Genomic DNA, 72,089 nt, shown 5'->3' on the forward strand with positions numbered 1-72,089 from the left:
ATTTCACGCGAAATATTTTCATCTGATCTGGTTCAAATGGTTCAAATGGCTCTGAGCACTATGGGACTCAACTGCTGAGGTCATTAGTCCCCTAGAACTTAGAACTAGTTAAACCTAACTAACCTAAGGACATGACAAACATCCATGCCCGAGGCAGGATTCGAACCTGCGACCGTAGCGGACTTGCGGTTCCAGACTGCAGCGCCTTTAACCGCACGGCCACTTCGGCCGGCTCATCTGATCTGGTAATCGATGCTTCATCGACTGTGTACAAGGTTTCATTTGCAAGTGGTTCGTTATTGTTAATCCCTGTGGAGTGCAATTGAATTGTATTTACTTCTACATTATGTTGTGCTGAAAAACTAATTGCGTCATCATTTACGTCACTATTGTCAGAATCGGTGACGCGCCCACGAAGATTTGTCAAATTAAAATTCTCTGATTCCATTGTGAAGATATTATTTTTGTCTGTACCTTACTGTTAATCTAAATCTTTAAATTCTCTCGCAGTTGAATTAATAAAAATATCTCGCGACTGTTATTTGTTGCGCGTCGGAAATTTACAAGATGGCGCACTACGTCTTCTAATTCTGCGATTGTTGAACATAAAAAAGTAATTATCAAAGTGTAATTGTGTGTTGCCACAAACACTACCAGAATTTTAATATGGAAAGGAAAAGGTTCTGCTTTAAGTGGAGCTAAGCCAGGTGCAGCCACTGCATGCGTTTGCGCTTTCGTACCTTAATTACGGCTGAGCTGCGTCACTCACGATTACGTTAGGTTTGTAAATCCTTGTCCTTGTTCCTTCTGGTTACTGTGCCATCCGTTTATACAGTTAATATTGTTTCACCTTATTCGTCATTTTCCATGTGCGTCATGTAACAGAGAAACAGTAATTAGTACAAGTACATTTGTAGTACAACAATGAAGTACTTACTCTTTGTTCCACCAGCACTGTCCCTGTCAGCGGTCGCCAGTGTGGCGAAATAAATAAAAAACATTTTACATTTTAAATTCCACGTCATTGTTGATTTAATCAGAGTTCTCACCTTAGACGTAGAATTAGTCCTTCTGCCACAATATTAATTCATTAGTCGCCATCGATGTTCTTCTCTTTGTTGACCGTGTGTACCATCATGAGTCGGCATCGGTTCACTTCACGAAGACGGTGGAAACCAAGGAATACAGGCCGGCCGTGGTGGCCAAGCGGTTAAAGGCGCTACAGTCTGGAACCGCGCGGCCGCTACGGTCGCAGGTTCGAATCCTGCCTCGGGCATGGATGTGTGTGATGTCCTTAGGTTAGTTAGGTTTAAGTAGTTCTAAGTTCTAGGGGACTGATGACCGCAGCAGTTAAGTCCCATAGTGCTCAGAGCCATTTGAACCATTTTGAACCAAGGAATACATTGCTACGTCGCTATAAATAATTTTCGTAACACTTCGATACTTTTCACTATTTTTTATTCACAACACAATAACACTTGCTGTGCTCGTCGCAAAACCATAATTACTAACTATATGGCTGCCTTTCCGCACAGTCCAAAAATCACGTCCATCCTCCACAAGGCAACAATCGAAAAGTGTCCCTTAGCTCCTTGGAGTATCAAACAAAAGAGAATCCAATGTGAACTTTACAAAGATTATAATATACATGCCTCTCAATTTATCTTTGGCGCAGCTTTTAAGATATTGTATGTCTCTGCATAGGAATGTGTCATTACACCCTGTAATTAGTGGGGAAGTTTCAGTTGTGACGAAGAGAGCCTGCAATCACCGCTATTTTATAAAATCGTCGAAAAAGGCTTCGGACACATCTGAAATTCTAAATCTGTCGTAAAATGAACGAATTGTTCAAACGATCGATTTTCCCAACTGAATGCAGCGCTTAACAAAAATAATAGATATAAAGATCTTTTACAGCAAGCAGCCGCTGAATATTAAGACGAAGGGCTCCACCAGAGATTCTATTGGGCTGAGTTCACGTAATTAAATAATATATTTAAAACTGTATATAGATAAAGGACAGAGAGAGAGAGAGAGCGAATGAAATTAGAGAAAAAACGCAGAATCCTCCATTAGTATAATTGTTTGTCTGTCTTATCACGGATCAGCCCAAAGATAAAACAGGAGGCCCTTACTTTACTGTACAGGTTTATGTGTGAGAGACATTACACCAAGTTAGCGGCAAGCTGCATTCACATATTTTCATCATTTACAGTATAAATCCCATTATAACACCATATCCATATAAGTATACAGGGTGAAAAGTATTTAAACAGACAAATTCTGGGAGGTTCTATGGGACATCAAAACAAATATTTTTGTCATTTTTTACTACGAGGATTATTTAAACCGTTGGAGGCCGTATTATGCTCTTCAGTTGATAGAGGCCGTATTACGATCTTCAGTAGTTAAGAGTGCTTATTACGCTCTTCAGTTGTAGGCAACTGCTGTCCACCAGTGTAGCAGTGCATTGTCTCTGTTTACTAATGGAGCGATACACCTGGAGTGAGTACACTGATATGGTTGATGCGTACTACAAAGCGCACCACAACGGACGAGCTGCACAGCGGGTTTATCAACAACAATATCCTAATCGCCGTATCCCGCATCATACGACCTTTGCTGCTGTGTACCAACGTCTGCGTGAGACCAAGTCATTTAGCAGATTACCTGGACAGGGATGACGTCGCACGATAAGAACGCTGCAATTTGAGGAAGCTGTCTTGCAGCATGTGGAACGGGATCCTTCAATCAGCACTCGTACAATTGCACGTCATATGGAGACGAATCAGACGAATGTAACAACAGTCCTTCGAGAGCAATTGTTACGTCCATTTCACTTACAGAGTGTCCACAACCTGGAACCAGTTGATTATCCACCCAGAGCACAGTTTTCGCAGTGGTACCTGGAACAGTGTGAAATGCATCCTACATTTCCATCCTCTTTGTTGTTTACCGATGAAGCAAAGTTCGGGCGTGATGGAGTCTTCAACATGCACAATTCGCATGTTTGGAGTGAGGATACCCACATGCGACAGTTACTAGCGCTCATCAAGTGCGGTTCTTCGTTAATGTGTGGGTCGGTGTTGTTGGGGACTGTTTAATTGGGACGTATATGTTACCTAGTTGTTATCTCTTGGTCATAAAAAATGGAAAAGTATTTGTTAGTTTAATTATTTTGCCGCCGGAGAAATATTCCTCTACCGGTTTAAATACTCCTCATAGGAAAAAATGAGGTTAGGGAAAAATATTTGTTTTGATGTCCCCTACAACCTCCCAGAGTTTGTCGGTTTAAATACTTTTCACCATGTATAAAAAGGGTCGGACCTATTCTCTTCAATATTTCATTTTAATAATTTTATATGGGTAACTGTATTCGTCTTTTAATCTATCACAATTGGCTTCCATGATAGTTATCAATTTTAAAAGTCTGCTACATGTATTTTACCTAATGTGTTTTTATCAGATTATGTTTTTTGCGTAAATGATGACTAGATCTAAGCCCACACTAGCGACATCTAGGGAGGATGTAGGCAAGCAGATTTCTGGTACCTACTGTACTTCAGTAGCCAGTTGCAATAATGACTGTGTGGACGATGTGGCCTATTCTAGACCTTATTTTTAGATCTATGTGACGATGCTGTGCTGATTTTATTTATATGGTTTGACGATGCCATCATGGCCTTATCACTTTAGGACATGGTGCATAAAAGGTTGTTTTACCGTATTTTATCTGTACATTTTCTCGGTTGTATGATAGTATATTGTGATACGTATTGCTGTATTATGTTGAGAGACACACTGCTCACTAAGTGTATATTATTTGTGTATTGTAGATCTGAGGAGGGTCATTACGGACTGAAACCGGTCATCGTCTAAAGAATTGATATTGTGATCAAAAACTGGAATAAAAAACATTAGTGTTCGGTATTCCATAACGCCGGATCCTCTCCGATTGTTACAGATTTGGATGTTGACACCTTCCACAAAGGCAGCCGTAAGTTGCACCTCTGTAGTCATTAGATCTTGACATATTGTCGTTTAACAGGGTACCAATAGCCTCCGGAACGTCCTATAAAGTTCCAGGGCAACCCACCCGGCTACGGTGTGTTATTGGGTGCCGTTTTCCTACGTCGTCCAATATTTCTTCTTCAGTCTCCAGTTCTAGCAGTTCGTGTTCAAGTTGCGGAGCAATCGTGGCGTGTGTCAAAGCAGCGAGAGCAGCAATGATCTCTGGATCGGATCTCTTCTCCGCGTACAGGTGAGAATGGTGGGTAAAGTATGAGCTGCTTGAGTCTCTTTGTATGACGTGGCGTACGTCACCTTCTGTCGTCACCTCACGGATCAAAATCCTGTGCCTGTGCTTTCGGCCCATGACTGTATGATACATAGAAATCCGTTAGTTGGAGATTCCGACCGTTTGACATGTACGAACGTTCGTAACTTCGAAGTGTTCAGGTGTCACGGTCACAACCTTAGCTTTCACCCGGATGACTATCATCTGGCGGTCCGGTAGTGGGGGCTCATCGGAACAGCCACTGAGGATGGCGTAGTAGAACTCCACAGAGCTGCGCCTCCAAGCCACAGCGTCCCCACTTGTTTCCTTCCGCCGCCTGACATCCCGGTGAGGCCAGGTGAGCGGTGGTAAATTTCCACTGCTGCCGCTTGCGCCACACCCGTTGGCCTCCAAGCGTGATGGCATAAACGTAAGCAGTGTGGTCAGTTAACACTTCCAGCCACAACTCGAATACCGTGACCGCGCCCCTGACAGAGCGGGAGGTATATACAGTATATATCCTGTCAATTCTGCTAGACGAATGCTCCATGAAGTGCGTGAAACCCACCCTATCGGCATAGGTGATGTACGATGTGCCTGTCAATCCGAGCTCGCGAATGACAGTGGCGAGTGCTGGGTGTGTGTAACTCCCTTATGCGACAAGTACTGCGCCCGCCAAAAAGTCGCTTCCACGTAGAGCAGCCACGAGCCACTGGAGAGAGGCGGCCGGGCTGTTACAGCAATTATCAAGGAGGTTCTTGCGTTTCCTCGCGGCTGCGACAGTGTTGCATCGCCGGCCGCGGTGGTCTCGCGGTTCTAGGCGCTCAGTCCGGAACCGCGCGACTGCTACGGTCGCAGGTTCGAATCCTGCCTCGGGCATGGATGTGTGTGATGTCCTTAGGTTAGTTAGGTTTAAGTAGTTCTGAGATCTGAGGGACTGATGACCACAGATGTTAAGTCCCATAGGGCTCAGAGCCATTTGAACCAAGTGTTGCATCGCCCCCTTCTTTCCGAACAGATTTCCAGCTGAAGAATAATTCATCGTTTCAGTACCGAAATGGGGAGTAATTTCGATCGACGCCTTCGTAGCAGGTGCGTCCACGACACAACCGACATGAGTCGATCGTGTATATTTGCCAGCAACAGACAGTCGTCAGACGATGTACGTCAGCGTTTCTTACGGGACGAGTGCTGCTTCTGAATGTGTGTCTCGGTATCAGAATGTGTGTGTAGATCCGACTTCTATGCGTCTTCCGAGAGAAAAGTTTGAGTTGGCACGACTCGTGCAGTGGCAGTTGCGATTCGTGGCAATCTAACGAACCCTCTGCAGCGAGAGGACTGTATGTGACTTATAAATACCGTGTTGGACAGTCTGTGGTTGTAACTTATTCCACAGCCAGACATTGTACAAGTCGTCACTTGAGCATAAGTAAGTGGTACAATCGAAGAAGCATGGGGGCTTAATTAAAATAAAATGCAAATAATTTTATTTTTTGATTTAGTAGCTGTCTGTTCGATTACGAAGTCTCGTAAACGATTGGCCCTGACTAGTATTATTGCGCAATCTGACTGCATAGAACAACAACAAAGAATGAAATGGAAATTTTCATTAACACAATTAATTAATTAAGTCCCCAGCAACTATAAAACCTACGAAACCAAAGCACAAGTGTAACTGTTCTGTATGTGGAAGTATGACTCAACGCACATCTGGCACGGTTCTTCTTCAACAAGACAAGAATTTTTAAATACCAATTATACTGACGTGATAAAAGAAAATTAGAAATACTATAATTGCGCAAAAAACCCAGAATTACACTCTAATACAAGAACACACGCCAGATGCTTTGTTGACTGAACCTGTAATGACGCATTATTCAGGACATTGAAATAATGAGAAAGAAAAGAAAAGTAGTTTGTTACCTTAATTTATATTGATGAAAAGCACTCTAGACATTACAATCTCTCCACACCGACTCGCTACTATCACATCTCAACAAGAACTTTTCAGTATCACATCTCAGCAAGCACTCCCTACTAGCACATCTCAACAAACACTCTCTGCTACGAGTTCTTAACAAGCACTGACTACCACGAGCTCTCCCCAAGCACTGACTACTACGAGTTCTAAACAAGCACTGCCCACTACGACATCTCAATAATCACTGCCAGTGGAGGCGGCGGAACAATACTCTCTAGCGCGATCTCTGGCGCTGTGGCTCAGTGTAGCCACCTTTCAGCATATTACTCCACTGAGTGGCCGGCCGAAGTGGCCGTGCGGTTAAAGGCGCTGCAGTCTGGAACCGCAAGACCGCTACGGTCGCAGGTTCGAATCCTGCCTCGGGCATGGATGTTTGTGATGTCCTTAGGTTAGTTAGGTTTAAGTAGTTCTAAGTTCTAGGGGACTAATGACCTCAGCAGTTGAGTCCCATAGTGCTCAGAGCCATCTGAACCATTTGAACTCCACTGAGTACAGGATTGTTGTTAAAGTCCGCCACATGGCTCATGATAGTCTTGTACTGCTTAAGAGCGGTAATAATGGATCGGTGGGCACCTGAAAAGGTAGCTCAAAAATCCAGGGGGTCCTCATGCCTAGGCTTGCATTTTCAGCAGTAACAGTGACATCTGTCTGAAAACCAGAACTGGAGCTTGCTGGCAGCGCTGGTAACCTCCTCATGCACGGTTCTTCGTTGGTCATCTTAACAATGACAACAATGTCCTGTGCACCTAGATGTAGTACATCAGCCAACAAATTTTCTACTTCTTATGCTCGGTGTCATATACATCCGACTTGTAGCGTGTTCCTCGTGCATGAGTACGCCATGTTGCTTCAATAAACCTGTAGTAAGCAACTCGCGCGCCGCCGACAGTGAACAAGCTTGCACAGAACACTCGACAGGCAGGCTGCTAAATACACGTCCTCACTGGTCTGTCGCCACTGGCAAACTGTGATACTCCTTCCGCTATCCCAACCGCTGCCGTGTAAACGGGCAAGCTTGCCCCATGCCTCGCCCGGCCTGTATCGAAATGCCTTTTATAAAAATCTGGCTCTCCCACTTCTCTCGCTTTCATATCCGACGAAGCCCTGAACATACTATAAACGTGGATGAAATCGGAGGTAACGAGTAACCGCGGTCCCCTTGTTAGCCACTTGTCTGAGAGGCTCCTTTTCGATCCCAGCACTAGCAGCGTGATTTCGATAGCTGGCAGCCATTGCAGTAAGCGGTTCAGTCATATTCGCAGTCATATTTGCAGAATATTACATGCCTTCTATACCTGAGTAATTAAGTGTAATATCAGTACATATACTCCAGAAACAGTACATGTAAAATCCCAAAATACAAGTGTAATTGCTATGGCAGAAAAAGAAACAAAATGGTTCAAATGGCTCTGAGCACTATGGGACTCAACTGCTGTGGTCATCAGTCCCCTAGAACTTAGAACTACTTAAACCTAACTAACCTAAGGACATCACACACATCCATGCCCGAGGCAGGATTCGAACCTGCGACCGTAGGAGCAGCGCGGCTCCGGACTGGAGCGCCTAGAACCGCACGACCACCGCGGCCGGCAAAAAGAAACAAAGCAAAGTGTGTATTTCGGTACCACTGTCACACAATTCCATTAATCATATATACACCCGAAACAAATACTGCTCATCACGTCTTTCATGCGACCTTGAGTGCCAGCAGGAAACGTGGACTTATTTCCCGTTACTAACAAAATGCTTTTGAAGGCGGAGCTTTATGTGCTGATTAGTCTATATATAGTGATATTCGTTTTAACGATATATATTAAGAGGAACACTGAAAGGCAGAGCATAATCAATACTCCGGCAGCGACTGAGCGGCGTCCTAGGCTGCGCTCACTGATACCACCATGCAGCAGCGCTACTCAGTAGCTGCTAGAGTACTGGTTATGCTTCGCCCTTTAATGTCCCTGTTAATACATACCGATAAAACTAATACCGTGCTACACTAATTAGGGCCCGCTCTATTGACTGGGTACAGAAAATTCCTCTTTTAAAATCAATTTGTTCGTAATGGGAAACAAAGCGACACTTTCCGTTGACCCTCGTCATCGCACTAAAGAGATGATGGGCAGTATTTGTTTGGAGCGACTCTAGCTTGATATTGAAAAAATTGAAAATATCTATCAAAACAACAGAGAAAGTGCGCCTAACGGGTCTTTGGAGGGACACCGTATCTATATGTACAGTCCAGTCACATTAATGTAACTACTGCTTTATGTTCGACGTCAACGTGCAATAACCACTGACAGACGACAGGTGGCTGCACTGTCTGTATAGGGTATAAAGCATGCCTGGGGTACGCGGAAACAGTGCAGTCATTGATGTAATGCAAAAACGGGGCGATTTATCTGACGTCCAAACGGAAATGATCTTTGTCTTTCGGGCTAAGGGCCGAAGCACTTCCGAAACGGCTAAGTTTGTGATCAGTTAGCGTACCACTATGATAAAAGTATACTGTGCGTGGAAAAACGGCGCTATCCAACACACTGGTGCAGAGACAACTGTGACGCACTGCGAGCAATAGATAACAGGGGTGAACGGTGGCTGTGGTGATGTCTCCTGTTGAGCAGTTGCTCAACTAACCGCCCAGATTAATCAAGAGACTGCCGACAGTGTCTCCTCAACAACCGTTCAGCGAACCTTGCTGTGTATGAACCTCTGCAGCTGGCGCCTGGTTCATACAACCGTGCTCACTGCTGTTCATCGGCGACGTAGGCTGAAATTTTATCGCCAATACCGCTATTGGACGACCACGGAGTGGTGACAGGTGACCTTTCCAAATGAATCGCATTCTGGCATGTACTTCGAGAAACGTGTGAATGCAAACACCCAGGCCGGAGGAGGAAGCTTTATGGTCTGGGGACTGTTTTCGTGACATTCCCTTGGTGATCTCTTGATTCTCGAAAGCACAATCGATCAACACAGATATGCATCTGTCCTTGGGGACCATGTACATCGCTAAGTTCAGTTTGTTTTTCTTCAGCACGATCGCATCTACCAGCAGAACAATGCCAGTTATCACATAGACAGCAGTGCTTGTGCATGGTTTGAAGAACACCTGTAATAGTTTACCGGATTTAAACGCAATCTGTGGAACCATCTCTATTGTGATGTTCGTGATATGGATCCTCAGCCAAGAAACGTAGTCAGCTGGCTGGGGGACGAGTTGGCACGGTTTCACATCTCTGTCGGTACCTTCCAGAATGTCACTGACACTCTCACAGCGGTGGCTGTTCAGGCATTTGACAGGTGGTAACTTGTGGTGACCAAACAGTGTGCATACACACAATCAGTAAAATTTTGCAATTGCTACCCTTCACGGTGTTAGAATTGTAATGGTCAGCAGTGTAGTTAACGAGCGACGTCCAGTGAGGATTCTTACCGCAAATCAACAGTCGCAAACATTATAGTTTCATGGCAACTGCCCTTTTTTGGAAGAACCACCCAAAGCCACCAAGCTGATACTACCAAAAATGAAATAGGTAATACACCGCCTGATTAAAAAAAAGTGAAACGTAGTTTGATGTCAATGTAATTTCGTAGACCTAAACATCATCCGCAGGTATGTACATAATTAGAGTTGCAGTTCTCTGCGACAGGCAGAATTGTCACCAGAATGCGTTTGTTTTGTTTCTTATCAAATATTCTTACCATGCCTTGTATGACACATAGGACTGTGAATAGTTTCGGATGTTGAGTGATCATTATTGAGGACACGGAATTTCTGTGTGAGAGTGCGTTATCAGTACATGACAGAGTTTGCAAGGGGTCACATCGTGGGTCTCCATTTAGCTGGCTGGTAGAATCGTGCGATGTCCAGATTTTTGAGGCTTTCAGATGTGACAGAACCCAATGTCAGACTGCATGGAAACGTGAGGGCAGGAATACTCGTTATCAAAGTTCCGGTCGGCCACGTCTAACCACCATAAGGGAGGATATCATGAACCAGACACATTATAAACGCTTCATATCTTCGCCTGCCAACTAAGAATAAGTAATGAAACCTCTTCAACAGTCAGTTTCATCTCACACCATCGGTTGGAGACTAGCAGCAGCTAGACTAGTGAATTACCGGCCCCGCCGTTAACACCGCAACACAAACAACTGTGTTCTACAAACAACTGTGTTTGGAGTGATGCTGTGACTGGGAAACATGGACTGATGATGAATGGGGTCGCATTGTGTTCAGTGATGAACCATGGTTCCTCACTACCCTGTAAGACCGTCGTTGGCGAGTAAGGCGTCGACGTGGGTAAAGATTCTACTCTGCCAATGTTTTGGAGGGACACAAGTACGTGGCTCCCGATTTCTTGGTGTGGTGAGCCATTGGGTATGACTTCAGGTCACGACAAGCGGTTCTAGCGGAACTCTTATGAAACAACGATGTGTGACCTACTCCGTCCTCATGTGTTTTCACTTATTTGAGAGTATCGCGGTGCCATTTTTCAGTGCTCTTCTATATATCATACGCGTCTCTATAAACTATCTGAGTAATGCTGAAGAATTTATGAGGCCAGCAATAAGCTCGATCTGTCCCCAATAGAATACGTGTGGAACGACCTCGGACATCAGCTCCAGCCCAGCGCCAGCATCCACGATCTATAGGACCACTTACAACAGTTGGAGGGTACGACAGCTTTATGACACGCTTCCCAACCGAATCTTGGCATTCATTTTAACCCAACAGGATGAAACGCTACTGATACTGGGCTCATACGGCCAATTTTTTTGTAAATTTGGATCGATTTTATAGTCAATGAAATAAAATCACATACCCTCTATATACGTGAAGTATCATTTCGTTTCTTTCTTCTTTTTGTTTCAGTTTTTCTCGTCTGGCGTTGTACAAAACTTCATTGCATGGGGGTACTTGATAGATGTCACGAACGACTGTGAGTGCAAAACTACGGGCACACGGTATGGGAATCTATTCTGGTGAATACAAGAACAAGATGGAACAGATGGACACGGAACGGAACGGGAAGAAAATGTGGTTGGAGCAAACAGAATCCGTCATTCCATCCGAGTGCAAGCTACGAGGTATAGGCGGTATAAAAATATCAGGGTCAAAAAAATGGTTCAAATGGCTCTGAGCACTATGGGACTTAACATCTGTGGTCATCAGTCCCCTAGAACTTAGAACTACTTAAACCTAACTAACCTAAGGACGGCACACACATCCATGCCCGAGGCAGGATTCGAACCTGCGACCGTAGCAGTCGCGCGGTTCCTGACTGAGCGCCTAGAACCGCTAGACCACCGCGGCCGGCTATCAGGGTCATCCCAATAAATAATGGACTTGAAGGCATAGAGCTTATTGTGTAATGTAAGACATGAAACTTTTAATCTTATGCTAGAGTAGTAAACGAACAAAAGCCGTCTGTCCAAACTACCAGCGACAATAATGACATCCAAACAGACAAGAGAGACAAGACCGAATTAGTGAATTCCTTTTCCCGAATCTGTTTCACTGAGGTAGGTCGCTCTACAGTTCCTCCTTTTCATCAACGAACGAACGTTAAAATTACAGACATCGAAATAAGTAACACCGGATAGAAAATCGAAATAGCTCAACAAGACAAAGACGACTTGAACTGATCGGAGATCTATATGAATCTACATAGAGTATGCGAAAGAACCTGCTGCTCTTCTACCAAAAGTGAACCGTAGATTACTGGAGGAACGGAGTAGTTCAAGTGGTTGGAAAAAATTACAAGTCTTCCCGTCTTCGGAAAAGGTCGCCGAATACACGCACGGAACTACAGACTTATATCGCTGACTGTCTCAAACCCAGCTAGCTCTGCTCCTCCACGAGATCAATGCTCAGGTTTATGCCGTGTTCCTCGACTTTCGGAATGCTTTGACATAGTTCTAATGATCAGGACACGAGAGTACGTAAACCCAGAACAGCTTTCTGATTGGACTGATGAATTCCTAGCATACGGAACACAGCACGTCATTCTCGATGGAGAGAAAAAACTTCAATCGTAAAAGTAACTTCGGGAGTATCTTAACGGAGTGTTACAGGACCGTTATTGTTCACTGTATGTATAAATAATCTATAGGAAATCGTAGGAAGCTCCATGAGGTTCTTCGCAGATGATGCTGTCGTATAGAAGTTGCAATGCGTAAAAATTACAGCAAATTGCAGTTAGACTTCTGGAGGGTCGACACTTGATGTGGAAAATCGATGTCGACCCTTAACATAAAGAAATGTATCGTATTGTGTATAAAAAGGGAAAACAGACATGTTATCGTATTATTACACTGTTCTTGAATAAATAATGGAAGCAGTATATCCATTAAATATCTGAGATTATGCGTACAGAGCGATTTAAAGTGAAATGTAAAACATATGGCCGGAAAGGCAACTGAAATATCTGATTCAATGAGGAAATTCTTAAAATTCCGCGAGTTTACATTCCTAGAAGTCTCAACCAATATACTACTTCAGTAACGGATCTATGAGACTTTGGCACACAGTAAGGTACAATATCTGATTCAATGAGGAAATTCTTAAAATTCCGTGAGTTTACATTCCTAGAAGTCTCAACCAATATACTACTTCAGTAACGGATCTATGAGACTTTGGCACACAGTAAGGTACAATATCTGATTCAATGAGGAAATTCTTAAAATTCCGTGAGTTTACATTCCTAGAAGTCTCAACCAATATACTACTTCAGTAACGGATCTATGAGACTTTGGCCCACAGTAAGGTACTTCGATTTGGTTGGCGAGTAAAGAGACGGGAGACGGAAGTCAGCACATTTGCACACACACACAAACACACACACACACACATTTTGTTCTCCCTATCACAGGACAGTGTTTTGTTCGCCATTAACAACTAAGCAACTAATCAGTTAGTAACCGACCATTTGTCACTCAAAAACGACTGCAGTTGTCTTTACATCCACTTTAATGCAAGACAAAATATTCCCTCAAAGTAATTGCCACAGTGTTATTTCCTCGTCTCACACTGTAACCCATATTCGCCAAGACAGATTACTGGTAAAAGAATTGCAGCCAGTACTGAAACGCTTGCTGTACTGTTACGAGTCTCGGGACTAGAAATGTCTTTCGACGAGATTGCACACATAGGAAATTTATATCTTTGACTACTGAAGATAATTCAACTTTTCCATCTAAATAAAATCGGAGTTTAAAGAAACCAAAACCTGTCTATTATTTATCAAATACGTAAAAATTTGGTCTATACGATTACACATGTACCTCGCTTTATTGAGGCTAGTGGTGTAACTTGCAGGTAATGCAGGTAAGGTTCACTTGATACGTCAAACACGATTGTGGACTCTCAAATTAAGTGATACGACGTTATTTCCACATCACACACACACACACACACACACACACACCAGTGTTGCCAACAGTTAAAGTGTCCTCCCCACCAGTTTCAAATGCAAAAGCCACTAACAAAAATGCCCCTACTCTCATAATCTCTAGAATTATTATGAATGAAAACAATAAGTGTATTAGTAATTAGTTTCCTTCATTATTAAGCAATAAAATATTCACAATCATTAAATGAACATACAATCAATAAACCAGCAAGTCAAGGTCAGCAACATATAAAAAGTTTATAACAACAGCTAATTATTTAAATGAATTCGTCTTCTTCAGATGAATTGTTTTTGTCTGTATCATCATCATCATCGTCGGTTTTGAGATTGGTACGATTCTTCGGTACTGATTTATTTTCACAATGTTTATTGAAATTTCATATTCGTTGCAGCATTTTCCTTCCAACCTCCAACCACAGCATATTCTTAATATTGCAGTTAAGAGATTTAACTTCATGCTATTCCTCTACTTGTTTTTTATTACACTCATACTGCTAAATAGTCTCTCAACATCGACTTTTGAATGAGGCAGTATTATGAGAGTAATCGCAAAAGTCGCTAATTCTTCAAATCTGGATTTCCCTTGAGTATCTTTGAAATAGCATACTTCATTCCAAAACTTTTTGGACCTTTGGCCTCATTCCAGTTCAACAAATCAATTTTTCGGCACTGATCATCCACTCTCGCTAGAAATTCTACACTTTTATTGAACGAGCCATTATATCAATTAGAAATTCTTTGTTGTGATTAAGTGTTTGTTCAACACTTATTCTGGAAATCTTTTTCACCAAAGTCAAATTTTCTGGTAGCCTGTTCTTTATTTCTTCGGTCAGACTTACTATAAATGTTATGCAACGATTACGCAATATTCTTTCATCTTCCCGTGGTAATACTTTTTCTCTCATTTCAAACAACTGCTTTTAAAAGTGGAATCCCAGATAACATCTTCGATCGAAGAAATTACGAATATTTTGAGTAAAAATATTAACTTTATTTGCAGGTAAAGTAACTTTGCTGACAACCATGTCTATAAGGTTGGTAAACTGATCAAAGAGTGTGGTTTGGTCCGTATCTTTCGACTGAAACACTTTTTTGACTCTGTTTATTTCAATTAATGTTGGATATAAAAATGAAATATATGCGTAATTAATCTCGTTCGCATACACAGCGTGCAATAGCTCTGCCATGTGACACCTTTCCCGCAGTTTAGCTACGAGAAAACGTGTTTTTTAGCTCTGACCATTGAACGTATATTCTTGATACAGTGGATTCTATAGATAACCAGTTTGTCTGGCACGCTTGAGCTATTTTTAACGGTTTCTGTCCATTGTGGATGGTTTTATATAGCTTCTTAAAAAGACATTGTCTGGAAAAGGATCGACTAAACCACTCATATGTCTCTTTAATTAAAAACTCCAAATTTTTCGGTAAAAATTCTTTTGCAGCAGTTGAAGTAGCCAGGTTCCAAGGAATGGCACAAGCAACGTACTAAAATCAGGTGTGGTACCTCTTTTTATAATTTCGTAAATACTCCGTTATTTACTCCAACCATGACAGAGGCATTATCTGTACCAATGCCCAATAAATTTTCAAGCCGCAAATCGAAAGGTTGAAGTGTATTCCTTATAGCAGAGACAATAGCTTCAGCATTACACTCGCGCTGTTCAGCAAGGGCAAGGTACGTAGATACTATGTTTTGGTCTAATTTACCCTAATAATCAATCCCAAGTATTTATATACAGCAATATCAGTAGATTCATCAGTTAATAAGCTGAATGGTTGATATTTGCAATCTCGTTTGTGAACGTCAGTGAAACGCGATGCTAACACTATATATATATATATATATATATATATATATATATATATATATATATATATATATTAAAAAGATATCGAAAAATTTCTAATGCTTCTTCCTTGTTTTTTGTTCCCAATGGGCTCTGACTTAAAAGCAATTTTAGGCTGCATAGTTACAACCTGCAACAATTTTCTTAGTCAAAGAGTGGTCAGAGATGTAAAACCCATCAATGAATGACTAATGAAGTAAATAAAAATGTTGCTTACCTTTTTCTTTTGTAGATGCTTCTTTGACATCGCATGAGACTTCAATTCTCCATAGTGAGTCCTTAAAACTGTAACACAAAATTTGCACTTCGCTGCCTGACCCGTAATACTTTCGATAACTTGAAGCCAATCTTTTAAACATGGGTCTTGAAGCCAAGAACCCCGAAACTTTTGCCTATATTGTGGCTTCGGCGTAGTTATACACGTATGAAGTTGTGAAACACTACCATGTACTGAGAATGACAATTCTATAGTGCGCACCACGATCGACGACAGTCGAGTTACTTTTTCTGCGTATCTAACTTTCCGCACCCTGCGTTAGCCCACAAGCGCTCAGTGGTTATTCGAAGCTTCAGTGAACTAAGTGAGCACCCATTGTTTGAAACCGGTTACTGCAATCCCTGCACCTGCTCAACCCGTCTTCGCTCGTGAAATGAACTAGGTGCTACTAAACATTGTTCATTCTACAGGGAATCCCCGCATTTAGCCGATCGAGTGTTCGTTTGATGTCGCATTGTAATGCATCGGTGTTGTCTTCACAGTAAAAGTTAAATACTCCTGAAGTCAAGTCAAGTAGAAATAACGTATTTCGAAACATATAAATAGCTTAGTGGATGAGAGATCGCATTTTCAGTACCTGAAACTGCATTCTACTAAACCACTATAAAATCCGTCAGCCAGTAGAAGCAATATTTCGCTACTAAAAGGAGGGTAGAAACCACCAGTTATAGTGGAAAATCCACTAAGTTAGCAACACTAACACACACACACACACACACACACACACACACACACACACTCACACACACACACACACACACATCGTCACTCATAATCTCCAATACTAGACAGATATTTAATGTGATGTATCAAACTGCATATTTTCGTAATACGCAACTATAGAAACCGCATTGCTTCACCTCACCAAGCACCATTTTAGGGGGAAAGAAGACGATACATCATGTTGTACTCTAGAAAAACATAACTGACGCTATTGATAAGTTAATACTGATTTTTAATATTTTCAGTCTAGGCCAACTTGAAGCTAAGTTACTGATTGAAATAATAGCGTAGGACACCCTAAAAAGTTGGATTGTGTCTCATTTCCGTATCATAATCAACTACTAAATAATACCAAGAACTAACTCCAAGTAAAGCTCTATGATATGTTTATCCGTTTCGTAATACGCAAGTATAACTACGAAAGCATCAAATACATGTTAGCTTCTTAGATCAACACGAGACTGCTCCAAATGCTTGTGTCAGCCAATCACAGAATAGAGCCTGTGACGTCAGGAGAACATCACTGTTCACTCATAAACACAGTGAGTATTCTAGAGGAATGGAACTTCTGTGGTCTAGGGGCAGTTCAGCTTCACCAGCCGAGCGGAGCAGACATGTTGCGTGTTTCCACCTGCAGCGCTAGCACGCTCACCTTGCTTACTGCCACCGGCGACAGGATCATGGCAGATAAATAAAAGAAAAAAAACTGAAATTTGCGTTTATAAATGACTGTGCTAGGTTCAAAGTCGAGCCCTTTTTACAGAAGGAGTAAAAGATTTGGCTGCCAGCATCGTCGGCATCCACTTTTCGATCGTAAGTATTACAACTGTGTCAAATTTAATAACGACCCTACATGTTACAAGGTTCTTCCAGAGATGAAACAAAGACTTATTTCTGCCACGCTTCCAGAAATGTTGCCAACGCCGAGGCTGAACATGCTGGACTGATACTGCGGACTATACACATAACTGAAGTACCCTTCGAACTCTCGGCGACAGGCGGCTTGGTGGCGCTCTGAAGTTACGGTACAGTACAAAACACGTGGCAAAAAGTGGACCCAATTGAAGACGTATCCAGTCCTCAAAGGACTATGACAAGTGCGCGTTAATCTCCGATGACATGTACCAATCATACCACCAGATAGGAGGATGTTGAGCCATAATTATTTATCACGGCCAACCTAAAATTGGTGCAGCAAAGATGGTCACTCCAACCACGAGGATCACACCGTTGATACTGACTTCACCTCTGCGGGACAGACGAATGGACCGTCAGCTTCCGTCTGTCAGTCCTCTGCAGTCAACAGTGATCATCAGGAAGGTTCCAGTGGAGGCTGTAAAGCTGCCTGGTCCCTTCCATCAACCACTACGACCTTTTCCTTGAGTCATTTCTCACTGCTTTGACGCAGCCGCATACGAATTCCTCTCTTGTGCCAGCCGTTACATCTTTGAGTAAGACTTGCAACCTGCATTATCGATTTCTTCCTGCATGTAACCCAATTTCCGTCTTCCCTTACAGCTCCCTCTGGTACTACAGAAGTTATTACCTGATGTATTAGTAGGTGCCCTATCATCCTGTCCCTTCTTCTCGTCAGTGTTCTCCGTACGTTATCAATCCACCTAATCTTCAATATTCTTTTGCAGCTTCACATCACAATTGCTTCGAATCTTCTGTTCCGGCTTAACCAGAGTCCATGTTTCACTGCTATACGATGCTGTGCTTCAAACGTACATTCTTAGGTATTTCTTCGTCAAATTAACGCTTGCCTTTCATATTAGTAGACTTCTCTTCACCAGGGATCCCTTTCTATTAGTCTTAGTCTGCTTCGTGTGCTCCTTCCGTCATGAGTTAATTCGCTGCTTAGACAGTAAAATTCCTTTACTTCGTGATTCCCAATTCTGATGTTATGTTTTTCGCTGTTCTCATTTCTGGTATTTCTCATTACTCTCGTCTTTCTTCAATTTATTCCCAATCCATCTGCGTCCTTACGAATGTTCATTCCATTCAACAGATCACGTACTTATTCTTCACTTTCACTGAGGATAACAAGGTCATCAGCAGACCTTGTCGTTGATACCCTTTCACCCTGAATTTTAATTCCACACATTTTTTTTTTCTTTTATTTCCGTCATTGTTTCTTCGATGTGTAGTTTGAACGATAGGGGCGAAGGACTACATCACTGTCGTACATTCTTTTTAATCCGAACATTTTGTTCTTGGTCTCTTACTCTTATTGTTCCGTCTTAGTTCTTGTACATATTATATATTACCCATCTTTCCATATAGCTTACTCCTATTTTTCTCAGAATTTCTAACATCATACGCCATTTGACATCGTCGAACCCTTTTTCCAAGTCAACAAACCCTGCGAACGTGTCTTGACTTTTCTTCAATCTTGCTTCCATTATCAAACACAACGTCCGAACTTTCCTAAAGCCAAACTCTTCCTCATTTGACAGATCTCCAGGATTATTTTCCATTTTTCTCTATATTATTCTCGTCAGCAGCTTGAATCCATAAGCTGTTAAGCTGATTGTACGATAATTCTAGCATTTGTCGGCTCTCGCTATCTTCGGAATTGTTGGGTGATTTCTTTCCGAAATTCTGATCGTATATCGCCAGTCTCATGAATTCTACAGACCAACGTGAATAGTCGATTTTTTTCCACTTGCCCCCACTGATTTTAGAAATTCCGATGCAGTGTTGCCTATCCCTTTCCCCTTAAGAGTTCCGCACCTCTTTTAAATTCCAATACTGGATCCTCTATCTCTTCCCTATCGACTCCTGTTTCTTCTTCGATCGCATCATCAGACAAGTCCCTGCCCCCTCCCCCCTCCCACCTCCCCCTCTCCCCCCCCTCCCGCCCTCCCCCAACCCCAAATCAGCGACAGCTTGACTGTACATGCTTGAGCATTGGCCTGAAAAATGATGGTCAGGTCCTGCAGAGTCATCACTTCTGTCTCTATGTTGTTCATTTTTGGGACACAACCTACGACCAGCTTAGACACTTTCTGCAGGACCAGACCATCATTTTGCAGGACAATGCTCAAGCACGTACAGTGGAAGCTGTTACTGATTTGTTTGACTGATGGGGTTGATAAGTGCTATACCACCTACTGCACTCCCCTGACTTAAGCCCTCGTGAGCAACTCGATTTCTAAACTGAAGGAAACATTTCACGGCATTCGCTTCAGAACTGCTACAAATTCGTCGGGCAATAGACCGTGCAGCTCGAACTGTCAACACAACTGGCACAGCTAAGAGTATCCTACGGCTTCCACATCGCTGGCAACGGTTTATACACAGTGCTGGTGACTACTTTGAAGGTCAGTAAATCTTTGAAGCACATATCTATTTCGTACGAGCTGTAAATAAATACACTCCTGGAAATGGAAAAAAAACACATTGACACCGGTGTGTCAGACCCACCATACTTGCTCCGGACACTGCGAGAGGGCTGTACAAGCAATGATCACACGCACGGCACAGCAGACACACCAGGAACCGCGGTGTTGGCCGTCGAATGGCGCTAGCTGCGCAGCATTTGTGCACCGCCGCCGTCAGTGTCAGCCAGTTTGCCGTGGCATACGGAGCTCCATCGCAGTCTTTAACACTGGTAGCATGCCGCGACAGCGTGGACGTGAACCGTATGTGCAGTTGACGGACTTTGAGCGAGGGCGTATAGTGGGCATGCGGGAGGCCGGGTGGACGTACCGCCGAATTGCTCAACACGTGGGGCGTGAGGTCTCCACAGTACATCGATGTTGTCGCCAGTGGTCGGCGGAAGGTGCACGTGCCCGTCGACCTGGGACCGGACCGCAGCGACGCACGGATGCACGCCAAGACCGTAGGATCCTACGCAGTGCCGTAGGGGACCGCACCGCCACTTCCCAGCAAATTAGGGACACTGTTGCTCCTGGGGTATCGGCGAGGACCATTCGCAACCGTCTCCATGAAGCTGCACTACGGTCCCGCACACCGTTAGGCCGTCTTCCGCTCACGCCCCAACATCGTGCATCCCGCCTCCAGTGGTGTCGCGACAGGCGTGAATGGAGGGACGAATGGAGACGTGTCGTCTTCAGCGATGAGAGTCGCTTCTGCCTTGGTGCCAATGATGGTCGTATGCGTGTTTGGCGCCGTGCAGGTGAGCGCCAAAATCAGGACTGCATACGACCGAGGCACACAGGGCCAACACCCGGCATCATGGTGTGGGGAGCGATCTCCTACACTGGCCGTACACCACTGGTGATCGTCGAGGGGACACTGAATAGTGCACGGTACATCCAAACCGTCATCGAACCCATCGTTCTACCATTCCTAGACCGGCAAGGGAACTTGCTGTTCCAACAGGACAATGCACGTCCGCATGTATCCCGTGCCACCCAACGTGCTCTAGAAGGTGTAAGTCAACTACCCTGGCCAGCAAGATCTCCGTATCTGTCCCCCATTGAGCATGTTTGGGACTGGATGAAGCGTCGTCTCACGCGGTCTGCACGTCCAGCACGAACGCTGGTCCAACTGAGGCGCCAGGTGGAAATGGCATGGCAAGCCGTTCCACAGGACTACATGCAGCATCTCTACGATCGTCTCCATGGGAGAATAGCAGCCTGCATTGCTGCGAAAGGTGGATATACACTGTACTAGTGCCGACATTGTGCATGCTCTGTTGCCTGTGTCTATGTGCCTGTGGTTCTGTCAGTGTGATCATGTGATGTATCTGACCCCAGGAATGTGTCAATAAAGTTTCCCCTTCCTGGGACATGATTTCACGGTGTTCTTATTTCAATTTCCAGGAGTGTAGTTGCCAGTATTAAAGTTCCAACCCTCGTATGTATCACAAGGTCTGGCCACCGAAGGATGGTCTCTGTCCTTCTCCAATCACAGCGCCTGTGTGTGCACGCAGCATCTCCACCCCTGACAAGTCCGTAGTAGTAACGGATTTTGACCGATGATCCTAATCCACCTCCAGGTCCCAGACTGCCGCTGGCAAATCGTCGCAACGTGGATCAATTGTGAACAACGTCACTACGCCGATACCCCTCGACTTTGGCGTGGTGGTTCTTCCGTGCTAAAACTTCAATCCGCGAGACACTTATGCAGTTTGGCAAGGGCACCCTGCGTGGCACCGACATACCCTACATTCTTACTATGCGGCGCTCAAGGACCTCGACGTCCTACACCAATCGCCGGAGACATAATGAGAATGACATCAAATTCTGAAGCCTCACGTACTATCGTTGATGAAGTGCTTATTGGAAGGCGCCGTAGTCTATTCGTGACGACACAACCATCAAAGAGGTCCCCACAGGGCGGATAAGCGACGACATCGACCGTTAATCATACGTCTTTAAACGCGAGATTGTCGCTCCTGTACAACCAAAGCAACCGTAGTGAAACCTATGGAGGTTAAATTTCGTCATCTTTACCAGGAAAGAGCCATAGATGACGAAGCTAGTACAGAAGCGTTACAGCAGGAGACGGGCACTATCAACACAGCAACAGTGACGGCATTAATGGAGGAAGTCTCGTCTGAAGAGGTGGGAGACACCATGGACATGCATGCGGTCAGTAAGTCTTTAGGGCATGATGGTTTCCAGTCGAGCTTGACCGTACCTCCCATGACTCAATGTCTCAGAACCTCACAATACTACCCACTTTCGTCGAAAGACTTCCTATAACGTTACGCAAACCAGCGGGAGGGCAGTCGGTCAATGACCATCGGCCATTTACAATGTTGAAGGCCACCTACAAGATCTTCATCAGGCTATTGGCAGGCCGCATTTAGATGGCAATGCCAGTGGTCCCTGTCCCTGAAGAGGCGTTGCAGAGAGGAGACTCGAATATAAAAATGGCCACCGGCGACCACAGGCACTTAATAGCTATCGCCTCCATCGATTTCGATCGGCCCTTCGATGGAGTGCACAACAACTTCCTCCCCCAGGTGATGGACCATATGGGATTTCCCCCAAGCCTCCCCGACAACCTGTGGCACTGGTCGCCCTCCCTCCGCGTTACTGAACTGAAATATTTGGGAATCACGTTTAAGTAGGATGTTTGTGGGTACGCATGACTGTGTGCCAGAACCTGTTCCAAGACTTGAACCAGCTGCAACGTATGGAATGCCTGAACCTAAATGTGCATCAAAACTAAATCACGTGGCACAGGTCCACCCACACTCCGACCAGGTGGGGATAGGCCGCAAACTTTAGGCCCTCGGTTGTTACCTATCCACAGGATACGTATTTAAAGAACGTTACAAAACTCTCACCTTCCCCTGCGTGGTGTAGGTCTGGGACTGGTTAACGTTTGTGCACAGGCAGTTGCCCTCAACAGGTGTCGGTGGTGCATGTCGTGACACAGCTTTCCCACGTATCGACGTTCATTCTCGAAAACGGCTACGTCATCTCGGATCTCCCTGCAACATGCTCTCCGTGGAAGGTTTCGTATAACGTGGTAGAAACCAGGTACCCAACCATCCATTGGCCACAGGTGTGAAGAACTATACATCATCACTTTCTGACCGCCACCGAGCGCGTAACGTGGCATCGAGTCATCGACAAAAAATATGCGACAAGACCCCATGCTGTCAGATTTACAGACTCCTCCCTTTGCCCTGTCTCCTTCTGGATATCGAAGAATATCGCTTCACGTGTGCATCGTCGTGTAGCGTTTGGTGACTGACGTAAAAGATCTTAGCTTGTTACCTCCGCGTCACACCTGACATGACTGAATGTAGAGCCCTCCTCCAACCGGATGATAATTATTCTCTCTCCCACCTCTCACACATACAAAATACCAAGCGATTACATGGTTCAAGTGAATGGCCATAGAATCTGTCTTTGACGAAGGGAAGAAAGTGGAGCTTGACTACTGGTGGTACCTGCAAAACGCTCACAGCGCTCTCGAACGCACAACGAGGTACCGTAAGCTCTTCGCAAATCATCTTCAAAGTGCTTTCATTAACCACCCCCACCCTGTGGATGGTGAGTGCCAGGCTCAGTCTGACGATCCGCACAAAATCACATAGAAAGCCCTGATTTTAAGCAGTGAGGAAGAAAAGAGATGGGCTTGTCGTGCGTCTGACCTTTGTATCTGCACAGTGAGTGTACTAATATGTGCGAACTTAGCTTACGACTTAGCGCGCAATTGGAAAAAACATCTGAACTGTCTTCTCAAGCCCAAGGTATCAAACAGACATTTTAAATAAATATGACCCTGGCCCTTTAATGCAGCTAATATCAGGTGCGGATCGTAACAAAAATCATTAGAGAAACTGCTGTCATGTAGCTGGAATGCAGGAATTAATAAAAGTGAAAGTTTGGGGTCTATTCTAGAAAGACAAAACAGCTATTTCCTTTTTCTTTATTCTGCATATTCCCTTGGTCCCGGCATTATTTACGTTAAAAGGAATAATGTATTGTTCTGGCGTTATCGCTTTCTGCGCTGAAGCTCGCCGTTCTCTTACCAAATGGGAGTTTTACGATATCATTAACCACCTTCTCGGTTCGTCTCCAAAATGTTTTTCGCTTTTACTTGTTTGTTCATGTCAGTCCACGAATTGGTAGATATTGTTTTGCTAATTTTCGGTACATGTGATTAACTGCAATTGCCTTTTGTTGATATAATTATTATTTTCTAAGGATCTCGTACTGTATCGTCCTGTCGTTATGGATCAAGCTCATGTAAGGTCCGTAAAATCCGGACGCCTTAGGGCTGATTCATGGAAAGCTGCAGTCACTGAGGAATTATCAATATAATTGTTTCGTAACATTGTTATACAGTATCTCTATTTGTACACATTGACTAATTATACAAAAATCATTAGAGAAACTGCTGTCACGTAGCTGGAATGCATGAATTAATAAAAGTGAAAGATTGGGGGTGTATTCTAGAAAGACAAAACAGCTATTTCCTTTCCAAAAATTATCCCTAGGCAGTAGGATCCAGGTATATATATATATATATATATATATATATATATATATATATATATACCTGGATCCTACTGCCTAGGGATAATTTTTGGAAAGGAAATAGCTGTTTTGTCTTTCTAGAATACACCCCCAATCTTTCACTTTTATTAATTCATGCATTCCAGCTAGGATCCAGGTATATATATATATATATATATATATATATATATATATATATATATACCTGGATCCTACTGCCTCGGGATAATTTTTGGAAGCAATTTGGGACACTTTAGTGTCTTGGCTTAGATTTTTGTATTATTTTTTTTAAGATAAACTTTAAGTACACACGTAGGCAGGTGAAAAATAAGGGCGACACAGCGTCTTCGACTAGTAATCTCTTCCATCTCTGGTTCGAAACCCACCAAAGACTAAATTTTAAATAAAAATCGTCAGCAATGGCGGACGAAGACTTCCGGCTTAAGAAATCATCCAAACTCTGCCAGCGGTCTTGTCAAAGAGGGCGGAGGAGCGGGCAGAGTTTCAGGACAGTCTCTTGCCTTTGGGGTGGTAAGTGGTCCCTAAAAGATGGAAGAATCAGCAGTGATCAACCGGATGAGGAGGCTGAAGGCAATGGAAATCACTGTGTTAAAGACACAGGAAATGTGATTTGTTATTGAAGAAATTGTCATGATGATTTCTCCATTGGCCAAAGACTAGTCTCCCATAACGACCTCTGGGAGGGGAGGTGACTATGAGGAAAAGACTGAGTAACCAACGAAAAAGTTACGTTCTACTGGTCGTGGCGTGGAATGTGAGACATCAGGACTTGGAAGGGAAGCTAGAAAATCTGGAAAGGGAACTACTAAGGCTGAGTCTACGTATAGTTGGTGTCAGTGAAATTCAGTGGGAAGAAAATAAGGATTTCTGGTCAGAGGAGTATAGGGTAATATCAACAGCAGCAGAAAATGGCATTATGGGAGTAAGATTCATTATGAATAGAAAGGCGGGACCGAGACTGAGTTACTGTAAACAGTTTACTGATAGGATTGTTCACATCATAATCTACAGCATACCAACACAGACAACAATATTCCAGGTTTTTATGCCGACATAGAAAGCAGAATATGAAGAGCTCGAGAAAGTATTTAAGGATATTGAACGTGAAGGAAGACAAATATCTAATATTCATGGCGGACTGGAATGCGGTTGTAGTGGAAGGAGTAGATGAAATCGTTCGAGAGATTATTGGCTTGGTAGTAGAAATGAGAGAGGAGATAGTTCTGCAATAAATTTCACCTAGTAATAGCGAGTACTCTGTTCATGACTCACAAGAGGACGAAGTATATTTGAAAATTTAGTAATGATGGAGAGTAGGTTGAATTTTAACAGACAATTCAGGAATATTCAACGCACAAGAAAGTGGGATACGGAAATATTGTGAATAAAGAAATAGACTTGAAGTTCTCCGAGGCTATAGATATAGGTATAATGAATAACCTAATAGGCAGTTCAGTTGAAGAGGAATGGACATCTGTAAAAAGAGCAGCACAGGAGGTGGAAAGACAAACGTATATACAAGGGAGGTAACTGCGAGGAAAGATGGGTAAACACGAAGAAGGTACAGGATGATAGGACAGCTGTTAAGACATCACTGATTAACTTCCATGCTAATAAAGGGAGCTGTAGAGGGTATAAACTGTAGAGGAGAACAGACATTGAAATACATCCACGAAATAATTGAGAATATAGATTGCATGCGCTACTTCGAGAGGAAGAGTTGGCACGGGAGAGGAACTTTCATCTTACCACTTAAGCAAACAACTCGTCGTTTAAAGAAGCTGTTTCATCAGTTTTGAACTCTGCATATGATCTTTCGGTTGCTAAACACGCTGGCCTTTGTTGCCCCTCCTCCTGTACCCGTGCCGAGCATAATGGATAAATTTTGCGCTAAACTTTTGAAATCTGCATCTTATAGTTTTTATCACAATCACCCATTGTGATTAATACTCCAACAGTCGCTTCCATGAATATTTCATTTCTAAACGGAGTTAATACTTAAATAACGCAATAGCGTCTTTCTATGCTTGCTGTTGTGAAGATTCATTTTACTCAATAAACTTGCAGTGGCTAATGTAATACATATCCTTTTGCACAAATACGTGAATGCTAATAGACGAGACCAGAAAGGCTCAAAAACGTCCAAGACTAAATACCCTCCCCCCCCCCCCCCCTCCAGAACAGGCCATGAAGGACCAAAGGTACCGACCGGCCGCCGAGTCATCCTCACCCCACAGACGTCACTGGATGCGGATATGGAGGAGCATGTGGTCAGCACACCGCTCTCCCGGCCGTATGTCAGTTTCCGAGACCATAGCCGCTACTTCTCCATCAAGTAGCTCCTCAGTTTGCCTCACAAGGGCTGAGTGCACCCCGCTTGCTAACAGCTCTCGGCAGACCGGATGGTCACCCATCCAAGTGCTAGCCCAGACCGACAGCGGCTAACTTCGGTGATCTGACGGGAAACAGTGTTACCACTGCGGCAAAGCCGTTCTCCCAAGACTAAATGCCTAAATGAAATTTCCTGAATTTGTACGTTAAACATCGTGCACATGCATGTTAACAATTAAAAAATAAATATTGCTGTTCAAAAATACTCTGTGATCGCTTCAGTTTATTTTTTGAAAAATGACGTCAAATCGAGTAGCTAGCATAAGGGCAACATCTACGCAAGATTAACAAGAACAAAAATGTTATTCGTAATAGCTTTTATTAATGGCTGTCCTTATTTGATAAAAGGAATACGATCATTACAATAGAGAATATTACGACTTGAAGCTCGTAATTAAAGCCCGCAGCTTACATGGACACTTAACGATATTGAACACAGGTTTCCATTAATTTTCGATGAACTTTCCGGAAGTTTATCTTCTCTGTATTTAATTTCACAGAGAAATGCGTTAAATTTCTAAAGCAGAAATAAAATTTCTAAAGAATTCAGCTGATAATTTGCAGAGATGAGCTTTACTAGTAGACAGGGTGTCTCTCGTAAGAGTCTTCAGGCGCATTTGCTCTGGTGTTTCAGCAAATATTTGTAGTATCGTTTTTGCATTGTGTAGTCAGATTCAGCCCAAAACAATTGCTGTTCATCACGGCTTTTGCCGATGGAGAACGTCGGATTGTTTCCCGTTACAAACAAAATGATTTTTAAATCGGAATTTCACGTGCAGAAATTTGGTTAGTCTAATATTCGTTTTATCGATATATATTAACAGGGACGGTAAAGTAGGAAGAATAGCCAGTACGCTAGCACCGACAGCACTGCCCTGGCCGCGCAGACTCCTACCTACCGCCAAGTATCCAGCCCTACTGAAAAGCTACTGGATTGCTGTTTACTCTTCGCGTTTTAACGTCCCCGTTAATACATATAGATGAAACGAATATAAGACTAAACTAATTTTGGAATATTCTATAGGGCCGGCCGGGGTGGCCGAGCGGTTCTAGGCGCTACAGTCTGGAACCGCGGACCGCTACGGTCGCAGGTTCGAATCCTGCCTCGGGCATGGGTATGCGTGATGTCCTTAGGTTAGTTAGGTTTAAGTAGTTCTAAATTCTAGGGGACTGATGACCTGAGACGATAAGTCCCATAGTGCTCAGAGCCATTTGAACCATTTTTTTATTCTGTTGTCGGTGGGCGTCACTTGAAAGACGTGACGAGCAATAATTGTTTGGGGTGACTTCAGCTAAGCAATGCAAAAACGAAGTTGCGCGTACTTGAGGAAATACGAGAGAAAATGTGTTTTACTACTCTTAGGACAGACAATATTTGTGGTGTCATCCGAAGAACCAAGTCACGTGGCCAAGTCTGTATCTCGCGACGGAACCTCAATAAGCACAGGCGTCGCCGGAAGCGACGACGAATGAAAGACGTCGGCGTACACATACCCCAAGAGTTCCATATGCCACCACCAGAGCATGCTTACTGAACGGCCGACCGGAAAGCCGCTCAGCTCACCCTGCAATCATCAAAGACGACAGCGTCGTCTCACTACAGAGCCAGCTGTCTGAGAGTTGTATTGGACGGAACCATGTAGCAAAATTAGCGAAGTTCACTGTCCGTTGTACTTTGAGACAGCAATTTACCTGTTGGCCACGGGTTGCTTCAAAGTTAGGTATTTAATATGTCTCATGTCATAATAAAATAGCATAATATTTTGTGTGTGTTGTAGTATCAACTCGGCCTCCTCCAGAAGTAAAACTAATAACCCACAACTGTGATAGGGAGTGTTACTTTCTCCGGCACAGAATAATATTCATTTGCTAGAAAAAGGTATTCGAGCTTCAATTATATTACGTAGAAGATTGAAAAGAAAACTGGAACTTGTCCCTGAAGAAAAAATTCCGTTTAGAAGAGGAAGGAGGGAGAGTTTTAATTTACAGTCAAGTCGGCTCAGCACTTTTTATTTTCCTTGTGAAACAGGTTGGCTTACATCACTGCATGTAGTGGAAAATCCAGAAACATGATTACTTTGTTTACTGACCTTTCTGCGTGATGTAATTATGGGAGATCTAAGATCAGAAATGTTCAGATCTATTTCTACAGAAGAAATACTTCAGTTTATCCACGAAAGAAGGAAGTACAAAAATGTTCAGTGAAATACATGTCACTAGTGAAATAAACAGGAAGTGTAGGGAAGCTAAGGCGAAATGGCTGCAGGAAAAATGTGAAGAAGTCGATAAAGAATCGCTGGTCTGTTTATTGTCTCAGTATACAGAAAAATCAAAACACTCTCAGGTGACATTAAAAGCAAGGGTAGTAGCAATAAGAGTGCAGTGGCCACTCCACTCTTAAATGGAGACGGGACAGGCGATATCTACATCTACATATATACGCCGCTAGCCACCAAGCGGTGTGTAGCGGAGGGCACAATTCGCGCCAAAGTCATATTCAACCCCCCCCCCCCCTCCCCCTCTGTTCCACTCGCGGATCGCGCGAGGGAAAAGCGACTGTCTGAACGCCTCAGTACGAGCTCTTATTTCCCTTATCTTTGAATGGTGATCATTGCGCGATTTGAAAGTTGGTGGTAATAATACATGCTCTACATCGTCGGTGAAGATCGGATTTCGGAATTTAGTGGGCAGCCCCTTCTGTTTAGCGCGCCGTCTGTCTGCAAGTGTGTCCCACTTCAAACTTTCTATGAGATTTGTAACGCTCTCGCGATGGCTAAGTGTACCAGTCACGAATCTTGCCGCTCTTCTTTGGACCTTCTCAATCTCTTGAATCAGACCCAACTGGTAAGGGTCCCATACAGGCGAACAATACTCCAAGACTGGACGACTAACGCATTGTAAGCTACTTCCTTTGTTGAAGGACTGAATCGCTTCAGGATTCTACCAATAAACTGCAATCTAGAGTTTGCCTTACCCGTTACTTGTGTAATCTGATCATTCCATTTGAGATCATTTCGAATAGTCACACCCAGGTACTTGACGAACGTTACCGCTTCCAAAGACCGGGCATTTATTTTGTACTCATACATTAATGGGGAATTTCTCGTTTATTATACGCAGTAGGTTACACTTAATAACGTTGAGAGATAACTACCAGTCATTACACCTCGCATTTTTTTTCTGCAAAACCTGATTGATTTGTTCACAACTTTCGTGTGATACTACTTCCTTGTAGACTACAGCATTATCGACAAACAGTCTCAGGCCGCTGTCAAAACCATCAACCAGATCGTTTACGTAAATCGTAAAAAGCAGCGGACCTATTACGCTGCCCTGGGGCACACCTGAAGTTACACTTATTTCTGTTGAAGTTGCCCCATTCAGGACGACATACTGCTCTCTGTCTGTTAGAAAACTTTCTATCCAACCCCATATGCCATCGGATAGACCGTAAGCGCGCACTTTTTGTAGCAAGCGACAGTGCGGAACTGAGTCGAACGCCTTTGGAAAGTCGAGAAATATGGCATCAACCTGGGAGCCGGCATCTAGAGCCTTCTGTACGAGTATATCATGCACAAAGAGGGCCAGCTGTGTCTCGCATGACTGCTATTTCCTAAAACCGTGCTGGTTTCTGCAGATGAGCTTCTCAGAGTCTAGAAAGGTCATTATGATACGAGGGAAGGGTATACTGACCGCTCTTACGAGGGGAAGACTTGTTTGATTACGTGACAGAAGAAGAAACAGGAGTCGACAGGGAAGCGACAGGATATTCAATATTAGAATCAGAATTTAATAGAGTTTTGGACTACTTAAGATCATAGAAGGGAGAAGGTATTGATAACATTCCACCGGAATTGATAAAATCATTGGGCGAAGTGGCAACAAAGTGACTATTCATATCGGTGTCTAGAGTGTATAAGACTGACGATATACCACGACACTTTCGGAAAAAAAAATCATCCATACAATTCCGAAGACAGCATGACCTTTCAAGTGCTAGAATTATCGCACAGTCAGCTTAACAGCTCATGCATCAAAGTTGCTCAATAGAATAATATGCAGGAGAAGAAAATTGAGGATGTGATAGATGACGGCAAGTTTGGCTTTAGGAAAGGCAAAGGCACCATAGAGACAGTTTCTAACGATGCGATCAATAATGGAAGTAAGGCTAAAGATAAATCAAGACATGCTTATAGCATTCGTTGAAATATACACAGAAGTAAGAAAGAAATGTCTAGCAAACATGGGCGCTAAAATGCATACCTTCAAAGGTTTGAGCACTTGTTCACCTTCGATACTACGAAACAAATCTCTTCTACTGCAAGGTCTTTGCTTTATATATTTTGGGAGAAGGAAGTTTTGACCAAAACAAGGAAAAAATGTCTAGTAAACATGGGGTTTAAAATATGTACCGTAAGAGCTTTGTGTGGGCCGGCCGCGGTGGTCTCGCGGTTCTAGGCGCGCAGTCCGGAACCGTGAGACTGCTACGGTCGCAGGTTCGAATCCTGCCTCGGGCATGGATGTGTGTGATGTCCTTAGGTTAGTTAGGTTTAAGTAGTTCTAAGTTCTAGGGGACTGATGACCACAGCAGTTGAGTCCCATAGTGCTCAGAGCCATTTGAACCATTTTCGTAAGAGCTTTGAGCATTTGTTCATCTTCGCTAGTGTGAAACAAAACTCTTCTACTGAAGATGTGCTCATTGCTCTTAAGGTGTGCATTTTAGGGCCTATGTTTACTGCACATTTTTCCTTGTTTTGGTCCATACTACCTCCTCCTAAAATATCAAAAGCAAAGAGCTTGCTGTGGAAGAGATGTGTTTCATACCTCTTTAGGTATGAGCTTTAGAGCCCTTGTTTATTAGACATCTTGCCTTTTTTTTTCTTTTTTTTGCTGTAAGGAACCTGCTCCTAAAGTTTATCGATGTTTTTTTGGATAACCTGTATAAATACAAGTCATAGTTTAACGTTATAACTAAAAATCTCGAAACTTTTTTGACCGATTTACTTCATATTTTTACACGATAGCATAATAAATTTGCGGACGGACATAGGCTACACTCTTTTTATACATACGAGGTTAATCTGGAAAATAGGTTTACAAGAATTTTTTGAAGTACAAATAATGAATTTTTTTGATAAAATTTACATGCATTGTGGTATAGGTCATAAAGTATTCTTCCACATAATCACCGTTTACCTCAATACATTTTGTCGTCTGTGGGACGAGGTTTTTGATTCCTGTGTCACAGACGTCTCCCGCCGCATGTTTCAGCCAGTTCTCCACTTCGATCTTCACCTCGTCGTCGTCGGAAAAGTATTTTCTACGAAGGTGTTCCTTCAATTTGGTGAACAGATTATAGTCAGTAACTGCGAGATCGGGGCTGTGAGAGGGGTGGCTTAAAACATCCCAACCAAACGAAGGCAACAGCTGTTTGTGATCGTGTTTCCAAGTTACTGCTATATTAGTGACAATTGGTGAACAGTGACCAAGAGAGGCACGGAAATTGATTGTTATGCCATTTAGACTGAAGATGAGATTTAACACTCGAAGCATGTCGCTAAATAAATAAATAATATAACAGTTGACAATGTTTGTGATTGGTAGCGGTAATTAAAAAAAAAAGAAATAGAAAAAACCTTTACATAAACAACTCTTGTGTTGCATGAGCAGTGCGCGGACGCTCGTTGTCATGAAGGAGACAGACTCACGTTGCCAGCATACTTCGACGTTTGTTTTGTTTGGCTCTGCGAAGTTTCTTCATGGCCTCACAATATCTTGCAGCATTTATTGTTTCACCTCTTTCCAAAAAATCGACGAGCAGAACCCCTATTCTGTCCCACAACAATGACGCCATGATTTTCCCCGCTGTTTGTTGAATTTTTAAAGTTTTGGCTGAAGGGTAACGAGTATGGCGCCACGGCATTGATTGTCGTTTGCTTTTTGGAGTACGGTTATAAGCCCAAGTTTCATCTCCTGTAACTACAGAGTTGAGAAAATCCTCGCGTTCATTCTCAAAACGGTCGAGAAATTGGCGAGCGGCACTGACTCTATTCATTTCGTATGCTTCGGTAAGCATATTGGGCTCCATAGCGCACATAACTTGCGATACTTCAGTCGACTAGTTCGTGAAAGGTTTAGACAAACTGCATGCAGGTCGTCAATTGTCGAATGGCGAGCAGATGGAATATGTTCTTCAATTTTCTGCACCACATCATCAGTCACAACAGACGACCTTCCGCTTGTGTCTTCATCGTGAATTTCCGTCCTTCCAGAATTGAAATTCCGTATCAATTTGTCACATGCTGCCTTGAAAATACCTCCTCTTCATAAACTAAAACAATTTCGCGATGAATCGAAGCTAAGTTCATGCCCTTAGCATTTAGGCAGCGAATTACAGAGCACACTTCGCACTTGGCGGTAGCCGGAATGAGAAATCTCAGTTTTAACAGTCACCACAACACTAACTGACGAGCTACTGATTGTTGGAAATGTTTGTTCCTTCCACTGGCTTCCCGCTACATGGCAGTGCTACCAATTTCCCCCACCGGCATTCCATGCTAAAGTAAAGCTATATGCCTTGTAAATTTAGTTTCTGAGTAACCCTCGTATATATGGCAAAGGTTGCTAGGAAAAATTTTGAAAAGCTCTTCACCACTTCAGATATTTGCGTGATTCTCTGATAAACACTCAGAGGGACACATGCTACATATTTATATAGGAGGTGCGACAATAAAGTAACAGACTGATTTTCTTTGCAAGATGTGGCAACCCTGCAGGCTTGCTTAGGCACAATATCTTTGACTCTGGTCTATAAGCTGCTTCTAGTCCAAGTGGCACATTGATGCAACTGCTCAGTCGTGAGCTGTGCTGTAATAAGTTAACATATGTTTGTGTCTCTCGTCACGGAAATGGAACTGCATAATATTACGCAACGGTATGCCATTTCATTTGCATTAAATTGGGTGAAAACGCGACGACAACTTACGGTAAGCTTCAGAAGGCTTTTGGAGAGGAGGTTATGTCTAGAGCTCAAATTTTTCGTTGGCATAAAATGTTCAGTGAACGCAAAACTAATGCTGAAGATGAAGACCGTAGTACACGACCGTCAACCTCACGGACGGATGTCAACTTGGCCGGGGTGCGTGAACTCGTACGATCTGATCGAAGATTATCTGTGGAAATGATTGCAGAAGAACGGAACATCAATCGAGAAACGGTTCGTCTAATAATAACTGAAGATCGTGGTATGAGAAAGATGTGGATTCTGCATCACGATAATGCGCCATCCCATACTGCTCTGTCAGAACAGCAATTTTTAACCTCAAAACAAATTTCAGTGCTACCAAAGCCGCCTTATTCACCAGATATCGCCCAGTGCGACTTTTTTCTATTTAGAAGAGTCAAAACTGCGCTCAAGGGACACCATTTTCAAACAACACAACATGTCCAAAAAGCTGTGATGCGGGACTTGGAGGATATTACAGAAGATGAGTTCCAGAAATGTTACCGTCAATGGCAGAAGCGCTGGAAAAGTGTGTGCAATTAGAAGGGAACTACTTTGAAGGAGACAACACTAAACTTGACTAAAACGGTAAGCAACATTTTTTTCACATCAGTCTCATTACTTTATATGTATATAGCCATGCCGCCTTTGCGTCTATCGATATTTGTTCAGAGATGCTAACCTTGCAGCGCCGGTGAGTCGGTCGCCAAGTTGCACAACGTGAGCGGATCGACAGGTGAGCGTGAGTGAGTTGTAGTTGGGAGGGGCAGAGAAGAGGAGGCGATTGCCCAAGGAGGGGAGGTAACCAAGTCGGTGAAGAGGTGTTTTTGAAAATGCATTGTTCAGGCGACAATTGTAACTGATGTGACTTGAGGTGCTCTGTGCAGCCAAGCAGTTCGTGGCCGTTAACCGATGACATTTTATTGGGAGATTGTAGTGGCGACCTGCTTCTCTGATGCTGTTGGACGATTCTTTCGCTGGACTGATTAGGTGAGGCTTTTCTAATCATGTTTTTCACTGGCCATGCACCTTCTGCCTCCCGTATTGCAAGTGTACCTCACCTGAGACAAACTATTAGTGAGTACTGAGTTATGAAAATCTGTTAGTAATCCATGTGTGGTCGAATCCTAAATTTGTTGCACCATTTTGATGGAACTCTTGTTGCTTGGCGTCTAGTAGCGTCGGTATTCTTCCTTACCATCCCAGCCGTAGAGCTTGTTGTGTATAATGTTTTAAAACTTGCAGGCTTTCAAGAAAAAAAACTGCAATGTGTGGCCCTCAACTACATACCATCAGACTCAGAGTTGAAATGTTAAGTTTTGGCTGGTTCCGTTGTCTAGGGATTGGGATACATAGTTGCCGCATTACAAGCAAAATACTGCTGAGTCTACAGTATACAATATGAATATACACATTAATCCAATAATCGAAGGTTCCTATCAGTCGCCAATTGTGAATTTTGAATGTAATGTAGAAATTTATAAATGAAAGATTGCAATTAAATAAAATCTGCAGATACTATTTTTAACGACTTTAAATGATGAGTATGATAGCAGAAATACCTACTTATTGGTGTCGATGGTCCAGCAATTAAATAAAATATAAATTGAATAACAGGAAAACAATAGATTCGTACTTCACGTAATTATCTATGAACAACAACATAGCTCGTGAGATATTCACTTCTGAACGCATACTACATCTTCACTACAGAAGCCATGGAAATCTCCCAAATGCACAGTCGACACTACGAAATATTGCGCGACCACGTGCAAACTGCTCCACTCTCCACGACCGTTGCTGCTTCCCGTCCACCACTCCTCTGTGTCCTGTCCAGCACTCCTCCCCCACTTCAATCCAGTCTCCCCATTAACGAGCGCTGTGACTGGCTAGAGCGTTCGCGCGATTTCTCCAAGCCGATGCACACTCATAAACGTATTGAAACACATATGAAATACTGGATTTACATTTAAATAACTTGCAATTAAATAAATATTCCTGTGGCTGGACCATAAACACTCTTTAACACACATTATTAAATCCATAAATAAATCAAGTAAACATATATCATAGGAATAGAAACAACAGCAGGCCAGTAGCCTAATGGCTCTGCCCTTGGTAAAACACAGTAAATATTTGACCAATTTCTTCATGAATAGTATATATCGGATATAAACAGAGACATAGATGAGTAAATATGTTTATAAGCATGCTACTACCGTTTTTTCGGTTAACTGTGGAGTATTTATGGCCTGACATGATTAATAGTAATCGGCCACTTTGATCTCCAATAGCTCATGTACTATTCAAGTTATATGCCTGCAATTCATACCACTTTAGGTTCACACTAATAGCTTTCTGAAGACATGTCGATCGACAAAATCGGTTGAACCGTTTTGATTTTAGAAATTCGTTGCTGGGTGTTACTTGTATAATTTACAGTCAGACACTAAACTTTAAACTAGTAAAAATATTGAAAATCTGATTACACCATCAGAATCATCGTGCAAATAATGGTAATGTTTCTTCCTAAGGTATCATGATTCCTCTGGCTATTATGAATTTGTACATGAGCTGTGAAGTGTCTGATATTATGGTTTCACAAAGCCCGCCATCTTTGGCTTTCCCAGCATACCCATCTCCTTCATTGGCACAAAGCACAGTCTTCGACATCATGTAATGTGGAACTCCCAGCCACACAGTCACCCTCTTGCTCCAGCCAATGTCCTGCACCACGCGGCCGCCAACAAGCTGCAGCCCACCGAGAGGTCCCCACGCAGCCACGGCAGCTCCAAACTTAGAATAATTTCAGGGCGCCACAAATCGTCCATTACCTTAAAAACTGAGTGTTTAGTTTGTTCTAGACAATCTGGTGGATGTTGAACTTTATGATGTAACAAGGTAAGCTAACTCCGTGAGACACCTGTGTAGGGGTTTGTATGTCAGCATGCACCAAGGGGTCGCTTATCGTAAGGATAAAATATCATTTCATGATTTTTTCTGAGGCATGATTTAACAGTATGTTTCGCAGGACAAAATTTAGCAAATACTCCTCACAACACACTATAAAATGATCCACTTACTTCTTTCTTAATTAATGTATTTTTTCTGCTTCTTTTGTACAGTGTATTAATTGTGCCATTTCAACTACCATAACATTATCGCAGAATGATTCTGTAATTGGTATAAATTCTTTTGATATTTCTTTTCCTTTTGTGAGGATAATATGTCTAGTATTTGTAACATGATGATTATTATTTAAATTTTCTGCAAATAACCATGATCTAAATCTGTCACTATTTGGTTTTCTTTCATTTCCAAGTACCTGCGTTATATAATATTTTTGTTTGTTTGTAGAACACATTTTATTTGTAGCACACGTTTTATTTTCAGCTTCCATTTAGGGAGAAAAACTTTTAGTAGATTTGTTAAAAAGTAGCTAGAGTTTAAAAAGGTGAAGAACATAGAAAAATTAAAAAGTAGCTGAAACTGGGGTAGCTGAAAGTACCTGTTTGAAAATGACTAAACAACCACTTGATTTATTACATGATTATGGTTTGATTTTAATGGCTGAAAAGCGAATACAAGGAGGAATATCACAGTGTCGTAAAAGATATGTTAGAGCAATTAATAAACATGTGAGAGACTAGGATGTTAAAAAGATATCGAATTCTTTAATATATTTACATGTGTATAATTTATATCGTTATGCTATGAATCAATATTTACCATATGGTGGATATGAATGACATGAACCAAATAATTTTGATTGCTTAAAAGTAAGAGAAATATCAGATACCGCTAAAGTTGGATATATTTTCGATATAAATTTAGATTATGCAAAACAATTACATGATTTAAGTACAGAGTTACCATTAGCTCTTGGAAATAAATGGAAATTGTTAACTATTTTATAAAATAAAAATAATTGTGTGTTTCAGTATAGATAACTTAAACAGTATCTATCATAAGGAATGAAATTAACAATAATACATAGATTTAATATATAAACAGTTGGATTTGTTGAAGAAGTATATAGATTGAAATTCAGAAATGAGAACGAAAGCCAAAAATGACTTTGAAAAGAATTAAGGAATAATTCAGTGTTTGTAAAAACGATGGAAAACATAAGAAAAAAAGTTGATCTAAAATTCATATCAGATGGAGAGAAATGTGATAAACTTATTTCAGAGCCAAACTGTAAAAGAAGAACTATATTTAATGAAAATCTTGTTGCTATTCATATGAATGAGACAAATATTAAATTTAATAACTCTATGCTGGAATGAGTATACTTTATTTATCTAAAGAAATGATGTATAATTTTAACTATAGATTAATGAAACCATAATATGGTGAAAGTATTGAGTTATTTTATCAATATACAGACAGTTGTACTTACTATATAAAAACTGAAGATTTTGATACAAGTGATTATATCCTAAAGATTATATTTATGGAATTCCACAAGTAAACAAGAAAGGATTTGGAAAAATTAAAGACAAATGCAATGGAAAGACAATGGAAGAATTTTGTTGTTTAAGAGCAAAGATATATGCTTATAAAGTTGCTGATAAAGAAGAGAAAAAATGTAAAGGTGCTAAAGAATGTACTGTTAAAAACAGAATAAATTTAGAAGATTATAAATTTTATTTGTTTAACAGTAGAGAAGAGTACAGTAACATTAATGTAATTGGAAGTGAAAAACATGAAGCTGAAATTAACAAGAAAGGAATCAGTCCTTACGATGACAAAAGATATGTATTGCAAAAAGAGTAGGTACATTACCAAGCATTACACTTTTTAAAAAATCGAATAAAAATGTTTCTTTATAAATGGAGACTAGTGAAGAAGATCAACAATGCAAGTGCCTCAAAAGACATTAAAAATATGTGAGTTTCATTTAATAATATTGGATGCCAATATTTAAATACTAAGCTTGGAGACAAAATTTTATAATAAGTCTAAGATTATTTTACCAGATAGGTATTCCAAATTAATTATTGACAGGGACTTTCAATTAGTTGAAGGACACATGAAACTGAAAAATAGAGGAATGAAGAAACTAAAAAATAGAAACAATGAATTTCATGATCTGCAATTCACTCTGTGTAACTTTTTTAAAAATTCTATTGTTTTCCAGTTAAATTCTATAATCATGAAGTGGACAACACCTGATAGTTAATGAAGTGGGGTGACTGTCTAGATAAAAGGAATATTAATGAATTTTATAAAGATAAATATCAAAAAGATGGAGAATGTAAAAAATACACTAAAATAAAAGTTACATGTGAATGTGGTAAGACTGTAGTAAAGGATCGACTCAAAAACGTGGGAAAAATACTGTTCATAAAAATCTTATGACTACTCTAGAAGAAAAATTAGAGAAATTTTGGGTAAGGATGACAACAGTTTTTACTTATTTACTTTCATTCAACTTTTATAAAAAAAGTACATTGAAGTGGTGAGCCAGTAAAATTTTAATATGCATTAATCTTTGTGAGAATGAATTAAATTTTCTTATGTGCACCTTTATGTTCTCACATTCACCTTTGTCAGAAAAAAATAATTATATATAATATGTGAACATGGTAAGAAAAAAATATTGATTTTTCTTAATTTTCTAAGTAATTTATTATAAAATAGATGTTTCTAATTAAATTAAGTGAGTTAATTAAAAAAATAGGACTGTAGTAGATAATTCGCGTATGTTCTGGGCTGGTTTATGTGAATTAGTGAACGAGCGAGTTAGCTAGCTTACGAAAACTAAGCCAGAATACACATTATTTATCTACTTGTGATTGTTCATACAGCAGTTTCGGAACAGCTCTGTGACCAAGGGGAGGATCTCTACTGTATAGGGATTGAATGACTAGTAGAACATTCTGGTTTCTTACTGAGTCATGTATCTGTGTCACTTTGACTGGTAGTACGTCAGTCAATAAAAGATACTTGGTCTGCCACAATAATATATAACTTAATTTAAGTCCCCTTGTAGTAGGTGTTAACAACTTCCTCTTTTTGAAGAACACTATTCATGTGAATGCCAGTCTTCAGTTTCTATCCTCTCCACTTTGGCCATCATCAGTTTGTTTTCCAAATATCAAAATTTGTATATTGTTTATAGTGTTTGATTTCCTACTGCAGTTACCTCATAATCAGCCGCTTTAATTCGGCTGCATTCCATTACCTTTGCTTTACTTTTGTTGATGTTCATTATGTAAAATATGTTTAAGATACTATCCATTCCGTTCAACTGCTCGTCCAAGTCCTTTCCTATCGGTGACAGAATTGGACTGTCATCGGCAAACCTCAAGGGGGATAGGCTACAACAGTGTCTGACTCACTTCTCAGCCACTGTTTCTTTTTTAAGGTCTTTCGTCTCATATGTGCAGCCTGGTTTCTATTCAAGTTGTAAATAACCTTTCTCTCCATGTAGTTTAACCCTACTACCTTCAGAAGAGGTTTGTATATTACCGAGCTATCATTTGAATAAGTCATGGTTGCAAAATAATACCAAGAATTGCTTGCAGAAGTTTGGAGAAACTGGTAGAAGCCGACCATTGGGAAGATCAGTTTGGGTACCGGAGAAATTTAGGAACACGCGAGACAAAAAAATGGTTCAAATGGCTGTGAGCACTATGGGACTCAACTTCTGAGGTCATCAGTCCCCTAGAACTTAGAACTACTTAAACCTAACTAACCTAAGGACATCACACACATCCATGCCCGAGGCAGGATTTGAACCTGCGACCGTTGCGATCTCGCGGTTACAGACTGTAGCGCCTAGAACCGCACGGCCACTCCGGCCGGCCACGCGAGACGATACTGACCTTACCACGTATCTTAGAAGATAGGTTAAAGAAAGGCAAACTACGTTTATAGCACATATAGACGTAGAAAAAGATTTGACAGTGTTAACTGGAATACAAGCTTTGTATTCTTTGGGCTGCAGAGGTAAAATACAGGGAGCGAAAGGCAGTTTAGACCTGTATAGAAACCACACAACAGTTGTAAGAGTCGAGGGGCATGAAAGGGGAGCAGGGATTGAGACAGGCTTGTAGCCTACTCCGATGTTATTCCATCTGTACATTTGCGAGCAGTAAAGGAAACTAAAAACTTTGGAGTAGGAATTAAAGCCCAGGGAGGAAATATAAAAACTTAGAGGCTTGCCGATGGCATTGTAATTGTGTCAGAACAGCAAAGGACTAGGAAGAGCAGTTGAACAGAATGGACAGCATCTTATAAGAAGGATATAACATGAACATCAACAAAAGCTAAACAAAGATAATGAAATGTAGTGGAATTAAATAAGGTCATGCCGAGAGAATTAGATTAGGAAACGATACACTATAAGTAGTGGTAAGGAAATTCTGCTATTTGGGCAGTAAAATATCTGACCCTGGTTTAAATAGAGAGGATATAAAATGTAAACTGGCAATGGCAAGAAAAGCGTTTCTAAAGAAGAGAAATTTGTTAAAATCAAATATAGATTTAGGCGCTAGTAAATTTTTTGTGAAGGTATTTGTCTGGTTCGTAGCTATGTATTACAGTAAAAATTGGACGGTAAACGGTTCAGATAAGAAGAGAATAGATGCTTTTGAAATGTGGCGCTACAAAAGAATGGTGAAGGTTAGATGGCTAGATCACGTAAATAATGCGGAGTTCTCAGTAGAATTGGGGAGAATAGAGATTTTATCCATAAAGTGCAAAATAGATGTGATCGATTGACAGGACACATTCGGAGACATAAAGGGATCATACCAATTTAATACTGGAGCGAAGTGGCAAAGGTGGAGGCGGTGAGTAGAAATCGTAGATGGAGACCAAAAGATGAATACAATAAGCAGACGCATAAGGATGCAGGTTGCAGTAGTTATTCGGAAATAGAGATTTGCACTGGATAGAATAACATGGACAGCTGTATCAAATCTCTCTTCGGATTGAAGATAACAACAACCATCTTGAGAATTTCAAAGAGTGTATTCCAGTCAGCATCGCCTAAGGCTTTCTCTAAACACAGAAACGATATAAACGTAAGTTTGTCTTTCTGTAACTTATCTTCTAAGGTAAGTCGTAGGCTCTCTGTTGTCTTGTGTGTTACTGGACATAAGAGAGTTAATTGTCATGAGTGAAACCAATGGAAGGTTTTTAGTTCTCTTTGCTAGTAAAGGCGACCCAATGCTCTTTCGATCAGAAGCTTAAAATGACCTGCTGATAATTCGAGACTTACTATTCTGGTTTTCACCTTACACACTCGTACAGCCATCACCAAATACACGACAGCACGGCCTTTTTATTTCGTCACTCACATCGATACGGACAGTGTGTTATTGAAGATACTGGACTCACTTTCAGAAGGAAAGAGGTTCAAATCCCTATCTGGCCATCCACGATTTCCGCGGTTTCGCTATATCGCTTGAAGACCTTCTCCATTATCTACTAATCCGAACTTGTACTCCATTTTTGTTGATCCTTCTTTATTTTCAAAACAAGCGCCGGTCCAGCTCATGTTCATTATTGATACGACCGGTCACAGGTCTAAAGTATGCAGAGCCGTAAACTGGAGTGGACCGGACTTGTATCAACGTTACGAACCAACTGATGCCACCAATAGGTAACCTGCACAGGATATTTTTTATCTCAAGATAGTATAATTCGGTCGCAATATACACGTGATCAAGTCAGTGATTTGTTCACAAATGGATAACACAGGATTACTGTTTCTCCTGCCGCCATATTGCCGCCCTATGATCTAATAACCTCGTCGTCGACAACTCTCTTCTCCCATCGTCATCCATTACTCACTAAATCTAAGAAATGTGAACGTAATAAGAAGTAGCAGAAGTGAGAATAGTGAGAAACGTAACATCAAAACTGTGGATCACGTAGTAGGCGAAGTTAAAGAATTCTACAACCTAGGCAGCAAGGAGGATATAAAAAGCAGGCTGGCACTGACAAAACGGACATTTCTGGCCAAGAGAAATTTACTAGTATCAAGCACAGATCTTAATTTAAGGAACAAATTTCTGAGAATTTATGTTTGGAGCACGGAATACATATAGTGTATTCGAACATTATGAAGTACCTCGAAGAAAACGTTTTATTGACAGATAGTCAGCACGGTTTCAGAAAATACCGTTCTTATGAAACACAACTATCTCTTTATACTCATGAAGTAATAAGTGCTATCCACTGGTGTTATCAAATTGATTCCATATTTTTAGATTTCCAGGAGGCTTTCGACAACGTTCCTGACAAGCGTCTTCTAACCAAACTGGCGCCTACGGAGTATCGCCTCAGTTGTGCGACTGGATTAGTGATTTCCAGTCAGAAAGGTCACAGTTCGTAGTAATAGACGGAAAGTCATCGAGTAAAACAGAAGTAATATTCGGCGTTCCCTAAGGAAGTGTTATAGGCCCTCTGTTGTTCCTGATCTCGTATATTAACGACATAGGAGACAATCTGAGTAGCCGTCTTAGATTGTTTGCCGATGATGCTGTCATTTACCGTCTTGTAAAGTCATTATATGATCAAAACTACTTGCAAAATGATTTAGATAATATATTTGTGTGGTGCAAAAAGTGGCAATTGACCCTGAATAAGGAAAAGTTTGGAGTTATTCACATGAGTCCCAAAATAAATCAGCTAAATTTCGATTACGCGATAAGTCACACAAATCTGAAGGCTGTAAATTCAACTAAATACTTAGGGATTTCAATTACAAATAACCTAATTTGGAACGATCACATAGATAATATCGTGGGTAGAGCAAACCAAAGACTGCGATTGACTGGCAGAACACTTAGAAGGTGCAACAGGTCTACTAAAGAGACTGCTTACACCATATTTGCCCGCCCTATTCTGGAGTATTGCTGTGCGGTGTGGGATCCGCATGAGGTGGGACTGACGGATGACATCGAAAAATTACAAAGAAGGGCAGCTCGTTTTGTATTATCGCTAAATAGGGGAGATAGTGTCAAAGACATGATACGTGAATTGGAGTGGCAACCATTATAACAAAGGCGTTTTTCGTTGCGACGGACCTTCTAATGAAATTTCAATCACCAGTTTTCTCCTCCGATTGTGAAAACATTCTGTTGGCACCCACATACATAGGGAGAAATGATCATCACGATAAGATACATCAGGGCTCGCACAGATAAATTTGGGTGCTCGTTTTTTCCCCCGTGCCGTTAGAGAGTGGAACGGTAGAAGACAGCTTGAAGGTGGTTTATCGAACCCTCTGCCAGGCACTTTATTGTGAATAGCAGAGTAATCACGTAGATGTTGATGTAGACGTAGTGAAACATGACTGTGGGAGAACCATAACAGAAGAGAATCAAAGCCAATGAGATGTGGCGCTACAGACGAAAGTTAGGTGGAAATGGCTCTGAGCACTATGGGACTCAACTGCTGAGGTCATTAGTCCCCTAGAACTTAGAACTAGTTAAACCTAACTAACCTAAGGACACCACAAACATCCATGCCCGAGGCAGGATTCGAACCTGCGACCGTAGCGGTCTTGCGGTTCCAGACTGCAGCGCCTTTAACCGCACGGCCACTTCGGCCGGCAAGTTAGGTGGACTGATTAGGTAAGGAATGGGGAGGTTCTCTGCAAAATCGGCGAGGAAAGGAATAAGTGAAAAACGCTGAGAAGGAGAAGCGACAAGACAATAAGACACCTGTTAAGACGACAGAAAATAACCTCGATGGTGCAAGACGGAGTGTTAGAGGGTAAAAACAGTAGAGGAAGACATAGATTGGAAGACATCCAACACCTAATTGATGGCATCCGTTGCAACTGCTGATATGAAATGAAAAAGAAGAACAAGAAAGGAATTTTTGTGCGAGCCGCATCAAACCAGTTAGAAGCTGAGGACTCAAAAAACAAAAGGTCTCTGCGTTTGAGACGCACCTAGTACGATTTCGGTTCGACAGATTTGGTGCACGTATCTGTCAGGTTTAAAGACTCGGCATTGTTAGCCAGTGTAAATAGGGATGTGCCAGGCAAGTAGCGTTCTTGTGTAACATCTCCGCATTGTCTGAGGCAGAGCGAGAGAGTGTCTTCGTAGTTAGTGGGGGGGGGGGGGGGGGGGGAGGGCTTTTCATTAGAAACAGGTCTTCACCGAGAGTTCTTTTCTTCGTCGGACTGTATCAGTTACTGTCGACAGTGGAATATCAATAAGAAGGGCAGCCTACACTATTAGGATATGCGAATGCCAGCATGGCTATTACTTAGTTGGAATGCTGAAAACGGAGAGAGGTGATGTTGCGTGTAGGCTCAACGGCTATCCTCTTCAACTCAGATGTGACGATGGTATCAACCCCTCAGGCCAAATCCCTTATTGCATCTTAAACTGCCAAGCGATTACTGATGTCAAAGTTTTTGTCATTCATTACTAATGTTTTCATTGTCGTAGTATTCATCTTCTTATGGAGAGATCACATTTGTCAGTAATGCCACTAATCTGATAATTTGTTATGAATGTCCTACTACTTTTTCCTCCTTCTCCTTTTCTAATCCCGTCTACCTCCATACCTAACGTCGCTAATGCATGTAATTACCACGTATTCCGATGGTGTTGAAAGTTATTTGTACTCTTCGAGTATGTGCTCACATTCTTGTTTTGTTGAAATCCAGGCCGACATGAGAGCGGCCTTGGGATCGAATCCCGTCTTTCAATAAAGGTAGTGGAACACTAAACTATTTAAAAGCTATTTGTTATCCCAAATAACGTAATTCCAGTCTTCAACACGTGCTCTATATACAGAATGGTTTAGTAACAATAGTGTTGCTTTAATAAACTCCGCATGGAGGCACTTTTTTCATACATGAACGTTAACAGTATGGATGATAGCTTCGAACTTAAGGTGACACGGACATGATCAGAATCTGCTGCGGTGAAATGAGATCCCGACACGACAATGGGATGGGGGTTCTGTACATCTCCAGCGTTACCTGTCGTTGTGGTCTTCATTCCGAAGTCTGGTTTGATATAGATCTGCGCGCTAGTCCATCCACGCACGCTTCTTCATTTCTGCATAAACTACTGCTGACAACACTTCAGGTAAAGATCTTCAGAAAGGGCTTGCTAACTCTTAAATTTCTATTTGATGATCAAAAATGTCTCTTTTATGATTAGTCCATGTTGCTTTTGATAGCCGGCATTTTATATTCTCTCTATTTCTGCCGTCATTAGTTATTTTTCTGCCCAAATAGCAAAACTCATCTACTATTTTGTCTTATTTCCTCGTCTGATTTCCACAGAATCCCCCGATGTAATTCGTCTACATTCCATTACCTTTGTTTTACTTTTGTTAATGTTCATCTTATGATCTCTTTTCAAGATACTATCCGAGTGCTTTGCCACCTCTGACAGAATTATAATGTCACCGGCAAGTTTTTATCTCTGCTGTCTGAAAATTAATTACGTTTTCGAATTTCTCCTTTGTTCCCTTTACTGCTTGCTCTACAGACTGAATAAAGTGGGGTAGAGGCTGCAACCTTATCTCACTTCCTTCTCAGCTACTGCTTCCCTTCCATGCCCTTCGACTCTTATATCTACAGTCTGGTTTCTGTATAAGTTGTAGATAACATTTCAATCGCAAAATTTTGTGCTGTTAGGGTGTAGTCTAGTCAGCAGTATCAAAGGCTCTTTTAAACCTACAAATGCTACAACCGGCGAGTCGCAACGGGTGAGTCGTAACATTAGTATTACCTCGCTTGTTGCTACAATTTCGTGGAACCTTACCTGAAGTCCCCTGAAGTTGCTTTCTATCAGTTTTTCAATTTTTCTGTAAGTAAGCTGTGCATGTATTTTGTAAGCAGTACTTATTAAACTATAAACTTTCCCTTCTTTGAGCAGTACTGACTTGCCATCTGAGCGCTTGGTATTCATTCAGCTCCTTCACTTTTCTTCAAATTTCTGCATAATTATCTTGCAGGCGGCGTCTGTTTTTCTCCTTCTCATGCACGCTTCTACACCCAGAAACGGAGAATCATGTGTGGCACACAGGAATGTGACACATCAGAACTGGCACTGATTCTGGTTTCGAGAAAATATAATAGTTTAATGGACGAGCAACCACAGCCAAACTTTTGTATGTTGAATAAAAACCGCTGCAGCTGCTGTACATCCTTTATTAAAGGCACGATCGGTTTCGTAATTTAAACTACATCATCAGGTACAAATCTGAGTGAAAGGAAGAAAGAGACCGTTATAAATATTACGCGAAGACCGTATCAATGATAAAAAGTGTCCGTGAGACTGAATACTTAAATTATAGAGGTCGAACCACTTTTACAGTCCAATATCAGCCCTTTCTTCAAAATATGGGAAATTTTGCAAACAGCGATAGTCATGGATAAAACAAGGAAATGAAACTGGAACCGACGAACAAATGGGACAAGAAAAAAGATTATAAGAACCGCCGGAAAAAGGGGGAGAGGGGAAAAAAAGTATAGAGTAAACAGTACTTCAGCTCAATCCACATTACGACGGAACGCTACAGATGCCATACACAGACTGACAGGATAATAAAACGTGGTCCCGAGGGAAGCGGAGCATGCGTAGCACCGTAAATAACATCCGACGAACTCCAAGGAACGGTTGGGGTCAGGGCGTCAATAAAGACAACAAATGTCAATTGAATAATTCATAAACATAAAGATACACTACTGGCCATTAAAATTGCTACACCAAGAAGAAATGCAGATATTAAACGGGTATTCATTGTACAAATATATTATACTAGAACTGACATGTGATTACATTTTCACGCAATTTGAGTGCATGGATCCTGAGAAATCATTACACAGAACAACCACCTCTGGCCGTAATAATGGCCTTGATGCGCCTGGGCATTGAGTCAAACAGAGCTTGGATGGCGTGTACATGTACAGCTGCCCATACAGCTTCAACACGATACCACAGTTCATCAAGAGTAGTGACTGGTGTATTGTGACGAGCCAGTTGCTCGGCCACCATTGACCAGACGTTCTCAATTGGTGAGAGATCTGGAGAATGTGCTGGCCAGGGCAGCAGTCGAACATTTTCTGTATCCAGAAAGGCCCGTACAGGACCTGCAATATGCGCTCGTGCATTATCCTGCTGAAATGTAGGGTTTCGCAGGGCTCGAATAAAGGGTAGAGCCACGGGTCGTAACACATCTGAAATGTAACGTCCACTGTTCAAAGTGCCGTCAATGCGAACAAGAGGTGACCGAGACGTCTAACCAATGGCACTCCATACCATCACGCTGGGTGATATGCCAGTATGGCGATGACGAATACACGCTTCAATGTGCGTTCACCGCGATGTCGCCAAACACGGATGCGACCACCATGGTGCTGAAAACCGAACCTGGATTTATCGGGAAAAATTACGTTTTGCTATTCGCGCACCCAGGTTCGTCGTTGAGTACACCATCGCAGGCGCTCCTGTCTGTGATGCAGCGTTAAGTGTAACCGCAGCCATGGTCTCCGAGCTGATAGTCCCTGCTGCTGCAATCGTCGTCGAACTGTTCGTGCAGATGGTTGTTGTCTTGCAAACGTCCCCATCTGTTGACTCAGGGATCGAGACGTGCCTGCACGATCTGTTACAGCCATGCGGATAAGACGCCTGTCATCTCGACTGCTAGTGATACAAAGCCGTTGGGATCCAGCACGGCGTATCGTACTACCCTCCTGAACCTACCTGCTAACAGTCATTGGATCTCGACCAACGCGAGCAGCAATGTCGCGATACGATAAACCGCAATCACGATAGGCTACAATCCGACCTTTATCAAAGTCGGAAACGTGATGGTACGCATTTCTCCTCCTTACACGAGGTATCACAACAACGTTTCAGCAGACAACGCCGGTCAACTGCTGTTTGTGTATGAGAAATCGGTTGGAAACTTTCCTGATGTCAGTACGTTGTAGGTTTCGCCACCGGCACCAACCTCGTGTGAATGCTCTGAAAAGCAAATCGTTTGAATATCACAGCATTTTCTTCTTGTCGGTTAAATTTCGCACCTGTAGCACGTCATCTTAGTGGTGTAGCAATTTTAATGGCCAGTCGTGTAAAATCCTAGAACCTGTCGTAGGTCATTTATAAACATAGCAAGTAGAAAAAAACTTTTAAAAATTCTACAGCTTTTAAAAATTTCTTAACTAATAGAATTTTTTTAAACTGTGTCAAATAGGAGACTAAATCTAGTAAAGACACCAAGGAAGAGGGAGAGAGAGGGCGGGAACTGCTGCAGCCCAGGGTCAACAGGTAATTTCCTCTACATTACCCTCAGGGCAGGAGAATGGGCCTACGATCACTTCTTATCAAAGGATTTCGCACTGTGGTACGGTTTCAAATAGAGTGGGTATACAGTTGGCTCCAGAAGATATTGTTCCAGCATATTTCATTCCTAGGAATAATGGATTGAGGTTAAAACACAGGGAGAGGACGAAACATGAGTCCCAGAGGTCGCCAGGTGTTTACGTCACCTGTGATGATTGCCAGTCTAAGTACATAGGCCAAACTGGAAGGTCCTTGGAAGTTAGGTTTAAGGAACATATTTCTACTTCCGTTACAATTCTGCCTTGAGTTCACATTCATCTGAAACTGGTGAGTCAATTTCTAGTATTACATCTGGTCTTACAATACTGCATATGCAACGCAGGGGTAACGTTCTTAATACCTTGGTAGAGCTCGAGATCTTTTGTGCATTAGGAAAACCTTCAAAGCAAATACAATTATCAAACTGAGTCAACACGTAAAGCAATTTTGGCTAAGTTTGAATAACTTAAATGAACAGTCTCGCACATTCGCCCTCTTCCCCTTACCTCCTCTTTCTTGCTGCCTTTACTAGAGCTATTCTCTGTTCTGAAATTTTTTTTAAAATTACTTTTTTTTTAATTTTAAGAAATTTAATGTTTTTAAAATTCTCAATGTTATGTTTATAAATGTTCCACAAGAGTTTCTGGGCTTTTGCCCCTAAGTTTATGAGTTACTCACCTGACATTAGCTGTTTTTATTAATATGTTTAGTTTTGTACGCACGGTTCTCAGCCGTTTCCTTAAAGTTTATTGGATATTATTTACGCATCTATTTGTGCACCGCTTCTTCTCGGGGGCCTATGGTTTGATATCTTGTCAGTTCGTGTGTGGCAAACGCAGAGTTCCGTCCCGACTTCAGGTGAGGTACTGTTTATAATTCGTCTTTTTCCTCCTCCCCCTTTTTCGAGCGTTTAATAATCCTTTCTCATGTCCCATTTGTTCATAGGTTCCAATTTAATTGCCACGTTTTAATCCATGACTATTTGTGTTTGTGAAATTTCCCAAATTTTGAAGAAAAGGTTGGAATCGGACTATAAAAGTGGCTTGACCACTATAATGCAATTATGCAATTTTGTAGACACTTTTTATCAATATGATTGGAACTTTGTGTAATATTATTTATGGTCACTTTCTTATCTTATATCAGATTTGTACGTGACGATTTAACTTAAATTACGAAACCGGTCGTGACTTTAACAAAGGGTTTACAACAGCTGCAGCGGTTTTTATTCCACATTCCAAAACAGATGCTCAATGCCATCTGAGAGTGAGAGTGTAGGTCACCTAGGCACCCAAAACCTTTGCGTTTCCACTCAGTAGCAACACGAGCGTAGAGGTTAGAATGTCACACTCGATCGCGAAGCAAGTCTGTGACCTGCATGGCTTACAAGGAGCCGGTGCTTAGCTTCCAGGGCCCTAATTGTGCATTTCAAAAGCAGCAGCCGGAAAGCGGAAATCGATTTCCACTTAGTGCTGTTCAGCGCGGAAGTGCAAAAGTTGCTGAAAAAATAGTAGCGGCCTTCTATAAGAGACTTATTTCAAGGATACCGAATGAACAGTGACATGAACAGCTGCTGACGTGTTATGCCCAGTTGTACAAGGTTCAGGGCCTGGATAATGCGGTGGCTGATATTCTGGTCTCGTATGCATGAGGATCAGCGTCTAATCTACACTGATGAGCCAAAACATAATGGCCACCCATCATCGCGAGACTGAATACTGCCTAGGGGTGATCTACGTCTACATCACGGTATGTGGGTGATGGTACTTTTGGTACGACTAACTGATTTTCCCCCACCCCTGTCCACTCGCGAATGGCACGTAGGAACGATTGTTGATAAGCCTCAGCATTAGCTCCAGTTCCTCGAATTTAACAGTCACTGCCATATCTCGAGATGTACGTGGAAGGTAGTGCATTGGCCGACTTTTCCCGGAAATTTTCATGAATGAACCTCTCTGTGATGCACAAGGCCTGTTTTTTAAAATCTGCCATTGGAGTTTGTTGTACATCTACGTAACACTCTCACGCCGACTACGCCGCACCTGGTGAACCGCGCTGTTCTTCGCTGGATCTCTCTCTCCTCTGTTCTTTCTGTCCTACCTAGTAACGAAACCAAATTGATGAATAATACTCAAGAAACGGTCGAACAATCTCCTTATCAGCCATTTCCTTCTTGAATGAGTTACATTTCCTTGAGTGTTCCTACGAGTCTCAGTACAGCCTGCTTTTCCTACTATTTGTTTCATTTGGTTATTCCAGCTAAGATCGCCATGGATAGTTACTCCTGGAGCTTTTACGGTAGACACTGTCTCCAGTATTTTGCCATCAGTAGTATAGTTGTACATACTGAATTTCTTTACCCGTGTATGCACAATAGCGTTGTTCAAGGTAAGCTGCCAGAGGCTGCACCATTCATCAATCCTCTACAGGTCGTTCCACAAATCGATACTGTGGATAAATCGAAAAATAACTGACTGTCGGAAGGACTGACTCAGCATATAGGAAGGTCAAAACAACCTTCGGTGAAATTAAAAGCGAATGTGGTAACATTGACAGTGCTACGGTAAATTCACTGTTAAGTGCAGAGGAGAGAGCGGATGGGTGGAAAGAATACATTGAAGGCCTCTATGAGGGGGAAGATTTTTCTGATGTGACAGAAGATGAAACAGGAGTCGTTTAGAGGAAATCTACATCTACATCTACATCTACATGATTACTCTGCAATTCACATTTAAGTGCTTGGCAGAGGGTTCATCGAACCACAATCATACTATCTCTCTACCATTCCACTCCCGAACAGCGTGCGAGAAAAACGAACACCTAAACCTTTCTGTTCGAGCTCTGATTTCTCTTATTTTATTTTGATGATCATTCCTACCTACGTAGGTTGGACTCAACAAAATATTTTCGCATTCGGAAGAGAAAGTTGGTGACTGAAATTTCGTAAATAGATCTCGCCGCGACGAAAAACGTCTTTGCTGTAATGACTTCCATCCCAATTCGCGTATCATATCTGCTACACACTCTCCCCTATTACGTGATAATACAAAACGAGCTGCCCTTTTTTGCATCCTTTCGATGTCCTCCGTCAATCCCACCTGGTAAGGATCCCACACCGCGTAGCAATATTCTAACAGAGGACGAACGAGTGTAGTGTAAGCTGTCTCTTTAGTGGACTTGTTGCATCTTCTAAGTGTCCTGCCAATGAAACGCAACCTTTGGCTCGCCTTCCCCACAATATTATCTATGTGGTCTTTCCAACTGAAGTTGTTCGTAATTTTTACACCCAGGTACTTAGTTGAATTGACAGCCTTGAGAATTGTACTATTTATCGAGTAATCGAATTCCAACGGATTTCTTTTGGAACTCATGTGGATCACCTCACACTTTTCGTTATTTAGCGTCAACTGCCACCTGCCACACCATACAGCAATCTTTTCTAAATCACTTTGCAACTGATACTGGTCTTCGGATGACCTTACTAGACGGTAAATTACATCATCTGCGAACAATCTAAGAAAACTGCTCAGATTGTCACCCAGGTCATTTATATAGATCGGGAACAGCAGAGGTCCCAGGACGCTTCCCTGGGGAACACCTGATATCACTTCAGTTTTACTCGATGATTTGCCGTCTATTAATACGAACTGCGACCTTCCTGACAGGAAATCACGAATCCAGTCGCACATCTACATCTACATCCATACTCCGCAAGCCACCTCACGGTGTGTGGCGGACGGTACCCTAAGTACCTCTATCGGTTCTCCCTTCTATTCCAATCTCGTATTGTTCGTGGAACGAAGGATTGTCGGTATGCTTCTGCATGGGCTCTAATCTCTCTGATTTTATCCTCATGGTCTCTTCGCGAGATATACGTAGGAGGGAGCAATATACTGCTTGACTCTTCGGTGAAGGTATGTTCTCGAAACTTTAACAAAAGCCCATACTGAGCTACTGAGCGTCTCTCCTGCAGAGTCTTCCACTGAAATTTATCTATCATCTCCGTAACGCTTTCGCGATTACTAAATGATCCGGTAACGAAGCGCGCTGCTCTCCGTTGGATCTTCTCTCTCTCTTCTATCAACCCTATCGGGAACGGATCCCACACTGCTGAGCAGTATTCAAGCAGTGGGCGAACAAGCGTACTGTAACCAACTTCCTTTGTTTTCGGATTGCATTTCCTTAGGATTCTTCCAATGAATCTCAGTCTGGCATCTGCCTTACCGACGATCAACTACACTCCTGGAAATTGAAATAAGAACACCGTGAATTCATTGTCCCAGGAAGGGGAAACTTTATTGACACATTCCTGGGGTCAGATACATCACATGATCACACTGACAGAACCACAGGCACATAGACACAGGCAACAGAGCATGCACAATGTCGGCACTAGTACAGTGTATATCCACCTTTCGCAGCAATGCAGGCTGCTATTCTCCCATGGAGACGATCGTAGAGATGCTGCATGTAGTCCTGTGGAACGGCTTGCCATGCCATTTCCACCTGGCGCCTCAGTTGGACCAGCGTTCGTGCTGGACGTGCAGACCGCGTGAGACGACGCTTCATCCAGTCCCAAACATGCTCAATGGGGGACAGATCCGGAGATCTTGCTGGCCAGGGTAGTTGACTTACACCTTCTAGAGCACGTTGGGTGGCACGGGATACATGCGGACGTGCATTGTCCTGTTGGAACAGCAAGTTCCCTTGCCGGTCTAGGAATGGTAGAACGATGGGTTCGATGACGGTTTGGATGTACCGTGCACTATTCAGTGTCCCCTCGACGATCACCAGTGGTGTACGGCCAGTGTAGGAGATCGCTCCCCACACCATGATGCCGGGTGTTGGCCCTGTGTGCCTCGGTCGTATGCAGTCCTGATTGTGGCGCTCACCTGCACGGCGCCAAACACGCATACGACCATCATTGGCACCAAGGCAGAAGCGACTCTCATCGCTCAAGACGACACGTCTCCATTCGTCCCTCCATTCACGCCTGTCGCGACACCACTGGAGGCGGGCTGCACGATGTTGGGGCGTGAGCGGAAGACGGCCTAACGGTGTGCGGGACCGTAGCCCAGCTTCATGGAGACGGTTGCGAATGGTCCTCGCCGATACCCCAGGAGCAACAGTGTCCCTAATTTGCTGGGAAGTGGCGGTGCGGTCCCCTACGGCACTGCGTAGGATCCTACGGTCTTGGCGTGCATCCGTGCGTCGCTGCGGTCCGGTCCCAGGTCGACGGGCACGTGCACCTCCCGCCGACCACTGGCGACAACATCGATGTACTGTGGAGACCTCACGCCCCACGTGGTGAGCAATTCGGCGGTACGTCCACCCAGCCTCCCGCATGCCCACTATACGCCCTCGCTCAAAGTCCGTCAACTGCACATACGGTTCACGTCCAGGCTGTCGCGGCATGCTACCAGTGTTAAAGACTGCGATGGAGCTCCGTATGCCACGGCAAACTGGCTGACACTGACGGCGGCGGTGCACAAATGCTGCACAGCTAGCGCCATTCGACGGCCAACACCGCGGTTCCTGGTGTGTCCGCTGTGCCGTGCGTGTGATCATTGCTTGTACAGCCCTCTCGCAGTGTCCGGAGCAAGTATGGTGGGTCTGACACACCGGTGTCAATGTGTTCTTTTTTCCATTTCCAGGAGTGTATATATGATCATTCCATTTTAAATCATTCCTAATGCGTACTCCCAGATAATTTATGGAATTACCTGCTTCCAGTTGCTGACCTAATTTGTAGCTAAATGATAAGGGATCTATCTTTCTATACCCCGTAGGCCCGCAGCTTGATTAGAAGTCGCTTGTGAGGAACGGTGTCAAAAGCTTTCAGGAAATCTAGAAATACGGAATCAACTTGAGATCCCCTGTCGATAGCGGCCATTACTTCGTGTGAATAAAGATATAGCTGCGTTGCACAAGAACGATGTTTTCTGAAGCCATGCTGATTACGTATCAATAGATCGTTCCCTTCGAGGTGATTCATAATGTTTGAATACAGTATATGCTCCAAAACCATACTGCAAACCGACGTCAATGATATAGGTCTGTAGTTCGATGGATTACTCCTATAACCATTCTTAAACACTGGTGCGACCTGCGCAATTTTCCAATCTGTAGGTACAGATCTAACAGTGAGCGAGCGGTTGTATATGATTGCTAAGTAGGGAGCTATTGTATCAGCGTAATCTGAAAGGAACCTAATCGATATACAATCTGGACCTTGTAACCTCCCCCTCACTTATCGATCTTAATGACAGTGAAAAATTAAATCGCGTGTACCTAATGGAAATTTGGGAAAAGCAATCGTCACCGAGGTTAATTTGTCGGTAAAGAGGGAGGAAAGGGTTACATCTAAATGAAAAGAAAAATGCAAATGAAACTGGTGGAAATTAATTTTGAAATAGGGGTAAAGTTAATAAAGAAAGTAAATGTGCGGCCGTTACGTTAACAATTAACTAGCGGTAATGAGATATTTGAGATTTGGGGGAAATTACGGTCGCCAGTCCTATGGACAATTACTATAGTAACTGAAAAAGAAAGATTATTACACATATAATTAGCACTAGAAGCGTGGCAACTGAAGGTTGACAAGTGTAGTGTGAAAACTGAAAGTTTGTCAGAAGTAATAAATTTCGGTACACTTAATTTAGCAAAAGAATTAATAAAACCGGAAAATCGAAAGTTAATTTAGTGACTGAAGTTAATAGTGAGCTTTCTTTCTGAAGCACATCGAAATTCAGTAAAATACGGTTAGTCTTGGACTACCTCATCAATCATTTCAAAAGCTACTTGAATCTACGCAATTTAGAAATAAGAGATTTAACATTGAACTTGAATTAAATGATTCTGAACAATTAACAATAGTAAAATTTAGTACGTACCAAGCTGAGCTGCAGTCACAGGTAAGCTAAAATATGGTAACAAAACTAGCACTCTTAATTTGTGCTTGTGTAATCTAAGTATTGTAGCCAGCTATGAATACTTTAACTGAACTTTGAAATTAAAGCAGTGAAATGTAATTAGGCTGGCGTTTGAATTTCAACGACACTCGGGTTCATTTCGGAAAAGGAAGGGACCCTGCTTGGTAATGCAATTGGGACAATGAGCAACAAAGGTTCATGCTAAGTAGCTGTAATTTTGTGATGCAACAATTTTAAAAGTTTGAAAAGCTGAGGTCTGCCATACAGTTCTAAAACTTTACGTGCTTCCAGTCTTCCTTGTTGGTTGATTGAAGGTATGAAGCCGTCGATCGAGGATGTGGCGACAGTCACTCATTGTCGGCCGTCGCTGTTGCAGAAGCTGGATGTTGGCGCGCCTTCTTCTCGACACGGTCACCAGACGGAACGGGCTCTTGATGTGCGCCAGCTAATGCTTCCCGTCCGCGACACCATGTCAGAAACTATCATCGCAAGTCGAGCGCAATTACATGCTGCCAAACCCCGAAAGCGCGGCAACTCGCGGGAGCTTCACACCACACACCTGCTCCACTCGCTACTCCAGCCAGACTCTCTATGCTCTGCCCGCGCTCCACGCGGCAGAGTTAACACTACCAAAGATCCTAAACACTTTCGTTCTCCACACGACCTATCGATGTATTCGTTCGATAGTATAGTTTTCCCTAGGCCAGACCCAGCGTATAAATACAAATAATCTTTACACAACAAATCAATTATACATCGACATAAATGCATAAATATATATACAAATAGTAAAACAATTACAACATATAAAGGCACAGAAATGTCATATATTCAGGTAACAAAATAAGGAAAAAATTTACAGTACAATAGATGGAAATAGGAGGATATGCATTTCCGGCGTTACACGTGCCCCACATTGTCTGAGGATGTTCGTGTAACCCAAACAGACTCAGAAATTGTCCCAAAAAAGAAACAGCGGAAATGCATATGTCAAAACATAAAAAAAAATTTAGCATTCGTCTAATTAACCATAAACCAATTTTTAGACAATAATAATTGAGTGGAGACACTCCTAATCTTATTCCACTCAGTCATCTTGCACAAAATAAAACAGGTTGACAACATATCAAAATTCATAGAAAACATAGAAAATGGTTTAGCTATTCCAAAATCATTAAAATTCGTAACACTATAAGAAATGGAAAACTATTTGCAAAATTAATTAGAGTGTATGGTCATAAAAACAGGTAGATCAAAATACGCAAATAAATAATTGAATAGACTACACATTTTGTATAACCTTTTCATAATTAATATTCTCGTCACGAGAATCTATTTAACGCTAAACAAGAAAATAATGTACAGCAGATCGACAAAAACATAAATATTAACAGCAGAATTCTTTCACATCAGCTGTCTGGGAAGAAAAAAACAACTCCACCTTCCGTACTCGCAAGTACAGAGAATGCCGACAGCGGCACTAGAGCCGACAGCGGCTCCGCCTTGCCAGTATTGTTGCGCCCGCCTGTGCGGCACGCTTGATCTCACTCGCCCTTGTAACGGCGTTTCCAGAACGTCCGTTTCACTGAATTCTTTCGGAAAAACTCACTCCCGAGTAATCTCAAAGAGTCCATAAACACTGTCACAGTGGATAACTCAACACTGTCCATCATCACACGCATGTACTAGCCTGAAACTTAAAACAGCGTCTAAGTACATCGGCAATGACTAGTAAATCACATATTTATGAAATCTTACAGCTATTTACAAAATCATATTTACGTTCCTTAATCTACTGTGACTCAGCTGAAAACTTGAACTAGCAGCTTGGATTTTTCAGTTGATTAGATCATGATTAAATTGATTAAAATTAAATTGATTAATCAAAATTAATTACTTATTAATTACAACTTCTTTAATGACCTCTAGGTCAGGCAAAAGCATCGCAACCTAGCAAACATTAAATCTTACACTCTATATTACATACTGTACAAATTACCCATTGTGTGGTATTAATCGATCCTAGGTCGGTACAATTTCAAGTCTACAATGTTCCGTATACCTAATAATTTTCCAGAGCTTGGATACCCTAAGCCAGGGCTTAACAACTGGCCGGTTTTGAGCGCGAGTACTCGCGTCTGCTCAGACACGTGCTCGCGAGCAGGTGCAAGGTCGAGGAGCAGGGAGGGAGGGGAAATGCGCGCGCACGTTTGAATAGGGCCGCAGCGTGCCTATTGAATTCGCGCCGACTGTGTAACGTTTAAAGTATTACGATCAGCTCTAACAGTCACTTCGCTGGTTAAGAATCATGTCAAGTCGCCATTGTGTAACCCCAACCATGCTTTCGCAGTTCAACCCCAATTGGGAGGAATTGTATCTGTTTACAGAAAAAGATGGTGTTGCAAAATGTTTAGTATGTCACAAAACGCTGAATTCATAAAGGAAATTTAATTTGCAGCGACATTATATGTCGTACCACGCGAAAGATTACTAAAGTGGAAAATGTGATGGACCAGATCGTGCACAGGAAGTTATTAAACTTAAAAGGAAGCTATCCGAAGAAGATCTGGACGACGAAGAAAAATCAACTGAGGCAGCTCTCAGAGTGAGTTACAAAATTGCTTTGCTTTTAGCAAAATCCCTGCGCGCCTTCACTGATGGCGATTTAATAAAAGAATGTTTGGTAGTTGCAGCGGAACATTTGTGTCCATCTCAAGTTGAACAGTATCGGATTGTGTCATTATCTGACATGACAATTATGCTTCGCATACAGGACATGGCAGACGACGTCCAGTGCCAGCTTGCAAATATCTGTAAAGATTTTATGGCGTATTCTCTAGCTCTGGACGAAAGTGTTGATATCACTGGAACAGCGCAGCTTGCCATATTTATTAGAGGTGTTAATAGAGATCTTCAGGTGAGGGAGGAGCTCCTCGATGTAGTAGCCATGAAGAACACTACAACCGGAGGTGATATTTTAAGTAGTGTTGAAGAAAGTGTCGAAAATATAGGATTGTCGTGGAATTCTTTAGTTTCAGTGTCTACAGACGGTGCACCAGCGATGACAGGGAAAAAATCAACTTTCGTCGCGCTGTTGAAGGAGAAAATGAAAAAACTGACCGTGCCGAATGAAACAAGGGGCGTTCACTGGCTGATCCACCAGGAAAACTTATGTGCAAAGAGTATCACTCTAAAAAATGTGATGAGTGTTGTTGTTCGTACAACCAATTATATAAGGAAGCATGGGCTACAACACAGACAATTTAAAAGCTTTCTTGAGGATGTAGAAAGCCAGTATGGTAGCCTGCCTTATTACAGCGAGGTCCGCTAGCTTAGTCGTGGCGAGTTATTAAATCGATTTTTTTGCCTATTAGATGAGATAAATATGTTCATGGAAATAAATAACATGCGTGTTCCTGAATTGAAAGAGCCTTCGTGGAAATGTGATCTCGCGTTCTTAGCAGATTTAACTAGCCATCTGAATGCTTTGAACATTTCACTACAAGGTAAAGATCTGCTAATTACTCATTTCATAGATCGAATACGAGCTTTTAAAATGAAATTGACACTTTGGGTGAGTCAGCTGGAAACAGGAAATCTAGCTCATTTTCCTAAATTATCATCCATGCAAGATGTTCACAAAGACTTTGAACGTTATTCACATAGTTTAGTTGCCCTTAAGGAAGAATTTGATCAACGCTTTCAAGATCTGACAGCACTAGACTCTGATTTTGAACTGTTCTCTCTATATTCAGCGAATATTGAAGAGATTCGTCCTGAGCTGCAACTAGAAATTATTGACCTGCAGTGTGACAGAGAATTCAGAGACAAATGCATAAATATATATACAAATAGTAAAACAATTACAACATATAAAGGCACAGAAATGTCATATATTCAGGTAACAAAATAAGGAAAAAATTTACAGTACAATAGATGGAAATAGGAGGATATGCATTTCCGGCGTTACAACCTGAAGACTTGCCCGTATCAAGCGATTTGAGTTGCTTAGCAACATCTAAGGTATCTACTTCTAAGAAACTCATGCTAGTAGCTGTTCGCGTTTCAAATTATGGAATATTCGATTCGTCTTCCCTGGTGAAGGAATTTCGGAAAACTGCGTTCAATAACTCCGCTTTAGAGGCACAGTCGTCGGTAACAGTACCATCGGCACTGCGCAGCGAAGGAATTGACTGCGTCTTGCCGCTTGTGTACTTTACATACGAGATGGGTGATCCTGTATCAGAAGCAGAAATTAAGAGAGCTTTGGAGGACTTAAGATCAAATAAGGCAGAAATGGAAATGAAAATGCCATAAGAATTTCTAAAATCACTGAGGGAAGTGGCAACAAAACGACTATTCATATTGGTGTGTAGAGCCTGTGAGTCTGGCGACATACCATCTGACTTTCGTAAAAATATCATCCATACAATTCCGAAGATTGCAAGAGCCGACAAGTGCGAGAATTATCGCACAAACAGCTTAATGGCTCATGTATCCAAGTTGCTGACAAGAATAACATACAAAAGAATGGAAAACGAAATTGAGGATGTGTTAGATAATTATCAGTGTGGCTTTAGGAAAGGTAAAGGCTCTAGATAGTCTATTATGACGATGCGGTTGATAATGGAAGCAAGATTAAAGAAAAATCGTGACACGTTCATATGATCTGTCAACCTGGAAAAGGCGTTTGATAATGCAAGATGGTGCAAGATGCTGGGAATTCTGAGAAAAACTGGGGTAAGCTATAGGGAGAGACGTGTCATATACAATATGTACAAGAGACAAGAGGGTATAATAAGAGTGGACGACCAAGAACGAAGTGTTCGGATTAAAATGGATGTAAGACAGGGATGCAGTCTTTAGCTCCTACTGTTCAATCTGTATATCGAAGAATCAATGATGGAAATAAACGGAAGTTTCAGGAGTGGGATGAAAAATCAAGGTGAAAGAATATCAGTGCTACGATTTGCTGATGACACTGGCGTGATGACATTGGCGTTCTGAGTGAAAGTGGGGAAGAATTACGGGATCTGATGAATGGAATGAACAGTCTGACGAGTGCAGATATGGATTGACAGTAAAATAAACAAAGACGAAAGTAATGAGAAGTAGCAGAAACGAGAAGAGCGAGAAATCAGGATTGATGGTCACGAAGTAGATGAAGTTGAGGTGTTCTGCTACCTAAGCAGCAAAATAACCGATGACGGACGAAGCAAGGAGGACACCAAAAGCAGAATAGCACTGGCTAAAATGGAATTCCTGGCCAAGAGAGGTCTACTAGTATCACGCATAGGGCTTAATTTGAGGAAGCGCTGCATTGTATGGTAGTGAAACACAGACTGTAGGAAAACCAGAACAGAAGGTAATCGAGGCGTCTGAGTTGTGATGCTACAGTCGAATGTTGAATTGGGTGGACTGATAAGGCAATGAATGAGGAGGTTCCGCGCAAAATAGGAGGGGAAAGGTATATTTGGAAAACACTGACAAGAAGAAGGGACAGGATAATAGGACATCTGTTAAGACATCAGGGAATGACTTCCATAGTACTAGAGGGAGCTGTAGAAGGCAAAAACTGTAAAGACAGAGATTGGAATACATGCAGCAAATAACTGGGGACGTAGGTTGCAAGTGATACCCTGAGATGAAAAGGTTGGTAGAGGAGAGGAATTCGTGGCGGGCCGCATCAGTCAGAAGACTGATGACGCAAAATAAATAGCCGACAGCTGAAAGTAAGATCACAACACAAAACAGGTGTCTACATCTACAACCACACAAACTTTCTGCAAGCCACCTTTCGGTGCGTGGCAGAGGGTAGCTTGTACCACTGATAATCATTTACTTTCCTATTCCAGTCACAACTAGAGGGAGGGAAATAGGACTGCCTATATGCTTCCGAACGAGGTGTCTTGTCTCTTATCCTACTGCATTCCTTATTTGCTCATTTCCTTTCATATCGCTTTGCATCATTACACCTACATATTTAATCGACGTGAGTGTGTCAAGCAGGACACTAGTAATGCTGTATTCGATCATTATGTGTTTGTTGATCTTGCTTATCTACATTAGGTTACATTTTTCTAAGTGTAGAGCTAACTGCTATCAGTCACATGGACTAGAAATTTAGTCAAGTCATCTTGTACCCTCCTGCGGTCACTCAACGACGACACCTTCCCCCATACCCTAATATCACCAAACAGCCGCACACTGCTGCTAACCCTTTCCACCAGACCAATTACTCAAATAGAAAATAACCTTGGTCCTATCACAGTTCCCTGGGGATATTTGTCTCTGTTGAGCATTCGCCGTCGAGGACAACGTACTAGGTTCTATTACTAAGAAGTCTTGGAGCGACTCACAAATCTGGGATCCTATTCTGTACGCTCGTACTTTCGTACTTTTTGGAAATTCAGAAATATGTGATCCACCTGTTGCTCTTCATCCATAGTTCTCAAAATATGATCTGAGAGAAGCGCTAAACGAGTGGTGCTTTTTAAAACCGTGCTGATTCGGGGACTGGATCTTCTCTGTCTCTAGGAAATTTAATACACTCGAAATGATAATATGTTCGAAAACTCTGCAGCAAACCGATGTTAAGTATATTGGTCCGTAATTTTGCGGGTCCGTTTTTTTACTCTTCTGATATACAGGAGCCACCTGCGCTTCTTTCCACTGTCTTGGGCTTTGGTGCTGGACGAGAGATCAGCCATAGATGCAAAGCTAAGTAAGGGACGTGTGCCGTAGAGTATTCTTTGTAATACTGAATTGGGATTCCATGCCGGCCAGACTGGCCGAGCGGTTCTAGGCGCTACAGTCTGGAACCGCACGACCGCTACGGTCGCAGGTTCGAATCCTGCCTCGGGTATAGATGTGTGTGATGTCCTTAGGTTTAAGTAGTTCTAAGTTCTAGGGGAATGATGATCTCAGAAGGTAAGTCCCGTAGTGATCAGAGCCATTTGAACTATTTTTTTTTTTTTGGGGGGGGGGGGGGGGGGGGGAGTCTATCTGGACCTAGCGACTAGTTTGCTTTCAACTCTTCCAGTTGTCTCTCCACTCCTGGGATGCTTATTATTATGTCCTCCATATTGGTATGTGTGCGACACTCAAACGTCTGTCAAAAATGTTTGTACGAGTCTCTTGCGTGAATCATTTCTTAAATGTGAAATTTAAAACTTCGGTTTTGCTTTTGCTATCCTCTGTTACAACGCAAGACTGGTCAACGTGTTACTGGATAGACGCAAGGTTCGAGTTCTCCCCCGGACATGGGTGTGTGTGTTGTCCTAAGTTAGTTTAAGTTAGATTAAGTAGTGTGTAAGCCTAGGGACCGATGACCTCAGCAGTTTGGTCCCATAGGAACTTACCACTACCCTCACAGTGACTCTACGTAGGACCAGAATTTTCTCCGGTTTTCGGCAAGATCTTTCGCTAAAGTATGACGGTGGTTCTTCCTTTATCTTTCCTGTGATTTGCCTAAATCACTTCAGGCTGTAAGATTACGATGCCGTGTAGAAACCACCATAAGCAGTGCAAATCGGTAGTTTTAATCTAGAATCAGAGGTGGTTTATCCATACAGCACATGCAACTGATCCCACGCTGTCAAGGGCACGGCAGACTTGGCCACCAAATTCGCCTGATATGAACCCGATGGAAAACGTCGGCGCTGTCGAGCACTAGGTAGGCGCGCACGACCACCGGCCCGTAATTTACCCGAATGGCGTAATCAGTGCGTGGACATCTATACCACTACCTTCAGATATCTACCAAGGAGCTGTCCAATGCATGCCACCGAGAATCACTGCATCCCAAAGCACGTACGATATTCCATCTTCCAGCTACTGTCAGTGGAAAGACCGTCATAAATCTGAGAAGATGCGTTTTGTTGCCGGCCCTGAACCGAAATTTTCTAAATGGGGCCTTAAAACCAGATCACCTACATTCCATAGCTGAATTCGTATCATCGCAAAAGGGACAAATGACTGCCGAGCAGATAAAAACAGTACCGCGAGAAGCAACGCAGGACTGCGTTGCCATAGCTGTCATGGCTTCTCGCACTGTAATGGTTCTGGTTATGCTACAGCTATTGCATGTCAAAAGCCTTACCCCTTCATAATTCACCTGGACTTTAAATACCACTAGAATACTTTATTGGTTCAAATGGTTCTGAGCACTATGGGACTCAACTGCTGAGGTCATTAGTCCCCTAGAACCTAGAACTAGTTAAACCTAACTAACCTAAGGACATCACAAACATCCATGCCCGAGGCAGGATTCGAACCTGCGACCGTAGCGGTCTTGTGGTTCCAGACTGCAGCGCCTTTAACCGCACGGCTACTTCGGCCGGCAATACTTTATTAATGGAAGTAAGAACACCTAAGTAAGACTTACAATAACGAAATATCGCTTAAATAAGGAAATATGGAATTGATTGTCAATTCTAGCGTGGTTGTGAGTAGGATGAAAAAATATATCAGTGTAAAAATATACTCAAGCACCGAAGAGACTGGTATAGGCATGCGTATTCAAATACAGAGACATGAAAACAGGCAGAATGTGGCGCTGCGGTCCGACACGCCAATTGTTAGATCGGTTACTGATGCTAAAATGGCATGTTGTCAAGATTTAAATGAGTTTGAACGTGGTTTTATAGTCGACGCACGAGCGATGGAACACAGAATCTCCGAGGTAGCGATAAAGTAGGGATTTTCCCGTGCGACAACTTCACGACTGTACCGTGAATATCAGGAATCCCATAAAACATCAAATCTCCGACACCGCTGCGGCCAGAAAAAGAGCCGTCAACAAGTGTCAGCGTGCGAACCATTCAACGAAACATCTTCGATATGGGCTTTCGGAGCCGAAGGCCCACTCGTGTATCCTTCATGACTGCACGACACAAAGCTCTACGCCTCGTCTGGGCCAGTTGATGACTGGAAACATGTTGCTGGTCGGACGAGTCTCGTTTCAGATTCCGTCGAGCGGATGTACGTGTAGTTGTATGGAGACAACCTCATGGGACTCCTGATACGTCTACATAAGATTCTAATAGGTGATATGCACGTAAGCATCCTGTCTCATCATATGCATCCATTCATGTCCATTGTGCATTCCGACGGACTTGGGCAATACCAAGGACAATGCGACACCCCACACGTCCATAATTGCTACAGAGTGGCTCAGGGAAAACACTCTTCTGATTTTCAACACTTCCGTTGGCCGCCAGACTCCCCAGACATGAACATTATTAAGCATATCTGGGATGCCTTACATGGTGCTGTTCAAAAGAGATCTCCACCCCGTCGTACTCCTATGGGTTTATGGTGTCAGTTCCCTCCGGCACTACTTCAGACATCAGTCGAGTCCATGCCACATCGTGGTACATTACTTTTGAATGCTTGGGGGGGGGGGGGGGGGGGGAGACACACAATATTGGGCAGGTGTGCCAGTTTCTTTGGCTCTTCAGTGTATCGCTCTATATGAAATGTCTGTTGATAATACGAGTTCCCAAGACAGAACGTTTTAGAATTAAGACCGTAACTGAGGAACCATGTGATTTGAACTAGACGGACTGAGGGAGGAATCTAGAACATTGTTTAAATTGTATTCTGCACATGTATGTCAGGACTGTTTCAAAGGTACCTCACAGAAATCCGAGGCGGATTTCTTAAAGGCTCTGGGAGTGTTACACAACAGAGTAGTAAATCTGGTGCAGCAAGAAAAATCTTCCCTGGCAACGCCAGAGACAAACCAGGGCAGTCAATTAACAGTCTAAATTGTAGTGAGAAAGATCCACCAATGGTGCAGAAGCAAATTCTGAAGCTGTTGCAATACCCTGAATGAAATGAGCACTCATGTCAACAATATAGCAAACGACATCGTTGCAGTGAAGGGATATCATCATAGTGGTGACTGCACAATGTGTCACAAGAAAGCTTAAGTTGGTTGCAAGAGTATCTATTCAGAATACTGACATGGCAGAAAGAGCATCTGAAAGGTGAAGTTGGGGAAGCCTGAAGCAACCAAGAGAACTGGCCAAATAAAAGCAGGGCGAATGATATCACTGCTGCTCTACCATAGTAGAGCGTATCAGCCTGTCCTACATAAATACAACTACTTCGAACTACCATGGAGTAGAAAGTACTATCCGCACGAATTAGTCGCTGTGAGCTGCAGTGCAAGTACTGTGTCAAGACTGATGGGGGCTGTGGCCGCCATTGTCCAGCAGACCTTCTGGTGGCCTAAGTTGTCTGGGAGCAGATCATCATCTCTTATTGCGAAGGCTGCTACTGCTTCTGTTCTTGTGGTCAAATTCGACTCTGCCAGTGTCTCTCCTATCGGTAAGCCACAGCACTTCTCTGCTTGAAATCATGTACTCCAAGCAGAGCTGGTACACTCCTCATCTGTATGTAATCTATGAAAGGGTCATGGGAGCCTTATAATCTCCTGAAAGCTGTGTGCAGCCTCATTTGGTACGGGCTCAGCCGATTAATTTAGATGAGGTCGTCGACCACTGACCACTGACCACTGACTCCTTGGCAGATGAGTCCACCTAAGTGCATGCTGAGTGCTGAATTGCACATTTCAGGTGGAATACCATCGCTGCTCCCTCCAGCACTGGCTGCCTGAACATCTATACCTCAACTGATGTGTGTTGTAGAAAATAAAGCTTAACATTGTAACACCCTTTCAATAACGCATTTAGGCGTCAAACAGTCACCCGTCCACCAAATGGCGCACCCAAATCTCCTGGGTGGTCAGTCATCAACCTCCTGACCTCGACCTGACCGCAATACATCATCCACTGCATCGTCCTACCCCTGGGGCGCTACATTACGTACAGATACGCCCTGTCGAAAGGAGAAACCATAATATTTTTTATTAAAATAACTTGTGTTTGAGGTTTGAGCAAGTCGCGTAGTAGTGACCTGTCGCCAGCCAATTGTCGTCCTTTCTTGAGTACTACATGCTTCCTGTATTGCCTGTTTTGTAGGTGCATACAGCACCTAGTTTCTCAGCTGGGAATTACCTCAATATCCCCCGAAGAAAATAACTTTGTGGCTGACCTTTCAACTAGTATAATGGACGAGACCAGTCGCCAGGCAATTGCAGTTCTTTTGTGAGGGCTAATTTCTCACTTTGTTGCCTTTCTTCTCTCGGATAGGAGTAACCAAAATATTCTCCGTTAAAAACAACTTGTAGATTGACGTCCAGCAAGTCAAGTGGAAGGGGCCAGCAACCTTTAATCGTAGTTCTTCCTTGAGCCCAAAAGCTCGCTGTGTTGCCAGCTTTTTAAGAACATACAGATCCTATGTCTGTATGCCGGCAACACTCCACATCACCACTACAATTTGTCAATCACAAAATTACTTTAATAGGATTCTAGGGACAAATACGCCTTAAAAACAACTCCCGAAAGAGAACCGGAGTTATGTTTTATGAAGTCATGGCTGTACCTACTATGTTGCGTGGAGCTAAAGACAGGGTTCTCACGAAAAAGGATATTGTCATATGACAGTTTATGCCAAAACTGTCAAGTGCCTATTTCTACAATTTAATATGTAGATTCCAGTAGTCAGGATAATCAGTTCTATACTGTGGGCCATCGAGCCTAAGCTTAACAAAGACGTCGAATAAACGAAGTTTTACGTCCATGGAAACATCCAGTTTGCCATAAGAAGCCGGCAAACTTTCTGTTCTCGACATCCTAGTTTAGCATAAATCTGACGGCTCGCTTACCTACAGTATATACCGTAAGCCAATACACATGGATTTATACCGCCATGCCCCCAGCTGCCACCATCCCTCGGAGAAGAACAGCGTGCTCGACACTCTAGTACACAGAGCATCCTCCATTTCAGAAGAACAAAATCCAACGGCAGAGCTTCGGCACCTGGAATCCATCTTCCACGAGAACGGTTGCAGCAACCGAGCCAAGAGTCCCAAGAGCGATACAGAGGCCAAAAACACGAAAGAAGACGATAAGAAGAACACTGCAGTGTATCATCAAAAGCTGTCAGACTACTGCCAAAACACCATGTAACCCCAGTTTTCCACCCGTCAGTCAAAATACTAGCTGTATTATGGATAGTGAAAGACGACCTGGCTCTCAAGAAAGCGGGTGTATACCAAGTTCCGCGTGAATGCAGAAAGACTTATACCAGACAAATAGATCCTCGCAATGGAAGATCGGTGTACTGAACATGAATACCACACCTGCTTACTGCAGCCCAACAAGTCTGCAACAGCAGAACACTGCACTGAAAATGGACGTAACATGAATTACCAGATTAATAAACAGGGACACGAGCTTCCAACTGAGTAGTGCATATGAGCCAATGCTAAGCTCCAACAAGGCAGAACACAACTCCAGGGCGCGAGCTGCAAAATACGTAATGAATTCTTCCAACTTATTCACACTGTTTTTTGATATTAGTTCATTAGTTTCTATGTAGTCTACCATGTGATTCAGTACAGACAACATTGCTCGCACTACGGATACTTGTACCCTTGATAACTTCAGCAAACTTTAAGATCATGCTTCTATTATGTTGAGACTTTTATAATACGAAGCGTCTGCTCCGTCCAGAGTTCCGAATAGTGTCTTACCGAATTCGCCTATAAAACTGAAATTTTTCTTCCTGCATCTGGAGCTGTGTTTAGTTAATTGCTTAACTAAGTCTTTAGGTTGTTCTCATCTGGCTATACTGAAATCAATATGTATTATTACTTGTGTGGTTCTGTTCTACTGATATTTAATTTGTTTAATCTTTCTCTACACTGTTGGACAGCCTTGTTTCCTACTTGAGCCACTGTATAGAATTTTCCATCAAGCGTTTGAGGATCACATACGTCACAGTTTTCATTGCTCCATTCGTGATCTCTATCTTGCCCTGATTATGGTAGTAAATCCCTGGTGAGTCTTCTGGGTTTCGGATCTCCACTGTGTCTTCATGAAATCTGTCGATCAGCCATCCCCTTAGCGTGATCGATACTTATGAGATCAGTTTCGTTTGGAACATGGTTCCCCGATTTCATAAAAAGATTTTCTTCATGCTACTGTCTTCTCTCGACTCTTCTTGTCGTTAGTGATAAGACTTTGTATGTACTTTCATTGGAGTACTTCTAGGCATCTAATTGTCAAACTGGGTAGGTCGACTGCAATCACTCCACATGATCCTCGAATCTGCACATGTAGCTTCTTAGTACGACAGCTCCTCATGTTCCCATCATAAAAGGAATATTATCTTCTGTTCTAAATGCTCTTGGATTCTCCATATCTTAACATAGCGAACCATCTTGATTTTTTTCCCTTCCTTTATCATTTCTCGTGCTAATGAACTTGCTTCTAGCATCCTAGATCGAAAATGATGCATACTATCATCACAGTTATATCCAACAGTTCTTTCCTCTTATAGTAAGGCTTCTGAAATATTTATTTTTCTCCCAATCATTAATTCAATCGATGTGTCCGCAATACCACGAGGTGTTGTATTAATAACAAAAAACCGTAAATGTTACCCAAAGATCCAAATTACTATGGCCCTCTCTAATGAAGTGTCGCAATTATTCCGTCAACGTCGTGTGCATTCTCTCGTGGGCTCCATTTATCTGCGGATGAAGCACTGTGGTCTGGATATTTCGGGTCCATAGTAATTTACATGCCCTTTTAACACTTCCCTTAAAGATTCGACCCCTGGTCGGTCGACAACACTGACCGAGTTCTACATCTCAACACAATCTCACAATACACATTTCTGTCTCGGCATTGGTTGGTTAATTCGGGGGAGGGGGCCAAACAGCGAGGTCATCGGTCGCATCGGATTGACGAAGGATAGGGAAGGAAGTCGGCCGTGCCCTTTCAAAGGAACCATCCCGGCATTTGCCTGAAGCGATTTAGGAAAATCACAGAAAACCTAAATCAGGATGGCCGGACGCGGGTCTGAACCGTCGTCCTCCCGAATGCTAGTCCAGTGTGCCAACCACTGCTAAACCTTGCTCAGTATCTCGGCTTTCTGTCTCTCTATTGGCATTGCCACTGTGAAGTTTTCAGGTCATCTAGGAACGTCAAAATGTATTGACTTTCAGTTTTTTATGTTCTATCGAATCGGCGCACAATGTCGATGGTACATTTCTCGAATTGTCTCGTCACTGTGTCTGTAATTAGTTGAGGCATTTATGTCTTGCTGTGTGTAAATTTATTCATTTCGTATTTGTCGCGCATCCTAATATATCTTCCGATGCCCCTGTTCTTGTTTTTCCGCTGCTTATAATTCTTTATTCGGTCTAAGGTTCTGTGCGTCCATTATGTCCACCTAAATAATTATCGCGTATTTCCCTCATGATCTCTGTCGAAGCTTATTTCCTTGTTTGACACTGACAGTCCATATCAGTGACTTGTGATCTGTTGCTATGGTACAATGCCTCCCATAGACATATGATCTAAACTGCTTTGTGTCTCATACGATTATTAAGCATTCTGAATCAGTTGCAGAATAGTTCCTTCCAACCTTATTCTATGACCGTGAAACACAGGTGATTGGAAAATCTGCGCCTATCTTCCCTTGTGACAGAACTGCTCCAAGCGCTCCTCCGCTGGTGTCAATAGTCACTATAAATGGTTTCTCGAAGTCTGGGTAGCACCATATGGGAAGATTTACTAATCTCTGTCTCTCTCAATTACTCAAATGGTGCTTGTTGCTGGCTGGTCTTTCTATTCATGTGGCACTTCGGTCTTCAATAATGTATGTGATGGGTTCACAATTTTACTGAACTTAAAACTGACGGTAGAATCCAGGAAGCCTTGAATAGCCTTTTAATTTCTCATCGGATTTTTTTAACTGGAGAGTTCTTAACTGTTTCCTCATTATGTTCGTCTGGCTCTACACCTTTATCGGTTATTTTTTGCACTAAAAAATATTACCTCCTTTCTCAGGAATTCGCATTTATCTGGTTGTAACTTTAACCTATGTGTCCTTAATCTATCCAGGATTTCCTGCAGTTTCTCATTATGTTCCTTTAATGAAATTCCGTAGAAAATTTTGTCGTGCATACATTCTAAGCACTTAGGCCCTTGCAGTCCTGCCAAAGCAACATTAATTAGTCTCCGAAATGTATTTTATGCCTTCTTTAGACCCATTAGCATTTTTGTACTCATGTCGCTGATAATTTGCACTAAATGCTATCTTTCAAATGGTTCAAATTGCTCTGAGCACTATGGGACTTAACTTCTGAGGTCATCACTCCCCTAGAACTTAGAGCTACTTAAACCTAACTAACCAAAGAACATTACACACATCCATGCCCAAGGCAGGATTCGAACCTGCGACCGTAGCGGTCGCACGGTTCCAGACTGTAGTGCCTAGAACCGCTCGGCCACTCCGGCCGGCTGCTATCTTTCCTCTATCTGCTGGTTCCATTAAAATCTGATAGCATCCATTGCCCAAATCTAAAGTAGAGAAGTATTTTGCTTTCCCTAATTGGTCTAATATTTCAGAGGATGGAAAAGCCTTCGCCTACTGAAAATTCGTTGAATTTTCTATAGTCTGCTATGAACCAACAGTTCAGCATTACACTGCTGTCTTTTTTTTTAATTTTGTACTGATAATACAGGTGCGTTCCATTGACTTTGACGTACAGCGATTACATTCACATTACCCATCACATAGTTCTCCACGTACGCGTACACCACCATTACTCTACCTCGCAAACATAGGGGTTACACTCGTCTGGTGTGAGACGTCCCCTGGGGGGTCCACCGGGGGCCGAACCGCACAATAACACTGGGTTCGGCGTGGGGCGGCGGGAAAGGGGGGGGGGGGGGGCTGAAGTGGACTGCGGTAGTCGTCGTGGGGTTGCGGACCACTGCGGCTGCGGCGGGGACGGAGCCTCTCCGTCGTTTCTAGGTACCCGGTTCACATAACATAACATAATCACCACATTAACCATTCTCT

Source organism: Schistocerca nitens, chromosome 7 (genome assembly GCF_023898315.1).
Source record: "Schistocerca nitens isolate TAMUIC-IGC-003100 chromosome 7, iqSchNite1.1, whole genome shotgun sequence".
NCBI lineage: Eukaryota > Metazoa > Arthropoda > Insecta > Orthoptera > Acrididae > Schistocerca > Schistocerca nitens.